Raw genomic sequence first — 66,650 nt, 5'->3', positions numbered from 1 at the left:
CAATTGTTTTAAAGCTGACGTCATTGTATGTGGATAAATCCTCTACAGAATAAATATTATGTAAAGGATGTGACTTTGGTTACAAGAGTTTCAATGATAAAAATTCAGGTTGTCACACAAGTGGCATTATTTAGCCAATTTTATATATTGTGAAGTATAATTAATATTTTATTTTGATACAGGAGTTTCTCAACTATTCATGCCAATTGAGCCATGAATAGACCAGAAAAATGAAATCCACAGAGAATCTATAAACTTCATTTTCTAACTTGTCAGCCTTCTCCCTAAAGTACGTGTGTTAATGCCAATGAAAAGTGAAATATGTTAATAAGCCACACACAGGAGAAGCCAGGGGACTCTTAATTTTTTTTTTTTTTGGCTGCACTGGGTCTTCGTTGTGGCCTGTGGGCTTCTCTCTAGTTGCAGTGCGTGGGCTCTCTAGTTGTGGCGTACCAGCTCAGTAGTTGCTTAGTTGCCCCACGGCCTGTGGGATCTTAGTTCCCCGACCAGGCATCAACCCCGTGTACCCTGCATTGGATGGCAGATTCTTAACCACTGGACCACCAGGGAAGTCCCGGGACTCTTAACTTTTAAATGCAAAATATTTTGAAATGTTCTACTTAAAAGCATGATAAACACTTTTCCCTGCCTCTTTTTATTTTCTTCACACCAGCAAAAGCCATTGGATACTTCATCATCTTTAGATAGGAAACCAGTGACCAGGGTAATGCCAGTCATCTCTTTACCTTTGGGCTTGATTAGATCATTTGCAAACATTATTAAAGACAACTTGTAAAGTATATCTAAGAACTGATTATACTTCACTCTTTCGGATTTCTAGATACACAGGTCCATTATACAGTTTTTTTTTTTTTTGAATTTTTTTTGTGTGTGATTTTTTTTTTTTTAATTTATTAATTTATGGCTGTGTTGGGTCTTCATTTCTGTGCGAGGGCTTTCTCCAGTTGTGGCAAGCGGGGGCCACTCTTCATCACGGTGCGCGGGCCTCTCACTATCGCGGCCTCTCTTGTTGCGGAGCACAGGCTCCAGACGCACAGGCTCAGTAATTATGGCTCACGGGCCCAGTTGCTCCGCAGCATGTGGGATCTTCCCAGACCACGGCTCGAACCCGTGTCCCCTGCATTGGCAGGCAGACTCTCAACCACTGCGCCACCAGGGAAGCCCCATTATATAGTTTCTTGATTTTCCCATTGGGAAAATCTTTTAATTCCTTGTTGATATTATTTACAACTACTTCTTTTATTGAGTAACTTATTTTATTCAGCCTATAAGGGAAAAAATGGAACATTTTTACCTGGATAGTAGTTCTCAACCTTGGCTGCACTTGAGAATCACTTGTGGAAATTTTAAAAATACAGATGCCTAAGTAAAGCAGAATCTCTGGCAGATGGGGCCTGGATACATTTTTTTTTATATTTCCAGTGTTTTTTATGTGCAAAATAGGTCCCCTAGTCAAGGTTTCCCTTTGTTCTCCCCAGATAGACAGATGCTAAAGTTGGGCAGTGGAACCATTTCACCTTCCAGTCCACTGGTTCGCAACCCTATCATTAAGGAAAAGAAATTAAAATATGGTTGCCCAGTCCAAGAAAATATTTTTGTGTGTGAAATTTTAAGATACTGTGTATGTCCCCTCATCTAAAGTTTTTATTAGGGTCAAATAGTATGGACACTAAATTAAAATAGCCCATTTTTACTTTGAGATGTATTTGCATTTTTATTTGATCATGGGTTGCAGTCTGGGAATTCACACAGTAATTCAGAGTAATAAAAGAACTATATTAGGAATATGTGACTGAAATACTATATCCTGAAATTTTGCAAGCTTTAATGTTTTCTTTGCTTTTGAAAAAGAAACCAGAACACTCTCCAAGCACTGTGAAACTTAATTGCTACACATTAGTATTCCATGAATGAATTGAATTAAATCAGTTTTTATTCAAGTTAAATGCCATACCAGAGAAACCAAGAAAGATGTCTTATTTAAAGAAGCCTTCAGATTAATTTGGAAAGAAAAATAAATGTCTTTGCTTTACTTCAAGTATTGCCATAAAAATTTTTTTTTGGAAAATAACTTGAAACGACTTGGGCATAAAGCACCATCCTCATTCCCATAATTGAGGTTATGTATGCAATTCAAACATGACAAGTATATCCATTCAGTAGTATTGTATATGCAGACAACATTGCTTAATCTCCTACCGAAAAAAAAAAAATCATCCAATAAGGAAGTGGCACTTTCTTGCATAATTCAAAAAGGTTAAACGCTGAAATACAAGAAGATAATGTGTCTTTTGTTGCATATTTGAGTTGATTTTAAACTTTTTTTTCCCCTGGAGGAAAAAAATCCACAAGAAATACAGCAGTGGAAAATGGCACCTGCACCAGACGCTCTAGTATTTGGGGGCCGTGTTAAAAAATGAAAGCCCTGTGTTTTCCCCTAAGCAGCAGCAACATCTATTCGCGCTCAGGCGGATGACCATGTGGCTTCATCTTATTTTCAGGGAGGACTGCGCTAGTGAGTGGGATTAAGGAGTAGGAACCCTTCTTTTCCTTTTCAGTCCTGTTTCCCACACAACTACTTTTCCTGGAAAGTTATCACAGAGTCCAGCAGCGAGACCCCCGTAGAGAACCCCACAGTTCCCCGTAGAGGGCCCCGACATACCAGACACCCCTAAAGCTAAATTCTGGGGGAGGGGGGCAAGATGAATAGGAAACGCTGTGTTGTGTGCAGTGTGCACCCGATAAAGAGCCGCTATTTGCCGGGTCCCTACTCGATCCAAGGCCGCTGAGGTAGGCACACATGCCTCCCCATTTAAAACAGGAGGAAACTGAGGCTTGAGAACTGACCCCAAAGTCATTGTGTCCAGCCCACGCAGTGGGTTGGCTAGCGGTGCCCGAAACCGCCGCCCTACCGCCAGGGGGAGCTAGTGTGCTTTACCTCTACTCTCGGTTCCCATAGTGCAGTCTGTGCGTCACAGAGGGTCACTGGCTTGGGCGTCCCCCCCATTCCTCCCCCGCCATCACACAGAGTGGGGACCGTGCCCTTGGCCTCGCTGCTGCTGGAAGAGATGTACCGGATGACAGCCTGGCTCTTCAGATTCTGCGGGCACTTCACTGATGTTTTTTAGTTTACCTGTCTTGCCTCCCTCCCCTCCTTCCTTTCTTTTTCAGGGAGTCGTAACTCTTTTATTGAGCAACAAATGTTTTAGCCTGACAGGTGAGGTAGGTACTACTGTATTATGGCAGATGAAGAAACTGAGGCTTAGAGTGGTGAAAAGACTTGGCCAAGTTCAGAAAATTTAGGAAGTTTCAAGAAGGAAACTGGAAGGAGAGGCCTTGACTCCTACCTTTAGGTAACAGACATACATATAAACATCCACATGTTGGAAGATGAGGCATTTGTAGTGACTTCGGGAACCCTTGTCACATGCAAGGGAGAGAAATGAAATAAAGTCCTGGGGGAATTTTACATTCCAGCTGGAGAGACATACACATATGGCCAATGACAATGTGTGGTAGAAAGTACCAACAGCCAGAAGTACATCCATTTATTCACCCAACCAATGTCTCAGTATCTACCAAGCACCCAGATTCCTAAATGGAATTCAGACAAAAAGTTTGGGCGGGGAGAGTATCACATTTATTAATTTCGTTTTTACTCAAAAATAGAGATAACAAAAATGGTCCTTAATGCCAACACGTAAAATAGCAATGCCATATTTAAAAGGAAAAAAAAAAGATGATTTTGAGCTACGCCTTGAATAATGGAAAGAACATCCAATTAGGAGATACAATGAAAGGAAAAGAGAAATGATCAGTATAACTAAGGAAAACTAGCAAATAGTTGAGCACAGGGGATGGAAGTGTAAGAGGAGTTAAAGAAAACTCCAATGTGGGCTGTGGAAGGATAAGGGCACTGTTGATAGAAACAAGGAACTCAGACTTTGGATATGAAAACACGACATTAAAGATCTCTCCCTAAGGAGCATGTCACCAGGGGGCTTTGGAATCAGGAAGAACTGGAAGCATCACTGAAACAGACCATTAAAAGATGGAAGGTACAAGGAAGGTACAAATAATAACCAGAAGCCAGTTCCCTTGCTCCTTAAGGTGCTTCCAACTTAAAACCAGAGTTGACTACTACATACGTTAGCTGACTTAAGGAACTTTATGAAATTGTTGTAAAACAAAGAGAAAAAGAATCTGCACAAGAATTCAAAGGTAGGAACTGGTGAGTTGTATGGTGTGAACTTTGATGGTGGGTGATGGTGGGCGGGCTGCACTGTAACTGAGAGAAGACTTGGAGAGGCCATGGGAACATAAAGGCAGAAACAAAGTTACCCTATAATTGATTCATCTTTCTTCTCATTGTGACACACCCCTTGAATGGTTAATACTTCGAGCTGCAAGGGAATCAGGATGGGACAGTAAAATGGGAGTCCTGTAGAAGGGCACCCAGCTTGGCATAAAGGGACAGGCACAGCTTTTGAAAACAGCTCAACTCTGATATGGAAGAAAGAAAACTAGACTAACATAGGAAAGATTTGGAGTAGAGAAGCAGGAAAGGAAAAAGTCTGAAGAGAAAGCAGGAGGAGAAGCAGAAGGGAGTGGCTTTGTTTGCCCTTCTTAATAAACAAGAGACTCTGGCAGAATGGCACTGGCTCCACGGTTATCCTTAGGCTGGTCACCCCCTAACCAAGCGCTGTGGCCTTCTTAAAAAATTAAAAGGTGAAAAAGTAAGGGGGCTGTTAGCATTTAAGCTTGTCCCAATAATAGTACTAGCCCTCACTGAGCATTACTATGTGCCAGGCACTGTCTTGAGTTTTATGTGTATACATTTATTTAATTCTATCAACAACTATTGTCACGAGTTAAAATTTGGAAATTGAGGCGCACGGAGATTCAGCAACATGCCCCAAAGTGGATGGTTAGTAAGTGCTGGAACCAGGACTTGAACCCCCATGATCTGGCTCCAGTTTGTGCTGTTAACCACTGCACCCCCAAAATCCTCAAAATAAAACTGTTAGCAGAGTAGTGTTTAAATTCCACAGTTCCAAGTATAATTCCAAAATTACTCCCTTTCTCTTCGTACAAAATAAGATTCTTAACTATGGTAGCAAAGCTGGGGACACCTGGTCTGTGAGTAGTCACTATCTCCATTTCAGAGTTGAAGAAGCCCAGCCTCAGAGAGGTTCAAGAAATTCCCCAAAGTCATATAGCTAGTGAGTGACATGGTCAGGATGTGAATCCATGACTCTAATGTACTTAAAGTTTGTATTTGGAAGTAATTTAAAAAACACACACACTTGTGTATTTATTTGGCAATGGGAAAAAATAATATAAATCCACTATTTTCTACTGTCTTGTCCTGATACGAGATATTTCTAGTCAAAATGTTTTTGCTAAATAACATTAGCTTTTGAACTTTTAGAGTATGTGTCAGAGAAAATGAGACAGCCATTGTCAATCATCTATTTTTGAGTTGCACCTTACAAATATCACCCAAATGTGAAGTGTTTCCTTATATATAAAACTTGAGGGCTTCCCTGGTGGCACAGCAGTTAAGAATCCGCCTGCCAATGCAGGGGACACAGGTTCGAGCCCTGGTCTGGGAAGATCCCACATGCTGCAGAGCAACCAAGCCCGGGCACTACAACTACTGAGCCTGCGCTCTAGGGCCCGCAAGCCACAGCTACTGAGCCCATGCACCACAACTACTGAAGCCTGCGCGCCTAGAGCCCGTGCTCCACAACGAGAAGCCACCGCAATGAGAAGCCCGTCGACACAACTAGAGAAAGCCCACGCGCAGCAACGAAGACTCAACGCAGCCAAAAATAAATAAATAAAATAAAACTTGAGTAATGAGAGCTGTCATGCTAACCTCACAGGGCTATTACCTAGATCAAAAGAACAACAGAACATAAATGTGATTCGTTATATATTAAAAGGTATTGTATAAGTACAATGAACAGAGTCTTAAGTCCCAAATCTGCCTCTTCTAGCCAGTAGGCTTTAGGTGTCACTAATCCCCTTATTTGTAAAATGTAGGACAACTGTACTACATATAGAATTGCTGGAAGGACAAATGGGTAATATACAGAAAGCATCTGGGAAAATGTTTTGTACAGAGGAGACCTGGATATGTGTTTATGACAAAATAAATATGTTGGCCCTAAGACTACTTTCTTGCATGTCCAGAATTCAACATTAATTGTTCATTTTACAGGCAACAACAAAAAAGTACAGAGCACGTTATATGGGAAAAAACATTGATAAATTACTACAGTCACTAAATTCTGAGGAAGTTTGCCCTGGAAGGAGCTTTTGGAAGCTATCTTTTCCAATTTCCTGTCCCCCACCCCCCGCCCGCCCTGGTTTTTCTAGATGAAGAAACTACATTCTCAGTTTCAATCTGGAATTCCCCAAACCTTCTGAAGCTCAGACTTCAGGAAGGGGCAGAACTATAGTCCACTTGGGGCACTTCCCCCACTTTGAGGAGGGTATAAACTGTACTTTTTCCACCATTTTTTTTTTTTTTTAACTTTGGGTTTATTTATTTATTTATTTTTGGCTGTGTTGGGTCTTCGTTTCTGTGCGAGGGCTTTCTTTAGTTGCGGCAAGCGGGGGCCACTCTTCATCGCGGTGCGCGGGCCTCTCACTGTCGCGGCCTCTCATGTTGCGGAGCACAGGCTCCAGACGCGCAGGCTCAGCAATTGTGGCTCACGGGCCTAGTTGCTCTGCGGCATGTGGGATCCTCCCAGACCAGGGCTCGAACCCGTGTCCCCTGCACTGGCAGGCAGATTCTCAACCACTGCGCCACCAGGAAAGCCCATCCACCATTTCTTCTTGAACATTCTCTTCCAAAGCCCAAGTGGTAATAGCAAGGTGGAAAGAGAACTAGCAAGGGTGGCTGTAAGGACACACATAACCACTTAGCCTTCTTGGAGAGGCACCAGTGAGAAAAAGTCATCACATCACTACTGTTACTTTCCTGAAAAGTCACTGCCATCATGTAACACACCCCTGTACCCATGACAATGACTGTCTGATTAGTAAGCAGACCTGGTGTGATTCGGACCTTTTAGGCTAAACTGTTCCAGTAAGATACCTTCTCTTTCTCAGCTCAGTTGTTTAAAATATAATATTACTAGATCACAGAAACTTAGAACTGGAAAGGAATTGAGGAATCACTAATACACACACCTGTAATACATAGATGAGGAAGTAGGTCCAAGGTCAAACAGTAGTAGAGCAAAGGCTCGGAACTGAGGCTTGTGGCTTGGGATTCTTATGTTCTTATAGATATGCTCAAGGAGCTGACCTGCAGTCTCTGCCTAAGAGTTTGACGTAGCTCTAAGATGCTTAATCCACTGACCACTAAGTAGTAACTGACCATCTATTATGTGCCATCTAGGAGCTTTCCTTCTATTCAGAGGTATAAGATTAGTGAGCATTAAACAATTATAAAATTGAATAAGCCTGCAAATCTTTAAAGCTAACTAGAGAAGCATAGTTCAGAGACCCCTGAAGGCTGAATGGTAAGGGAGGCATTGTGGAAATGTGATTTGAGCTGGGTTTTTAAAATTTATTTATTTTTGGCCACTCTGCGAGGCTTGTGGGATCTTAGTTTCCCTACCAGGGATTGAACCCAGGCCCACAGCAGTGAAAGCACCAAGTCCTAACCACTGGACTGCCAGGGAATTCCCTGTGCTCAGTTTTAAAGCGGAGCTGCAGACTAGCAACCTGTGGACCAGATTCAGCCCACACACAACCTGTCTGTACTTCATTGTGATGACCCACAGTGGTTTGGGTTTCTTTCCAAAAACTTGGGAGGTTTTACATAAAAATCCCACTCTCTGGGGTTTTATGAAAAACTGCCACCCTAGGCTTGTATTCCCATTAGCAATGAGGGCTGGAGCTGAGAGGCAGCTGCCCGCTTGGCCCCTGCATAAACCCTCAGTTCAACACCCGCAGTCCTCCCATTACCTGCCTGACTCCTTGGGCAGCGGATTTGCTACCCGACATTTTCAGAAATGAGAACGGCAGCCCAGAAGTAAGACAGAAGTGAAGATGTGTGGGTATGTTATGGGGAAGGAAAATTAGCTCTGCAATGGGGGAAATCTGTTCCTTAGGGAAAGACACATACTTGAAACTAGCAGAAGAATCTGGTGAGAGCACGGTGCAACCATCTCAATAAATAAACTAAAAATAAATAAAACGTGTGCTGCTACTGATGGATCAAGAATGCCAACACTTCACGTATAAAGGGTAACATACTCATTTTCCTTCTATTCAGTATCTTTGTTTTGGCATACTTTAAAACTAATACAGGGCTTCCCTGGTAGCGCAGTGGTTGAGAATCTGCCTGCCAATGCAGGGGACACGGGTTCGAGCCCTGGTCTGGGAGGATCCCACATGCCGTGGAGCAACTAGGCCCGTGAGCCACAACTCCTGAGCCTGCGTGCCTGGAGCCTGTGCTCCGCAACAAGAGAGGCCGCGATAGTGAGAGGCCCGCGCACCGTGATGAAGAGTGGCCCCCGCTTGCCGCAACTAGAGAAAGCCCTCGCACAGAAACGAAGACCCAACACAGCCATAAATAAATAAATAAAATACTTAAAAAAAAAAAAAAACTAATACAAAATAAATTTTAAAATTTACCTGAAACTGTAATGTCATAAATTTATTAAAAATAAGAAAAATATAATTTGTATTGCATAATTACATCTGCCTTGTTTTTATTGAGCCCCATTATACAGCTCTGGTGGTTAAGAGATATGGCTATGCTTTCCCCCCGCCCCGAGTCAAATGTGTACCCTACTTGGCTTACTACATCCCAAGAGCTCTTCTTACTTTGGCTTCATCTCTCCCATTGCCCTCACAGTATCCCGTTGTTCACTTTCACGATCAATGCCCCCAAGTAGCCCATGATGTGTAAAGGAGTCGAAAGAAAGAGCCCCATCTCAGGCTGGAAATTCATCCTAACAAAAGATAGATTCTTCTAGACATTGTTTTGCTTGGAGGTCCACAATTTACACTTATAAAATATGCCTCAGAATAAAGAAGGTGAAGGAGTGCTACCTCAGAGATCCTGCTGTGTAACCATTTGAAGAGCTACTATTAAAACCACAGGCTCTTGCCCTTGTCTTCATTACGCCCCCCTACTTTCTGTTAAATTCCCAGAGAGGGACTTCCCTGGCGGTCCAGTGGATAGGACTCCGAGCTTCCAAGGCAGGGGGCACGGGTTCGATCCCTGTTTAGGGAACTAAGATCACGCATGTCGTGCGGCGCAGCCCAAAAAAAAAAAAAAAAAAATCCCCAGAGTAAAAATGATGTGGTGCTCCGAGAGAATAGTTAGAAAGCTCACAGACAATCTCTTCCTTTTAGGTCAAGTTCAGCACACTATAATGATATTTGGCACCACCCAGTGGCAATCTTTTTTCACATATGTGTGAATAAATAGCAACTTTGCAAACTCTTGCATCACAAGGAAGAATACCTCAATCAATGAATAGAGAATGGAATAATGTTGCAAATCAAATGAAAGCAGCCTCATTTTTTCAAAGTTTATCTACTTTGAAAAGTTCAGATCATTTTAAAGTTGTTTTCCTGGCCTCCTGTCTCCTTAGGAATGAAAAGCTTAGGTAATTTTTAAAAACCAAAGACATTTAAAAAAATTCTCCTTTTCTTCTCTAAATATAATGGCTTTAATATAAAATTACATGTTAGAAAGAAGGGCCCATTTGTACATGCATCAAATTTTTCTTATGGGAAAACAGGAAAGTGTCAATACTTCAGTGCTTAAAAAAAAGTGAGAACAGTAAATCAGGGCTCTTTCTAGAGAAGCCTTCCAATTGTTCAACTATAATTGTTTCATCTGAGAAAACCAACTGGAATACAGGATGGCTCTTTCCCACAGCAATCTAAAACGACCCCTTTTCATGTATGTATAGAAAATATATGTGTTAACCAATTTGGAAGAAAAGCAAAATCCTGGTTGTAGGATTCCTCAAATTTCTTTTTTTTTCAAGCTGCATTCAGTAAGAACACGGGGGCTTCAGAGTCTCTCAGGCTGCTCTTAGATCAATGATCCTTTCTGGGACCAGGCTGGAGGGCTGGCATTCCATGGGAAGGGTGTAAGGCACCTGCTGCTACAGCAGGGAATTAACAAATGAGGAACCATACTTGCCACCTAAAGGTTTCTTTAAACTTTGAATATTTGGATAACACAGATCAAGACTGTATCTAGATTTTCCATTTCTGAAAGTCACACTTTAAGTTAAAAATTTCTGTTCTGCAAATCTCCATATATTAACAGATACTGTAGAATTTATATCATGGTATCTTCTCAAAAGGAAGAGAAAAAACAGTTCTTCAGAGGGAGTCTCTTTTTTGTGTGTGTCTTAAATGTCAATGATCACAAAAACTTCTGGCTTCTCTTCATCATAGACCTGCATTGCTGAATATGTTATTGCCTTGACTTCAGTTCCCTGAAGTTGGGGTTAAAGAAAAAACAGGAAGAAAAAGGACATCAAAATCAGAATCGTTAACTCTAGCAACAATTGGCAGAAAGTCAAAATTCTAATATTGCTCTGAAAAACTCACACGAAACAATTAGTTATCAAATTAGTATAGTATTATCCACTGATCCAGTAAAAATGAGAGGCAAATATGTACAGCAGAAAAATCACTGAGTTAGGAGACGGAGCATACTATAGCCCTGGAGCATACTATAGCCCTGGCTTTGTTTGCAACTGGATACAGAAGCTGTCTGACTTCTCTGGGCATCAGCTTTTTCATTTATCAGATGGGTTGAATCCAAGAACACAAAGCTTTCCTACTGTTTGGGTCAGGGCTCCTTCTTAAGGCTTCTTCCATACAGTCTAACCTGGGCTCTGGGAACTCGGCCTATTCCCTTCTCTGAATGGCAGTCAAATGCCTATTATCCAACATCTCCGTTTAGATGTCTAATAGGTATCTCAAATATAACATACTCAAAAGAAAATGCCACTGTCATTTGTATTATAAAAATAATTTGTTTTCAATCCACATGCTCCCCCTCTACTGGCTTCTGTTCTTTTTATGCTTCTCTTCCCCGAGGCTCCCTCACCAGGCTTCATTTTATTGCCCTGTGGTTGAAGAAATGCTATTGCAGCTACCGGAAGCAAACAGGATTTTCCAGTCACCTCCAACTAACTTAGGTCTCCTTGGCCTAAACACAGGGGTCAGCGAACTACAAATTGAAGGCCAAATCCGGCCTGCCACCTATTGTTGTACAGCCCCACGAACTAAGAATGGTTTTTACATTTCCAAATAGTAGTGGAGGAAATGTTTAAAAAAAGTTTTACTGGAACACATCCACATTCATTCATTTATGTGTTGTCCTTGGCTGTTTAGTGCTATATATAAGAGAAGAGTTGAATAGTTGCTCTTCCATCATTCTCTGCCCACAAAGCACAAAACATTAGGAAAAAAATTGCCTACCCCTATTCCAACAGATTTGACTCGTATAGAGCGAAGCCATACATGCTGGCAAATACTGAATCTGGAGAAGCACAAAAGGTAGAAGAAACTTTAGAGAACATCTAGTCCAACACCTTCATTACAGGGGAGGACATCAAAACTCGATAAGGCAAAGGGATTTTTACACCCCACAACTCTGTAACAAACCTGACCCTATAACCCAAGTGCTGATTCCTAATCCTCCAAATCAGGTGTGTGAAATCACAGTGTTTTGAAATAATATGTCCAGACAGGTCATATTAGTCTGAGAAAAATTTAGGACTCTACACCAACTTATTAGAACTAGTTAAGTTAACTGTCACATTTACTGACTTTATGGTAAGGTAGTATAAAATGTTTTTAATGGCTGGATTTAAAAACATACCTGAGGGTGCTTGGACAATGAGAATTCTTCTCCCCACCTTGAGAAGGAAAAGTGAAACATGATTAAGATTTCCAGGATTTAACATTTATTCTCTCTTTCCACATTTTAAAATAAGCCTTATAAATGTGGTTTAGATACCAGAAAGCCAAAAGAGATGGAGGGGGAAGGGAGCTATAAATTTCAATTTGATTGTTGAGGGACTTATGTGTACAATAGCCATTTCAAGAAGGTTGATAGTTGCTCTTAAAAAAAAAAAGTGTCCTAGTATAATGTACAGAGGTAGATTCTCAATAAACATTGTTTAATGAATACTGGTTCATAACAGAGTAGCATGTTCAAAATTTTCACTGTACTCAGGACTACAGAACTAATTAATATCTTCCACTGGAGAAAGCACAGCTGAACACCATAAAGGCAAAATACTAGATTCTGTAATACAGTCTGAACTTGGTTTGTATTTTATAACTTTTCAAAAAATGTCCATGGTGTGTACATGGAAGGCCCTAAAGGTACTGCCCTGGAACCTGGGATGAGCATCCTCTCTCCCTTCAACACTAATGCGGCTGAAGATCACAGTAGCAGAAGCAGTAGCAGTAGTAGAAAGAGCAAAGTTTTAAAATTCTGTTCAACTATTTATTAGCTAAGTACCCTTGGACAACCCTGTTTTCTTACCCGTAAAAAAAGGGAGGAGGAGGAGATAATAAAAGCTCTCACTTTACAAAAAGAAACTAAAAAAATTCAACATAAAATAGAAAAGATAAGCTTTATATAAAAATAACCTAAAAGAGTTACGTAAGGGTTGGAGTGAGCCCTCACGTGGCTGAATAAGACCAGAGGAGGCAGCGAGTGCTGGGAGGAAAGTGTAAGGCTCAAGATGGAAAATCATGAACCAGATGATACTGTCAAGGAGAACTTAATTGATATCATAACCAGAAAAATTAACCAAATTCCAAAACAGAAAGGAATCTGCTTGAAAATGGATCAACATATGTTGGACTTAATGCTGCCCTCTATGGCCTAATAGCAGATAGTCTTTTTCGACGAATCTTACATGTGACACAGGCTCATATACCTGCTGGCTTACCAATGGCAGAGATCTCATTTTTGACGGCACACGCATCTTACAAAGATTTTGTAAGTTTACCTTCGAATACAGGTGATTTGCATTGTGAAACCTGTACCTTAACAAGAGGTGGATTGGTTGGTCTTGTTTTTGGTGGTCTGTACCCTGTTTTCCTGGCTATCCCTGTGAATGGTGGCCTGGCAGCAAGATATAACTCAGCCCCACTACCCGAGAAAGGAAACATCTTAAATTACTAGATTAGGATTTCTAAGCCTATCTTTATGTTATTTCCCATTTTGCTCCAGACTGGGTTTGCAGCATACCTTGGGTCTAGAGAATATAAACTACTTATAAAGGCTTTTCAGTTACCTGAACCTGGCCTAGAAAGCGTGATTGTTAAGTAAATCTGTACACAAAAATAAAAGAGTAAAAATAACCTACATCTAAGTATGAATAAACAGAGACTTGTTAAAAAACAAAAAACAAAAAAACACCTAGAAGATATCATTAAATGACTGAAGAAACTCGGAAAACACCAAATCCAATCAAAGTGCCGTAATCAAGTGTTTGCAAACTCTGGAAGGAAATGTATAACTTGTTAATAGAAGGAAATGGAGTCCAGGTGTGAGGATCTATAAGAAAGGATGCATCAGCATTTCTCATCACCAAGCTAAGCTTTATGCAAATATCTGTGCCATCTACCAATGATATATTTTTTGTGCTAAAAAGCAACAAATTGGGAATCCTGTTTAATAACACACATCAACTTTGTTCTGACAAGTTTCTGGTCCACCAAACCTGAGGTGAACCCTGGCTCCTAGGTATCTCAAGAAGCTTAACCTGCAAAGCCCTACTGGGATGCAACCGGTCTTCTGACTTAACATTTCTATCTGTCTTCCTGCCCACTGAGTTCACTGAAGAATAACTTAACATCTTTCATGACCTGCTACTTAAAAGGTTTTCAAAACTTACCCAATTGACCGTAATTTGAAATTTCTTTGATCAATATTAAGTACTTTTACTTCCTAAAGAAGAAAAAAAATTTCTTTTAATTTTAATATATGCTCATAACAGACCAGCTACTAAAACATGTCTAGGTTATCATCTTTTCAAGATAATAGCATAAAACTTCTCTGAAGCAAAGAAAACTAAAATGTTAACTAAAACAGAACAACAAACTATATATTTCAAGGAAATACAGTTTTTTCTTACATATTCAAGGGACATATTCTTGAAAATGTACAATCTAAAAATATGAGTCAAAAGAATTTTTCTGTAAGATACATAGAGGAGGATGACCTAGGATTTCAATCACTCTGAGTTTTTTTCAGCTTTATTTATTTAGAGTTGACAAAACTCTCAGCCTATTTTTATATAATATTGTAGGACGAATGACCCAGTTCTGTAGGACGAATGACCCAGTTGGAAGAATGTATGTAGCGGAGCTGGTAAGGGAGAGAATGGAGGAATTACGGAAGCAAGGAAGGCCATGTGTGTTAGATAACAATGAGGTTGGAGAGGTGTTCCCTCTGGAGGTTGATGGCAACAAGTAAACTCCATTTGGCTTTTCCTTTTTCACATTAAGGAAAACTAAAAGCATCAATTTTTAAACTTAGGCCAACATGGCAGAACTGCCAAATTACAAATGGGACAAAAGGAACATATGGATGGACATAAATACAGCTCAAACTTGGGAGACATAAAATGTGCAGACAGAGACCGTGGAGACAATAGGTGCGTTCTTGTCACACAATCCTGATGAGTGACAAGTATATAATAAGAGATCTAAATACAAAATGCACATACATAAGCAAACTCGGGTTATCCAAGAAGAGCCTATGGTTATTATAATTTCTGCAAATCATCATCTGTATGGCTTGGTTTTGCATCACATGTTCTATTTTAAATCACTAGTTTTATTATAAAATATGGGTAAGAACCCATTTCCTCAGTAAAAAAGAAAAACTTTTGCTTACCCGGGCTACGAAGAATTCACCAGCACTGAATTTATAAAGCCATTCATCCAAAAAGTGAAACAGAAGAGATTGTAAGTCATCTCCTACACAGGATCAAAAAGAACCATGACAGTATCATGTTTAATAACTCTCGTCTCTAAAAAACTTGTTTGAATTTAACAGTGCAATGAATTTCTTAGGTTAGTTGAAAGAACAAGCTCATAATCAATTTTGTTGTTCTTACTGTGAGCATATACTGAATTTATGTGGAATACTGAACATCTATAACAATTTCTTCCTTGTGAATAAATTGGTTACCTTGGGTTTCTACTTCTGTTGTTTGGAGGGGCTCCACTGTCCCAGTATCTGTCATATAACCAAACATGGCCATTGCACATTGCTCAAATGCTTCCTCCAGAGTATCTCCCCATGCGTGTAACCTAAAGAAATACATTCATGCCCTGTGTAATATAACCTACTGCAAAGCAGAAAACTTGTCAGGAAAGTCAAAATAAAATTAACATGATAAATACAAAACCAAAGGTCTCAATCAGTTTAATGACACTGAAACTAGGTGCTTTTAAACCATCATTTGCATGTCCTAAAAGAACCAAAAGAGGAGGAGAAAAATTAAAATTCGGGACATCAAGATTAAAACATCAGGGGCTTCCCTGGTGGCGCAGTGGTTGAGAATCTGCCTGCCAATGCAGGGGACACGGGTTCGAGCCCTGGTCTGGGAGGATCCCACATGCCGCGGAGCAACTAGGCCCGTGAGCCACAATTACTGAGCCTGCGCGTCTGGAGCCTGTGCTCTGCAACAAGAGAGGCCGCGATAATGAGAGGCCCGCGCACCGCGATGAAGAGTGGCCCACACTTGCCGCAACTAGAGAAAGCCCTCGCACAGAAACAAAGACCCAACACAGCCAAAAAATAAATAAATAAATAAATTTATAAAAAAAAAAAGATTAAAACATCAGCCTTCCTATGTTAAGCACATGATTGCAAAGGCATAAACTCCAGCTATACTCACTGGACATCAGCTGTATGATCCAAATCTGAGGGAGAGAGGAAAAAACACTTTTAAGTAACTAAACTTGACTTGCAAATCACAAGAAAATGACTCTAGATCATTACTAAGAACATCACCCTTGAAGAGCAAGAAAATGTGGGCTGGCCACACACCTTTCACTAACCATTTACACGAAAGGTAATTGCTCTGTTAAGGGTTATTTTTTATTTTTTAAAATTTCTTCTAAGCATTCACAGTTATTATTCTGTTAATATTAAATAAATGAACTAATATTAAATAAGAGTTAATAGTTACATAATATTAGCATATTGATGCTAAAGGGTTATTTTTTTAAAAGCCAAGATTTATATTTAAATGAATGACAATTTCTGGAAGGCATCACGGCCACGGTATTCTAGGTGATCTAAAAAGTGTCTAATACATCATAGTTTGTCAATAAACAAATGCCATTCTCTGCCATTAGTTACTTTTCCTCAACAAAACAAATCAGCATCTTTTCTAAATATCTACTTGTGTGAATGACCAAAATTCTAGAAACTACATCATCAAAGATATAAAATTCCAGATTTTGTTTCACCTTTTCATGAACAGCTAGCCAAATCCCAGACAAAAGTCTTTTATTTTTAACAAGAGCCAAGTTTTATATTTGTTGATTTCTTTCATTTGAAGGACTCCTCAATGATATCCTTGACCAATAAAACAGTTTTGGAAAGTAAACTCTACAATATGTATTATGAGCTTTTTCCTGATATTCTCACACCAGGAAATAACAACTGCTACTACAGCAAGTTCCCATTGGATCTGTTATCTCAAGATTTCAGAGTCAGGACTTCCCTGGTGGTCCACTGGTTAAGAATCTGCCTTCCAAAGCAAGGGATGTGAGTTCGATCCCTGGTCGGGGAACTAAGATCCCACATGCCACAGGGCAACTAAGCCCACGCGCCACAACTAGAGACGGCCGAGTGCCACAATGAAGACCCAGTGCAGCCAAAATAAAAAAAATTAACTAATTAAAAAAAAAAAAGATTTTAGAGTCTATCCTTCACTCTTACCTGACTTCCATCAATTCTTCCTACTTAGAATCATAGAATATTCAGGCTACAACAAAGTCTTAGAGTTCATTTAACAGAATTCCTTCAATTACAAGAAGAAACCTGAAATCCAGAGAGACTGTGCGACTTGTTTAGGACTACACTGCTGACTAGAGTTTGGACTAGAATTGAGATTTTCTGACTCCCAGTTTAGTGCTGTTTACATAACACATCTTGTTCTGGTAACACTCAAGGTTTAAGCTCATCTCTAATTTACTCAAAATATTACTGAGGACTCAATACATTTTAGGCATTAAGGGGCTCAATGACCAGCAGAGATGACAAACAAGTTAAAAGAAAATAACAGGTATTAACCCTAGAGAAATGAAAGTATGTGGCCACAAAAGGACATAGAATGTTCACAGCAATTTTATTCCCCCAAATTAAAAACCCCATATCCATCAAGAGAACGGCTAAACAAACTGAGGAATACAATGCCACACTACTCAGCAATAAAGAAGCATGAAAAAAAAAAGAAAAAGAAGCATGAACTACTGATACATGCATTAACAAGAGTCAGGGAGCTCAGCTCTTTCCCCTGCTGTCAGTAGCTACTGAATAAAATCCATTCACCACTTTAACGTCTAGCTGTGTTTGATACTGAGTGAAGAAGCCAGACAGAAAAGAATCTATACTGTGTGATTCCACTTATACAAAACTCTAAAACAAAAGTAAACTGTGGCGATAGAAATCAGAGCAGTGCTTGCCTCAAGGTAAGGGGCTAGGGGACTAACTGGAAAGGAGCAAAGGGAACTTTCTAGGGTGATAGAAATGTTCTAGAGCTTGACTCGAGTATTGGTTACACAGATGTTATCTGTTTATCAAAACTCATTGGACTTTATACTTAAGATGTGAGCACTTTTATAACATGTAAATTGTACCTCAATTTTTTAAAAGACGGTTTAAAGAGACAATGACAGATCGCTATAGGGCAGTGGTTCTCAAATTTTTTGGTCTCAGGAACCCTTTATTCTCTTAAAAATTACTGAGGACCCAAAGAGCTTTTGTTTTTATGGGTTGTATCTGGCAATATTAACCTAGAAATTTTAACTGAAAAAAATTTTAAGTATGTATTAATTCACTTAAAAATAATAAGCCCAGGGACGTCCCCGGTGGTGCAGTGGTTAACACTCCACCTGCCAATGCACGGCACAACTACTGAAGCCCACGCGCCCTAGAGCCCCAAGCACCACAACTACTTAGCCCACGTGCCGCAACTACTGAAGCCCGAGTGCTATAGGGCCCACGTGCCACAACTACTGAGCCCGGCGTGCTGCAACTACTGAAGCCCGCGCGCCTACAGCCCAAGGTCTGCAACAAGAGAAGCCACTGCAATGAGAAGCCCGCGTGCTGCAACAAAGAATAGCCCCCTCTTGCCGCAACTAGAGAAAGCCCCAGAGCAGCAACGAAGACCCAACGCAGCCAAAAATAATAAATAAATACAAATAATAAGCCCATTTTATTTAACATAAATTACATACTTTTATGAAAAATGACTACATTTTCAAAAAATGTAGTGAGAAGAGTGGCGCTGTTTAGCATTTCTGCAAGTATTTTTAATGTCTGGCTTTTCAGTGTGCTGCAATCTCACAGATATGCAGGAGGAAAAAGGAGTATTTTAAGAGCTTAAAAAAAAAATGTGCACTTCCCTGGTGGCACAGTGGTTAAGAATGCACCTGCCAATCCAGAGGACATGGGTTCGAGCCCTGTCCAGGAAGATCCCACATGCCGGAGAGCAACTAAGCCCGTGCGCCACAACTACTGAGCCTGCGCTCTAGAGTCCACGAGCCACAACTACTGAAGCCCATGTGCCTAGAGCCCGTGCTCCACGGCAAGAGAAGCCACCGCAATAAGAAATCCACGCACCACAACAAGGAAGAGCCTCCACTCGCCGCAACTAGAGAAAGCCTGCCCGCAGCAACGAAGACCCAATGCAGCCAAAAATAAATACATAAATAAATAAATTTATTTAAAAAAATGTATATGGGCAGCACAGCCGGAGTGAGGAAAAAAAATTGTATATAGTCTTCCTTCACCAAACTAGAAACTGGTGGTTTTTAAAAGGTTAGTTGCAATGCAGAATCTGAGGCTTTAACAATGAATTTTTCAAACTCTGTAACATTAAAATCCATTGCTCTATCTTGTGCTTAGAACAGATCTTATCTATGCCTGACTGCGTAATATCAAGCATTGGTTTTTGGGAACATATCAGTTCATTGATGTTGACACATTATATAGAATTTTTAAAAATCTATTTGTTACTATCACCTCCAATCTCATCAGAAAAGTCTTTAAGCACTGGGAAACCATGAAGCTCATGATGGCAGATACATGTTTTCCAAAATTCTGATTTCACTTGAAAGCTTGAATTTTATCATTATATAATATCCATTATCAATATACCAACAAATATTGTTATTTTCCTTGATGTGACAGATTACTTTATTTTCAAGAAGATATTGGAAATACCCAAGTCTGAATAACAATAGTATGTCTTTCAGTCATTCTTTTGAGAAAAAATAGGGTTCCGAGAAAAAAGGCATCTCACAACTCAAACAATCACAGAAGTTCTTTTCCTTAAGGTTAGCGTCAGTACTTTGAGAGGCAGCAGAAACACTATGCATACTTCCCATTTTGTTACACAGAATACTAAAAAGGCGTGTACTCAATGGTTAATATTTAATAAAATTAATAGTTCTTGCCAAGTAATCAAGGACATTTTTAAGTAAAAACACCTTTTTCTTTTTTTAATTTTAAGTACATGGTGGTAAATAATACAATGACTACCAATACAGTTTGGTGCCACTGCCTCAATTTGTGCCAAGGGGCCAGGACTTTTACCTATTACTGCTTCTGCACCACCAGTGCAAATATCAACACAGTGAAAAGGGCAAGTAACATCTAGTATTATTAAGAAAGTAGTTTTAACTTCACAGATCCTTTGAAAAAGTCTGGGGAAACCTAGGGGTCTAGAGACCACCCACTTTGAAAATTCTATTATAGGAGAGCATAACAGATAAACTAAGCTAGACTAAGAGGTTCAGGTAAGAATTCCCAAAGGAAATAAGACTTAATACTTTATGTGCCAAGAGACTAAGGATGATCTTAATCTATCTGCTCACTCGTTTATTCCCAGTTTCCGCTCAGTGTCTGATACACAACAGGTGCTCAATAATGTTGCTGAATGAACAAATGAGATGACAATTGAGCTGAGTCTTAAAGGAAAAACAGGGTTACAGGGAAAGCTTGGGGTAGATCTGGGGGTAGTCAGTGGCAAGAAATGAAGCTGGAAGAAAACACAGACTAATCTCACATTACATCAATGCCAAGATTCTGTACAAAATGTCGGCAAGTAGAATCCAGAATGACCAAGTGGGATTTATCCCAGGAATGCAAAGATTCAATTCTTAGGAAACAGATTACATCATCTCCATAGATGTAATCATGAGGCATAACATAAAAATGGTTTTTCTTCAGTTTTTTGCCTCGCTGCGTGGCTTGTGGGATCTTAGTTCCCCGGAAAGGGATTGAACCCCGGCCGGCAGTGAAAGTACCGAGTCCTAACCACTGGATGGCCAGGGAATTCCCAAACAAAATGTTAACAGGATTTTTGAGCAAACGGTCTTTTCTCAGCTATTTCTCAAAAATACACTATTGTTTATTTTTTCTTTTTTTTTTTAAATAAATTTATTTATTTATTTTTTTGGTTGCATTGGGTGTTTGTTGCTGCATGTGGGCTTTCTCTAGTTTCGGCGAGTGGGGGCTACTCTTCGTTGCAGTGCGTGGGCTTCTCATTGCAGTGGCTTCTCTTGTTGCAGAGCACGGGCTCTAGGCATGCGGGCTTCAGTAGTTGTGGCACATGCGCTCAGTAGTTGTGGCTCGCAGGCTCAGTAGTTGCGGTGCATGGGCTCAGTAGTTGCAGTGCATGGGCTTAGTTGCTCCGCGGCATGTGGGATCTTCCTGGACCAGGGCTCGAACCCATGTCCCCTGCATTGGCAGGCGGATTCTTAACCACTGCGCCACCAGGGAAGCCCTTTTCTCTCATTCCTAATTGCTGCTTCTCACTGAATGTTTTTGTGGTATAATAAAAATATATATTTGGTCTCTGTCCCTGGTTCCTGGAACAGAACTCTTAAAATCCTGGGAATTTTCTGAGTGACAGGAGTGTCACTCAGTGTTATTCATAAAGAGCCCCTTCTGACCACACTTGAGTCTATGCTAATGAGGTGACTCAGGGTTGGGCCCCTAAGTAGCCTCAGGATGGAGAGAAGATGAAACAAATGATTAAAAGGGGGGAGGGGATACCAACAGTAATTCTTATGGATCTGCACAAGCTGATTTTTATCTACATATAGAGAAAAAAATAAAAACAATAAGAATGGCAGGAAAGGAGCAAGTACTGAGAGGGAGATTGTCCTAGAAGATATTAAAAGATACAATAGGGCTTCCCTGGTGGCGCAGTGGTTGAGAATCCGCCTGCCAATGCAGGGGACACGGGTTCGAGCCCTGGTCTGGGAAGATCCCACATGCCGCGGAGCAACTGGGCCCGTGAGCCACAACTACTGAGCCTGCGCGTCTGGAGCCTGTGCTCCGCAACAAGAGAGGCCATGATAGTGAGAGGCCCGCGCACCGCGATGAAGAGTGGCCCTCACTTGCCACAACTAGAGAAAGCCCTCGCACAGAAACGAAGACCCTACACAGCCATAAATAAATAAATAAATAAATTTTAAAAAAAAAGATACAATAAAGCCTCAATAATTTAAAATGTGGCACTGGCACATAAAAAGAGAGCTAAAACAAAGGAACAGAATAGTAAGTCCAGCTATAGACCTAAATATAGTTAGAGGAATTCTGTATACGATAAAGACGTCATATTTCAATCACAGGGGAAAAGACAGACTGTTGATAAATGATTTTATAGCAACGGGAAAATAATTACCAGATACTGATACTTAATTTCCACCTTACCCTAATCCTAAGGTATTCAAAATTTAAATATAATTTTTAAAACACCATAAATACTAGAAACATGAACAATCTATAACTATTAGCAAAAATACGGTTCTCACAAATATGAGCCAAAAAAAGCCAAACACAAAAGGAATACATACTACATGATTCCATTCAGATTATGTACAAAAACATGCAAAGCTCATGTATGGTGTTAGAAGTCAGGCTAATGGGAAAAATAGGGAAAGAGGAGAAAGGAGCACGAGAGGGTCTTCAGGGATGCTGTAACATTCTGTTTTTTGATCTGGTTACTAGTTATACAGGTGTATCCAGTTTGCGAAAATTCATTTGTAACATGTGCACTCTTCTATGTGTATCTTATACTAAAATAAAAGTTTTATTTTTGGGAATTCCCTGGCAGTCCAGCAGTTAGGACTCTGTGCTCTCACTGCCGAGGGCCCAGGTTCAATCCCTGGGCGGGGAACTAAAATCCCACATCCCACAAGCCATGTGGTATGGCCTAAGAAAAAAACAAGTTTTATTTTCAAATGTACTAGAAGAAAACATGGGAGAATTAATTTACAGTCCCAGAGTGAGCAATGCCTTCTTAAGTATGATATCCCAGTGGCCATAAAAAGGGTTAACAAATTTCACTACATAAAAATAAACTTCTGCACAGTAAAAAAGACCAACAATCCAACAGAAAAAATGGGTTAAAAATACGAATATACACATTCCAGAAGGCAAATACAAATAACTCCAAACATACTAAAATATGTCAGCCTCACTTATAAGTAAAATGCAATTAGTATAAGATACTTAACAGATTGGAAAAGATCAAAAAGTGTGGTAACACAATAAATTGGTAAAAGTGTGAGAAAAGAGGCACAGTCGGGACTTCCCTGGTGGTCCAGTGGTTAAGGCTCTGTGCTTCCAATGCAGGGGGCACGGGTTCACTCCCTGGTCGGGGAACTAAGACCCCCACCTGCCGCGCAGCACAGCGCAGCCAAAAAATAAATAAATTTTAAAAAGTAAAAATAAATTTAAAAATGAATTTAAAAAAAGAATTCAGGCTTCTTAAAAAAAAAGGAAAGAAAAAAGGCACACACACAATGCTAGCAAGGGTATAAACTGGCACAACCTCAATGGAGAGCAATTTGGCAATAATTGTTGAAGTTTAAAATGCAGATATCAAAAAGAATGTCTATATATGTATAACTGGATCGCTTGGCTGTACAGCAGAAATTAACACAACATTGTACACCAACTATACTTCAATTTTTAAAAATACTGATAAAATGCAGATACCCTTTGAAAAAGCAATGTAACTTTTGAAAATTTATTCTACAGATACACATGCACATGTGCCAAACAATGGATGCACAGGTATATCCACTGCTGCATTATTTTTATTGGCAAACGAGTATAAGTATAAATGTCCATCAACTAGAAATTGGTTAAGTAAATTAAGTAAACATACACCTTTGCATGTACACATAAGAAAATGTTAAGGATGGTCGATCTGGATAGCAAGACTAAGGGGCTGGGGATCAGGGCTGAAAGAAGACTTTTCGCTGCATACCTGTTGTATTTTTTGAATTCTAAATCATATATATGACCTATTAAAAGTAATTTTTAAAAAAATAAGTGAGAGAAAGTGAGCTAGGGAGATATGCAGGGTCTAGAAAGTACAGAGCCTAGTATGCTATGGTAAACAGTTGGACTCCATACAGAGGACAATGGGAAATCAATGAAAGAACTTTAAGAAAGGAAATAGGAGCCAGATTTGTGCTCCCCAAACCACATCCACCTTTAGGGACGGCAGCTTAACGTTTATGTAGAACTTCAGAGAGTCTGCACTATACTTTCACATTTATTATTATCTCATTTATCCCTCCCATGAAGGAACTGAGTGCAAAGAGGTTATGTGATTTTTTGCCTAAAGTCACTAAGCTAAAAATGACAAAACCAGGTCTTTTTGCTAACAACACGATACAGGTAAAACGCCAATTTAGAAGTCCCCTACTCAGAGCTTTCCGAGTCCTCTACCCTAGGCACACTCTAACTATCCCACAGTTGGAGGGAGATACTTGGGGGCGACAACTCCTCAAACGCTTGAAAATACGTTACCTTCAGAATTAATACAGAAGTAAAATTCCCACAAGATAAATGTAATTAGGCATATGCAGAAAAAGTTCAAAAGGCTGTAAATGTGGGAGCCCGGGTTTCCCGACTCTCAGACCAGACGGCTTTAGCCTTCAGCGTTCCCCAGAGAAGTACAGAAAAGCCTACAATACACGGCAAAACGGGAACGCCTGAGCCACCCTATGGGGCAAAGTGGAAGAGGAAGCCGGAAGCCCCCGGCAAGGAGAGAAGTGAGCCACCTACTCACACTCGTACTTCCGATTGACTGGAGGATACTTGGCCTTGATCGCCTTCTGCTCCTCAGTCAAATTGTAATCTCTAACATCTTCCTTTTCCAGCGCCATGACTGCTGCTTGGGCCCCAAACTCAACTTCCGCCCTTCATCAGCCGGACTTCGGCCCGGACTTACAACTTCCGCCCTGGACTCCGCCCCTTGACACACACCCTTAAAGGGCCAGGACTCCATTCTCGAGGACTGACTTAATCCCCTAAGACTACCGTCTTAGGTCCCGCCGCTTGGAGGAGATCTTTAAAAGTCCAAGGCCTCATTTTCTGGGCTTGCTTCATCAATAGTTCTTTCTAAGAACTAAGGGAACAAATAAATTGGAGGACCTAGGAGCAAGGGACACTTGAATTAGACACCTCGAGGTCTGATAGAAGCCTTTTCTTGCAGCCTCACCCCCAGAGTTGACAACTAGACCCGAAAACATCTTAGACTCCTCATCTAAAGTCCTACTTTGAAGAGATCGCTAGCGTAACATCCTTCAAGAAAATGGCTGCCCCCAGGAGAGTGCGGACTAAACCTCTCACGTGACCCCGAGAGGCGCACTCTCACCAACCCCGCGCGCGCGCAATCGAAGGAAGTCGGCTCCGGGCCGTGTGGGGGCAGGAGAGGAGCGCGCGCTTCGACCCCGCGGCAAGCGACTCCGCGCGTCTGGATAGGCTACGAACGCGGCTTCCCCGCCCACCTCGCCGCTCGACGCGCTCCGATTGGCCGGTGTTGGCGCGAAGGTGCGCGAGTCGGCCCTCACTCAGGGGGAGCAGGAAACAATAGAGGCCGCGCGCGCAGAGCGAGCGCCCGCAGCCTCCCCGCCCCTCTCGCAAAGCTCAACCCGATCCCCCCGGCTTGCCTGCCCGCCATGGCCGACAAGGAAGGTGAGGGTGCCGGGGCGGCCACAGGAGAGCGGGGGTGCCGGGCTTGCGTAGCGGCCTCGACACGGCCTAACAGTGAGGACAGGCCGGACTCTGCTGAGTGCCGTCCCCGCCATCGCAGGCGTGAGGATAAATCGCCCCGCGGGGAGGGCTAACGGCGCGCCAGGTCCTCGGGAGCGGAGGCCCGGCGCAGCGGCGGGAGGGTGGCGGTGGGGGCCCCGGCGGGTGTTTGGTCCCTCCCCGCGCTCCCTGTCGGTCTACCTGTCTCTCTCCGGGTCCTCTCTGCAGCGCTCGCTACCCGCAAGGGTCGGTGTTCGGGCCTCCTCGCGGCTTCTGTGCTCCTGCCGACGCCGTCGCCCGAACGGCTAACGGCGTCTGGCCGGGATGACCCCAGCAGTTAGGCCCCGTGAAGCTGGAGAGCGGTGTTGGTGCCTGCGCCTCGGGGAGATTTAGACAAACCTCCATTTCAGAATCGGGATTCTGGAGCCGTGCCGGTAGCTTCGGAAGTGTTTACTCGGTTTCCATTTGTGGTCGCTAACTTAAATTTGTTTTTAATGTTTTAGCAGCCTTTGATGACGCAGTAGAAGAACGTGTGATCAATGAAGAATACAAAATATGGAAAAAGAACACTCCTTTTCTTTACGATTTGGTGATGACCCATGCTCTGGAGTGGCCCAGCCTAACTGCACAGTGGCTTCCAGATGTAACCAGGTGATAGGAATCTTTTGAACGTTATTTTGTTGTGTTCTCGGTGTAGATTTCTCGCATTGATTTTCCCTGTTTTTCTTTCTCCAGTCACCCGTAGCGGACACGTGATCAGAACCTAGTGGTGACATTTTTTTTCTAGGCCAAAAAAGGCAAAATGTAAAACAACTTTGCAGTTTACCTGATAAGAGAAAACATGTTGTTTTCTTTATCTGATTCTGAATTGAATAGCCATATTATAACTATAGTTGACCAAACAGTAATGTAAAATTTGTCAGCTTTCAAAAAGTATTATGATGAGTCCAGTTCTTTCAACAAAAGAAATTTGAATCTCACAGTCATTGGTAGTAGCTGGTTAATGCAAAGATGAATGTGACATGGTACCTGCCATTCAGAACAACATTTAAAAATTCTATATGTGAACTAAGTAAATTCCTTCAAAACTCAGGTCTTTAGAAGTCAAGATATTTGCGAATTGTGGTTATTTGGCTACGTTTCAGCTCAACAAGTTTTATATAAATGTTATTAATAACTTAAGAATGAGCCTGCTACCTTCACATTGGCATTTTTTAAAAATGGCGACATCTGTCCTAAGTATGTTAATAAGTACTTAGAAATTTAGAGCTGGAAGCTGGTTTATCATGACCAGGAGTTCCCCATATTCAGCTGATCATCAGAATTACTTGAGTTCAGGATAAGTGGAGTCATTTCTGTCAGGAGTTCTCAGTTCAAACCACTTAGTAACTTGCGGCAGGATACTTGAGAATAGTTGAATGGTGATTCCAGATTATTGGACCAGAGGATCCCAAATATTGGCCACCCTATACCTACTAAGTCATTCTAGAAAAGTTTTTCATATAATGTGATCAGCTATGTTTGGAAAGCAGTGAATAAGACTAAATAACCCAAGGCTGAAATCTGTGCTGTAGTCTTAGTAGCTTTGTACTTTATGAATCTAGGTAAATAAATCTTTCTGCAGTATTAGACATTGGTCCAAATATCCTTCCCTTTTTTTTTTTTGGTATTCTACTCGAATAACAATGTCATTTACTTATTTATTTTTTTAGAATGAGGGGTCCTTTAAGCAACTATCTCTAACGTCTACTGTTTACTGTGTGTGTGTGTGTTCTTTTTTATTCATGTTTTGTTTCTAGACACAAAAACAAAAAAACATACAATCGTAGTTTTGTAATATTCTTTCCTCCCTCACTTGCTCTGGTTCTTTAACTTTCTAAATGCAGGTATCCCCAACTTTATGTTGACAGCCCTCTTATCTTTCCTGTTTTTTCCCATGTAAGATGTAGACACCTATTAACTCTGTGCAGAGGAATTTCTGTTGATTTATCTCTAGACCCAAGTTCTGAGCGCTACCTGAATTTTCAGCTGTCTTTTCTAGAGTATTTTATTGGCTTCCCCAACATGACATATTTCAAACAGTATATTTTTTCCATGGAGGTCCCAACCCAACTTTTTCTATTGTTCCCATTTCTCCTTTTCATAGTTGACTTTGGTTTGACATTTCTTAGGTTTTTCTCCCTTTATCCACTTGACAGTCCATTTATAAGCCCTGATCAACTCTTGTGTAGCATCTTTCCCATCTAGACCATGGGTTCTAGAACTTTAACAGGCATCATAATCAGCTGGAGGGATTGTAAAACAGATTTTTTTTTTCAATTGACCGCGCCTTGCAGCTTGCGGGATCTTAGTTCCCTGACCAGGAATTGAACCCGGACCATGGCAGTGAAAGCGCTGAGTCCTAACCACTGGACAACCAAGGAAATCCCTGAAGAACAGATTGTTGAGCACCACAAACCATCCCCCGCCTCCCCCCCAAGTTTCAGATTGAGTAGGTCTATAGTGGATCTCAGAATTTGCATGCTGAAGTTCCCAGATGATGTTGATGCTATTGTTCTTGATACCACGCTTGAAGAACCTCTGTTTTACACTGTTAAATTAATCCTTCTGAGGTAACTCAAATGATGCTATGTCCCTTATAAATTTTCCATGGTTCTTTGTTCCTTACAGTAAAGAGTCCAGAATGCCTTAAGCTGGCATTCAGTACCCTAGAGTCTGATTTTAATCTGCTTTCTAGCCTTCTCTCTCACTTTGTTTTCCCACATTCAAAGTCAGATTTGGACTTCAGTTCTAGTTCTGTTAGTTGGTAGTTGTGATATTAGGCAAGTTGCTTAATTTTCCCAAACCATCTTTAAATTAGAATAGTACTTCAGAGTGTTGTTATGGTGTTTAAATGATATGAGGTATGTGAAATGCTTAACGTGGTGTCTGGCACTTTGTAATGTTCCCCTTTGCTTATTTCCCTTAGAATACTGTCTTCCAAAGCCCTTGTTCCCCTCTTCTAGATTATCTCTCATTTTGAGACCTGCTCAGGTAACACTTCTTCTAAGAACGTGTCCTTTATTCCAGAAGTAATCTTTCGTATCTAAATTTCCATGTTCTTGGGTACTTTTCATGAATTATATGTTGACTTGTGTTTAAAATGTTTGTGTATATGACTGTTTAATTGTCCCTGGTTTTTTGAGGATATGAATCACATCTTAATCATCTTTGTGCTTCAGTAGCATTTGAACAGTTAGTTTACCTGATGTTATTTCCTTTCCCTTTTAATGACGTTAACCTAATGAAGTAACCTAAAGTGGTATTATACCCAGCAATTGGTTTCTTTCCCTCCAACTCCTTGTAAAGGGTGAGTAGTTAATTCGTATTTTATTCCATCAGACTTTTTCCTCAAAGTAATTGTAAATATTTGGCTAAGTTAAGAAGTAATTACAAAATTAAGTGCTCTGTGGTCCTTATACTCAGCTCTATGGAAGATGTGTGAAAAGTAGGAACTATGGCTCTTAATGACTTCTTCCTCTCAAAACCTGGTTGTAATAGTGCCTTGTGCATACATGTATGTCACTGACTTCGTAGTCTCTCTTAGTGTACTGATTTGAATACTGACCATATATTGCTATTACAGACCAGAAGGGAAAGATTTCAGTATTCATCGACTTGTCCTGGGGACACACACGTCAGATGAACAAAACCACCTTGTGATAGCCAGTGTGCAGCTCCCTAACGATGATGCTCAGTTTGATGCTTCACACTACGACAGTGAAAAAGGAGGTAGGAATCTTAAAGGTGAAGGAAGGAATGATGTATGGGTTATATTTTTCATATCTCTGAATTATCATAAAGAGTGTGTACAGTTTGATAAAGTAGTCTCTCAAGTTAGGAACAAGATAAGCTTTGGAAAGCCTGATTTTGCAATATAGATATTAGATGTCAGAAGACATATTTAACACATACTTGGTTCTGTACCTTTTCTATAAACTTTCTTCAACTAAATTTGGTGGTGGGGAAATTTCTACAATTGAAAGAACCAAAAATCCACCACATATTATTGCTGTGCGTGCTTGCATTCTCAACATGGGAGATACTGCCCCTGCGGGAGTGAAAATTGGTTCTCAGAGGGGTGTGCGTGTGAAAACAATCTTATTCTTTGAACTGTTTAAAGCACAGATATACATAGCATGCATAAACAAATACACAGGAATTTCATCAAGGTATCAGAAAAAATGTCCTACAAGGTTCCTTACAGGGGCAATAATGAAAAAAAAGGTTGAAAAACACTGGCTTAAATTACACTTTTCGGGTTTAAGTGGTAGAAATGATTAACCATGGCATTTGCTATATAGTATATGAAAATTAAATGAGTGTTTAATTATATCCTATTTTTAGGAGATATCCTAAGGGCTTAACTGTTCATGAAATACTTTTTCCCTTTCAGAAGAGATAGAAATGAGTGGGTTTCCTTTATTGTTGTCCTTGAACTCAAATTATTACTGGGAGGTAGAAGATAGGCTCTCAGTATTGAGATTTGTGCCCTAAAAAATGAATGTTTAATGTTTTTTATCTTAGATTTCTCCTGATTAGCAGAATCCATTCTTTTATCTAAGATATTTTGGGTTCCAGTTACTTGCCAGGATTGTAATGTGCAGTTACTCTTTTGATCATTTCATATTTAGCTTAGGGTAATATAGAATGCAAAATAAGTTCTTAGGATAAAGGTCAGCAAACATGATTTTGTGTCACTGACCCAAGTGTGTGAACTATAGGATATGGTTACTACAGAGTTATTCTCTAGGTAGGCATCAGTGATTGAGGGGATAAAACACTGAACTTAAGAATCAAGACTGGGACTTCCCTGGCAGTTTGAGTTTGAACCCTGGTCGGGGAGCTAAGATCCCACATGCCTAGCGGCCAAAAAACCAAAACATAAAACAGAAGCAATATTGTAAGAAATTCAATAAAGACTTTAAAAGTGGTCCACATCAAAGAAAAAAGAATCAGAAGATGGGCTTGAGACCCTGTTGGGCTGCTCACTAGCTGTGTGGCTTGAGGATAACTCATTTAGCCTCTCTGAGCCTGTTTCCTTTTTATTAAATAAATTGTCTTTAAATAAGACTTTTGGTTATTTAGACATAAAACAAATATTCTGATTGGTAATATAATAAATCATCTTTAATAAAGCAGGGAATTCCCTGGTGGTCCAGTGGTTAGGACTCATGCTCTCACTGCGGGGGCCCTGGTTGGATCCCTGGTCAGGGAACTAAGATTCGGCAAGCCTTCACAGTGCAGCCAAAAAAAAAAAAACTTGAAGCAAATATAAAATACTGTGAACCCCCCTCCCCCTGTAAATCTATCCCTTATGGATCGCTGTTAAATTGATAGTTTTTTGAATGGTTTATCTATCCCATTTATTGGATCACTTAATTCAACAAATATATTAAGTATTACTGTATGCCAGGCAATTTTTCTTGGTACTGGGAATACAGCATAAAATACACTTTCCTGGCCTGGTGTATCTTGGACATCTTTCTGTGTGAGCATATGGAGATGTGCCTCCTTTTTGATGGCTGTATACTATACTATAATTAACCATCCCTCAATTAACATTTAAGTGGTTTCCAATCTTTTGGCTTCAAAAACAGTTCTTGTACATGTATCTTGCATAGTTTTGCTGTAGAATGATTGACTAAGTGGAATGCTGCTAATCAAATGGCAACATTTTCAATTATAATTGGTACTGCTAAGTTGCCCTCCAAAGAAAGATTCACAATTTCACCAATAGCAGATGTATTGATGTCTGTTTCTGCATGCCTTTGCCAACATTGAATGTAATACTACACTCTTATTTTACTTTGCTTTTTTCTTTTTCCTTTAATGGCTGCACCACGCTGCTTGCAGGATCTTAGTTCCCCAACAAGGGATCAAACCCGTGCCCTCAGCAGTGAAAGCACGGAGTCCTAACCACTGGACTGCCAGGGAATTCCCTACTTTGCTTTTTAAGTTATTCGTGATGTTGGACCTATTTTAAAATATTTGTCTTTTGTCTGTCTCTCTCTTGAGCTGCCTATTTATGTTTTTCGCTCATTTTTTCTTTTGAGTTATCTCTATATATAAGGTAAGTTATCCCTAACTAATAGGTTATAGGTAATTTTTTTCCTCTTTATTTTATAATTTTGAGTCCTATTTAGTTTAGAAGCTGTGAATTTTAAATTATCCAGCTTTCCTCTGGTGTCCTTCAGATTTTGTCATTCATTGAAAGGCCTTCATTCCAAGATTTTAAAATAGTTAGCTGTTGTTTTCTGGTACTTTTATGTTTTGACCATTAAAACTTTAATCTTTCTTGTATTTGTTTTGGTTTTAGAGATGAAATAGGAAAACGAGCTTTTTTCTAAGTGGTTAGCAATTTTTTTTTAATGCATTTGCTGACTAATCCATTTTCTTCACTGTTTTTGTTGTTTTAAGTATAGTTGATTTACAATATTGTGTTAGTTTCAGGTGTTCGGCATAGTGATTCATTGGGTTTTGGGGGGTTTTTTGGGTTTTTTTATATTCCATTATAGGTTACTACAAGATATTGAGTATACAGTAAATCCTTGTTGCTTATCTATTTTATGTATAGTAGTTTGTATCTATTAATCCCATACTCCTAGTTTATCCCCCCCAACCCCTCCCCTTTGGTAACCATCAGTTTGTTTTCTATGTCTGTGAGTCTGTTTCTGTTTTGTATATAGATTCATTTGTATTCTTTTTTAGATTCCTCATATAAGTCTTCCCTGGTTTTTGAAATGGCATCTTTTAACATACACTCCAGTCTCTTTCTGGTAACTTGAGTTTTTTGAGTGGCATCAAACCAATTTACTTTTATGTTCTGATGACACCTTTATCCCCCTTACTAATACTTAACAATAGAGGAACTATGAAAAATACCAGTAATATGTATGATATATTTGTATGACTCTATTTCGCCCTATTTAATCCTCACAAGGAAATCGATACTTACAGTTGTTTTGTAACTTGCCCTAAGGTTACATAGCATATCAGCTCCCATTCCTTCCTTTTCTCTTCCTTTTACCTCTCCTTCGTCCTTCAAATCACCCTCGGATGACTGAACAAGCTTGGTGCTTAAAGCGGGACAGGTGCTCTCCATGTGGTCTCAACAGTGGTGGAAGTAGATACATACTAATGTCTCTTAAAGCTTCTTGGGTTGTTGTTAGATAGCTAGCTTCCTAGTCCCTCCTTGCTCTCAGATGAAATGTCCTGGACTTTCAGATTGAACTATTGTAATTGATTACCATCTACTTGACCCCATTTGGTTTGAGGTACTTGGTGGCAGACAGCTTCAAAAGATCATTAAACTTTCAAAGAGAAAGAACTAAAAACTGGCTTAGGCTTGTTTTGACATTAAAAAGAATTTGTGTGTTTATATTAGATTCAGCCTGGCTGTGGTCACATTTTAAGCCTGAAAATAGATTAGGTTTAAAAGTTTACTTCAGACTCTGTTACCAGGATCTTCAAATATCAACAGATTTATTTTTAGCAACTTATTTGGGGAATGGGTTGTGGGGGGGGGGGGCGTTTGTTTTTAAGTAATCTTTAGTCTTTTGCCTCAATATATAATAAACTATTACTAAATCATGATGAAATAATGGAATATTTGACTCAAGATGTTACAACTTATTCCTCTTAGTTTCAAAATGTTTATGGACTCAAAAAATGGCACAGTGGTAGAAATTAGAATGCCGGTTATCTAGTTTGTCAGGCAGCATTGGTTGGGAGGGACACAGTGGTGCCTTGCGGGAGGATGAGAGCGGGCTGGAGATGTTCCATATCTTTATCTGTGTGGTAGTTCCCCTGATATATGCGTATGTAAAAATTCATCAGGCTAGACACTTTTACTATATTGTTATGTCTCAGTCTTTTTAAATAGTATTTTATATGGAGAGAAGCAAACAAAATAGCAATATAGTTAGACCTTGATAGTCATTCACTTTATTGTACATTGCTAACTCAGTCTTCCTTTCCTACATCAGATTTGGCCTTTTGCGTATCACCTTCAACTTGGGGAATCTCTATTTGTTAAATAGATAAATCCTCATCTTCATAAATCTCAATTATGAATCCTCTAAGCTGATTTCTTATTACTGTACTTCAACTACAGTTGGGGGGGGCCCTTCTGATTAGTAGTATATAGCTGATACTGAAATAACCCACATTATATAACAATTACCCCTTGCTCTGTGGGCTCCATGCCAGCTATTGCTCTTTCCTTGTTGGTATCTCTTTTCTGGCAATTATTCTTTTTGGTCATAGTCATCTATAATTGTGTGCTTATCTTATCTCCCTGTGTTTGGACTAAAAGTTCTTTGAGATCACATATCCTAATCATGCCTTCTTTTTTTACATTGTAGATACTTGTGATCTAGAATTCTGGGGAAAAAATTGTTTAATGTGTTTGGTTTTTTTTCTCTTTTAGAGTCTATTTTGAACTGTTTCTAGGTTTTTAGCTTGTTTAAACCACTGCTTTTCAACTTACAAAGTTATTTTGAGGTTGAAAGTTATCTGCTGATTATATTACCCAACTATGTCTCTGCTTTGTGAAAAGATTTTTGTCCTTCAGAGTGTCATTTTCATCTGCAAGTTACTCTCACAACTTTATTTTATGGGTAAGGTATTTGAGGTTCAGAGAAATTGAAGGCCTTCACCAAAATCACCAAGATAGTAAGTGGCAGAGTCAGTTATGCCATGGCCTGACTCTTACTCAGGTACCTTATCATGCTGCCTTCTGTAATTCTTTGGCTACTTATTAACTACCTTTGTTTAAATATTGCTTTGCCAAGATTTACATAATCACAAATTATATTGTTACACATTTTATAATGGTACTTGGGAGAATTCTGTAAGTGCATACAGTAGTCAAATATGAATAAAAAATGTTTTTGTCTAGTCCTTGCCTACCTGGTTTATTTCAACCAAGGACTCTGGTTGGCAAGTGTAAGTGGGAGGTCAGGAAAGTAGAACCAGCTGTTGTGGCTCTGTTTTTCCTCACTGGTGTGAGGAAAGATGTGACAGTATTTCAGAAAGGTCATCCCAAACTAGAGTTTCAAATTAATAGTAAAAGGGACTCTTTAGTACCTAGCACACTGTGTACTTGATATTCATTAAAACAGTAACTTAGATTTTATTGATTGAGCACATTTTTTTTGATAGTTTAAGTGAGGCTTGAAAGCCACTTAGTGAGAATTTTTGAAGTGGAGTCAATAGTGTTCCTTACTTTTAGATAGTAATGTAATACTTATTGGGTATATTATTACCTAAATCATTGTAGGTGTAGCTGAAAGAGTACCAGGCTAGGGATCAGAAAAATAGGGATTCAGTTTAGGTTCTGCCATAGTCAAGTCACCATAAACAAATTAAGGTAGGTCCTCTGAGCTTCTCTTTTCTTGTGTAAAATTTTTATTTTTCTATTTTTTTATTTTTTATTTTTGGCTGCGTTGGGTCTTTGTTGCTGCGCGCGGGCTTTCTCTAGTTGTGGCGAGCGGGGGCTACTCTTCGTTGCATTGCACAGGCTTTTCATTGCTGTGGCTTCTCTTGTTGCGGAGCACGGGCTCTAGGCTCGCGGGCTTCAGCAGTTGAGGCTCGTGGGCTCTAGAGCACAGGCTCAGTAGTTGTGGCACACAGGCTTAGTTGCTTCGCGGCATATGGGATTTTCCCGGCCCAGGGCTCAAACCCATGTCCCCTGCATTGGCAGGCGGATTCTTAACCACTGCGCCACCAGGGAAGCCCTCGTGTAAAATTTTTGGAGATAATAACTCTTCCCTACGCTGTAGGGTTATGGTAAGAATCAAACGCAATAAGGAATGTGAACACACTTTATACTGCTAACAAATGTTTTGATTGCTTCTAGTATTATACCAGTTAGTTGATTAAAAGCCTTGCCTGTGTCATACTTTGAGTGACATAGAGTAGCTCTTGCTTTGTCCTCATTTGCAATTAATTTATCATATTTACAGAATTTGGAGGTTTTGGCTCGGTTAGTGGAAAAATTGAAATAGAAATCAAGATCAACCATGAAGGAGAAGTAAACAGGGCACGCTATATGCCCCAGAACCCTTGCATCATTGCCACAAAGACTCCATCCAGTGATGTTCTTGTTTTTGACTATACGAAACATCCTTCTAAACCAGGTACTTGCCCTCTTCGATTCAAATACAAATGATGAGTCACTGTGGGGATACATTGCTTCTCTCAATTTTAATTGCTTGTTATTCTTTGTATAACTTAACATCTTGTGACTTATATTGATATGTGTGGGTACTCTTCCTTCATCCTTCTGCCCTACGTGGGGAAAATAAATGCTTTTTTACATAGGGTAGAATGTGCAGCTCTTAAGCATTATCTATTTGGTCATAATGGGTCTGTATGTCTCATAAAAAGTAAGAGCTTTAGACCTCTTGATAAAAATTCCATTATACTTAGTAGATCCAAAGAGGAAGTGGACTGGATAGTCTTGATGTGTCTGTTACTTTGTAGACCCTTCTGGAGAGTGCAATCCAGACTTGCGTCTCCGTGGACATCAGAAGGAAGGCTACGGGCTTTCTTGGAACCCAAATCTCAGTGGGCACTTACTTAGTGCTTCAGATGACCATGTGCGTATCCTTTCCATTTTGAAGCAAATCTGGGCTAGTTATATCAGTTTTTTTCCTCTGGGGTGTGTCGGGAAGTGAGACCCTTTTATATAATAGTTAATTTTTCATTTAAGACTATCTGCCTATGGGACATCAGTGCTGTTCCAAAGGAAGGAAAAGTTGTGGATGCGAAGACCATCTTTACAGGGCATACAGCAGTGGTAGAAGACGTCTCCTGGCATCTGCTCCATGAGTCTCTGTTTGGGTCAGTTGCTGATGATCAGAAACTTATGATGTGAGTAGAATCCATTTTTTTCTCAATATATTATCTAAGTTTTATATTTAGTTACCCATTTCAAGCTTTTTTCCTGTTTTTTCTCTTTTACTAAAGCTGGGATACTCGTTCAAACAATACTTCCAAACCAAGCCACTCAGTTGATGCTCACACTGCTGAAGTGAACTGCCTTTCTTTCAATCCTTATAGTGAGTTCATTCTTGCCACAGGATCAGCTGACAAGGTCAGTGTGATTTATTCTCCAAGAAAACATAGGGTGGATTTCTCTGGCTTCTTTTGTTAATATTTATTTATTTGGCTGTGTCGGGTCTTAGTTGTGGCACGCAGAATCTTTCGTTGTGGCGCGCGGGTTTTCTATTCTCTAGTTGTGCATGGCTCTCTAGTTGAGGCGTGCGAGCTCAGTAGTTGTGCTGCGCGGGCCTACTTGCCCTGCGGCATGTGAGATCTTAGTTCCCCGACCGGGGAATCGAACCCGCGTCCCCTGCATTGGAAGGCGGATTCTTTACCACTGGACCACCAGGGAAGTCCTTCTCTGGCTTCTTTTGAATGCACAGAGATCTTTTAGTTATGGATTTTCTTTTTCTCAATAAAAAAATTTTATTGATTGCACTTGCTTTCCTTTTTGTATGTAGACTGTTGCCTTGTGGGATCTGAGAAATCTGAAACTTAAGTTGCATTCCTTTGAATCACATAAGGATGAAATATTCCAGGTGAGAGAAACTAATGCTCCTTCCCCCCGCCCCAAGGGAAACCTGAGTGTGGGAGTGGGCACACTTGTGCCTTATCCCATTGCTATAAGTAATAAAAATCTTCTTTATGCCTATGCTGATCTCTGTATGAATTGGGATTGTTTTCCCTCCATTATTTCTATACTTTCTCAAACTGATCATTTGTCACCTACACTCTTGAGGTATTAAACTTAGTGCCTGATTATTTTATCAGCCTTGTTCCTGACGCTTGTCTCTTCCCTTATTTCCACTCCTTTATCCTTTAAAACTTGCTGTATCTGTTAATTTCACAGTTCATTCCTAAAGTACTGACTCCATGTTTTCTGCCTCATCCGTTTAATTAAGCTCCATATGCAAAGCCCTCTGACTCAGTTCAAGAAATAATTGTTACATTATGTTGGAAGCTTAATGCAAGGGCACTGTGAGGAGTACATTATAGTCTTTGCAGTCAGTCCTATGTGTAATACTGAATTCATTATAAGTACTTGGGTAAATAATTATTTTGTGTGCGATCTGTACTTTAGTTCTTAAGTCAGCACTGGATGACATTTGGCTAGAAGCTGGAATTAGACAATAAGAATAAATGAGATCTTCAAAAATATGAAATAGAACAAAAGCTGATATCCTGGGTCTAGTAATGGGTTAAATTGTTAAGTATAATGTTAGATTTTTTCCTCTCAATTTTCTAATTGATGGCTTTTTTCTTATGTATAGGTTCAGTGGTCGCCTCACAATGAGACTATTTTGGCTTCCAGTGGTACTGATCGCAGACTGAATGTCTGGGATTTAAGGTAAGTCTTGTTAATTAGTACTCTTTGTGGAGTTATTTTCTTACACTTTCCAGAATTACTCAAGGTAAATCTGTTTTAACTTTTTTTTTTTTTTTCTTTTTTAAAATTTATTTTTGTCTGCTTTGGGTCTTCGTTGCTGCGCACGGGCTTTCTCTAGTTGTGGCGAGTGGGGGCTACTCTTCGTTGTGGTGCGCGGGCTTCTCATTACGGTGGCTTCTCTTGTTGCGGAGCACAGGCTCCAGGCGTGAGGGCTTCAGTAGTTGCAGCAGCTACACATGGGCTCAGTAGTTGTGGCTCGCGGGCTTAGTTGCTCCGCAGCATGTGGGATCTTCCTGGACCAGGGATTGAACCCATGTCCCCTGCATTGGCAGGCGGATTCTTAACCACTGCGCCACCAGGGAAGTCCCTGTTTTAACTTCTGAAAATCTTTTTGTGCTAGTAAAATTGGAGAGGAACAATCCCCGGAAGATGCAGAAGATGGGCCACCAGAGTTGTTGGTATGTTACAGATATTGAGCAGAACTGAAATAGTTTGTGATTTATTGTCCTCTGTCTGCTTTTCATCTCTGTTTTCCTTCCTCTTTCAGTTTATTCATGGTGGTCACACTGCCAAGATATCTGATTTCTCCTGGAATCCCAATGAACCTTGGGTGATTTGTTCTGTATCAGAAGACAATATCATGCAAGTTTGGCAAATGGTAAGTGTTTCTTTATTTGGGCGAGTTTAGATAAATGAGACCTAGTATCACTTCATATTTATATACTTCATCAGTACAACTGGCCACTCTGTTCAGTTTACTCCCAAGTGTGACTTGCTTGCACATTATCATTTTCAGCTGCCTACCCTTTAACTTTATCAAGTTGTCTCACTGGTATCTCGAACTCAACTAAACAAAACTGATCTTTTCTTTTCTCCTTCCTTTCCTTACTCCCCTCACCTCCTGACTTTTTGTTTTCTATATGGCTTCAATGTCTCCCCAGCTCACTAGACTTGAAAACGCAGGTCTTCCTCTATTGTCTATTCACCTCTAGGTGCGGTTCACTTATCAGATTTTATATTGTTGATCTCTGCAGTGTTTCTCCTGTCTTTACTCATCTTACAAACAGATATAACCAACTTTCCTGTTTCTATTCCACACCTAGTTTTTTGGTCAGGTTCTCACTACTACTTGCTAGGCTATTGCAATAACCTCCTAATTGTTGGCTTGCCTCCTGTTTTTCCCTCTTTGCTAGCAGTCGAATCTTTAGGAATGATCATTCCCTTGAAATTACTTATGAACATGCCTAGCACAGTTCCTACTGCAATGTCACAGCATCAAAGAGTACCATTTCTTCATGAAACTTGCCTAGATGTCAAAAACATTCCCTGCCTTTATACCCCAATTGAAGGTGATCACCCTTCTTTGAATTTTCAGAGCACTTGGAATTTAATAATAGCAACTGTAATGTCTGATATATAGCAATACAAGAAACAGTTGCCTTCTGGAGATGGATGGTGGTGATAGCTGCACACAGTGTGAATGGACTTAATGCTACTGAACTGTACAGTTATAAATGGTTACGATGGTAAATTTTGTTATGTGTCTTTTACCACAATTTACAAAACAACTGCATGACTTTTAAGTGACAGTAGCCTAATAAATGAAAATAATTCAAAAGAAACTTTTGGTGTCTCAGAGTAGATCTAGAGCCAGGAAGAAACTCCAGAGGTGAGTTTTTGGCTCAACATGAGGAAAAAAAATTTTCATATTCAGAACTTTCTTACGGAATAGCCCTATTAATCAAAAATAAAGAAATAAAATGGGAGTATTTGTGGCCTATGAGATTAACACATTATATACTGCATCAATACTTTGGAATATTATGTATCAGAATGAAGTATACTTAGTTTTATAAGCTATTCATGATATGCTAATAAGTAGGAAAAAAGCAAATTATAGAACAGCATGATAGAATCCCTCTTATTAAAATTTGGGTATCTAGTCTTATGTTTAATTATATGTAACTATTTAATAGAAGGCTATTTGCCAAAATGTGGTTGGTATGTTTAGAGAATTCTTGTTTTCTTCTTTATACCTTTCTGTATTATAATTTTTTATAATAAGGATTTGTTTCATGTATTAACAGAAAATCCACTTTATCCTTTTCCTTGTAACACACCCACACAAAATTAATATAAAATATTAGAGTTCTAACAAGAAAGTGAAATGGGCCGCCTTAGCTAGCCTGTCAGTGAAAGGTATTTTAGTAGTTGCCATGGGAATGTTGTAGGAGATTAAGCTACATCACCTTCAAGGCCATCACCTCCAGTCCAGGTTGTTACTTTACTCCGTTTTTTTTGCGGGGGGGGGGGGCTGTTTGTTTTGGGTTTTTTAAAGAATTACTGTGATATAATAAGTCGTAAGCATTTGGTCTTTGTCCAGGTTCCTGGCACAGAGTTCCTAAAACCCTTGGGATTTCCTGAGTTGTAGGAGTCTCTATTGCTATTTATAAGTAGCTCCTTTTGGCCACACCTGAGTTTAGGCTAAGGAGGTAACTTAAGGGGGCCCCTATAAAAACTCTTGGGAAAGCTCCATAAAAAGCTTTCGATTTCATGAGCTTCTGGGTTGGTGAATATATCAATGCCACCAGAGAGGGTGTGGAAGCTCTGTGCTCCATCCCCACCTTGCCCTGTGCATCTCTTCCATTTGGCCATTCCTGAGTTATAATCTTTATAATAAACCAGTAAAGTGCTTTCCTGAGTTCTGTGAATCATTCCAGCAAATCATCAAACCTGGCGGGGTGGGGGTGGGGGGGCTGTGAGAAAATTTATAGCCAAGTTGGGCAGGAGTACTCGGGTAGCCTGGGCACTCAGGGCTTGACACTGGCCTCTGCTGAAGTGAGGGTAGTCTTGTGGGATTGAGCCCTTGGTCACAGTGCTACCTCCAGGTGGTCAGCATCAGGACTGAACTGAGTTGTTGGACACCCCATCAGTGTCAGGGGAGAAGATACCACACTTTTGTTGTCAGACTACTCACATAATTGTATACATTCTTTGTCCCTGTAGTCAGATTGTAAGCTAAGACTATCCCATCCTCTGTAGCACCTACCCTAGTGATACTAAGTGCATAGTAGATACTAAGAACAGTAAATTTTGCCCAAGTGAAAGTTTCTATGTTTGAGATGCTCTTGGATATGGGTGTTTCATCAAGTAGTACAAGTAGAGTTTATTTTATGCAAGAACAGTTTCTCTTTTTAAAATATTTATAAATTGAGATTTGGAACATGGTTTTTGCAGTGCAGTCACAGAATTGTGCAACCATCACTACAGTCAGTTACCCCAGAAAGAAACCCCACACTCAGTAGCCATCCCTCCCATTTGCCTCCAGTCCACCCAGTACTAGGCAACCATTAATCTACTTTCTCTGTGGATTTGCCTATTCTGCACATTTAATATAAATGAAATCATACAATATGTGACTGACTTTTTTTATTGCCAAGTAATACTCCATTGTATGGATATATCATTTTATTTGTCCATTCATCAGTTGATGGACATTTGTGTTGTTTTTACTTTTTGACTGTTACGAATAATGTCTGATTAAAAGACTCAAGGTTGATTATCAAGACAAATGGTAACCATACTTCAGTTTTTAGGGAATATCCTAATCCAGGGGCATTGGCCTGTGGCCAGCTGCCTGTTTTATTTGGCACGCGACTATACTTATCCATTTTCAGGTTGTCTGTGGCTGCTTTCATCCAACAACTGCAGAGTTGAATAGTTAAAACAGACTATATGCCCCACAGTCTGTCTCCCTGGCCTCTCTATTTGAAACCTTAACTTCAAGAAGTAACTTTCATGTTTACTCAATATCCTTTTCTCTTTTTCTTGTTTTTGGCAGGCAGAGAACATTTATAATGACGAAGACCCTGAAGGAAGCGTGGATCCAGAAGGACAAGGATCCTAGAGAATGTCTGCACTTCTTGTGATTTTAGACTCCCCTTTTCTTCCTCTCAACCCTGAGATTGATTTAACACTGGTTTTGAGACACAGACTTTGGTTATCTCTCTATAATAAGTTCTATCAACAATGTTATTAGTCCAAACAGAAGGTGTTTTCTAAATATTAACTGGGGGCTTCTTGATTCAGCAAAGCCACAGACTTATATTTAAATTTTCTTCAGGAATTTTCTAGTAACAGAGGTCTGAAGTAGCCACAAAAAGGGGAATATTGTGTGTGGTTATTTTTCTTCTTATGCTATATTCCCAAGTTTTTCTGACTCATTTAAGTAAATGCTAGAGTGAGTAAGAAATAGAGCCAAGTGAGGTAGGTGTCTGAGCCATGAAGTATAAATACTACAAGATGTCGTCTTTATTCAGGAAATAGGGGAGATTCAAGTCATATAAATTCCTGCTCTAAAATCTTCACACCGAACTTTCCAGGATACACATTTTCTTACATAGACCAGTCTCCTCTCAGTTTCTTCAGTTAAGTCAAAACAATGTGTTCCTCTTTCCCCATATATTTTTGCTTGTTAGTGTATTTCTTGAGCTGTTTTCATATTATTTCTTTCCTTTCTGTGAAATGGTTTTTAAAAAAAAAAAAAAAAAAAAAAACTTGGGACCACCAAGTTGTAAAGATGTATGTTTTTACCTGACAGTTATACCACAGGTAGACTGTCCAGTTAAATTGAGAAGAGTGAATCAATAGCTTGTATTTGTTTTTAAAATTAAATTAATCCTGGATAAGAGTTGCTTTTTTTTTTTTTAAGGAGTTAGTCCTTGACCACTAGTTTGATACAATCTCTATTTTGGGTGACCTGTTTCACCAGCAGGCCTGTTACTCTCCATGACTAACTGTGTAAGTGCTTATAATGGAATAAATTGCTTTTCTACATAACGCCACGCTGATGGGTTTTATTTAATATATAATATCCATCAAACACCAGTCTCTGGCTTCTAGAAGAGTTGTTCAGATGACAGTTATTTTCTATGGTCTTTGACTACCAAGAGCAGAATTAAATATAATAGACCCAGAGGTATAGCAAAGAGCTTTACTCCTTCCCAGGGAAAGTGAAAGACATAAAATACTGAATCAGAGGTGCACAGATTAGTCTTTGATAAAATAACATCTTTTTGAAGTCTATCTCTAGAGAACTACATGAACTTTCAAGAATGTCAGAGGCAGTGTGGCAGAGAGAATTTAAGGCAAAATTTAAATTTGGAAAAGGTGTTTGACCTTTTCTCATAGAGAGGTTGAATCTCCCCAGTATTTTTTTCACTGGGGCCTGTACTTAGAGGTTAGAAAAATAGGCTGTTGAAAGCCAAGTGCCATAACCAGGTAAAATGCCCAGTTCTTCAATCACCCAATTTAACTGAGTAGATCACTCTGACCCAAAATCATTTTCATGAAGTGAAAAATCAAAATCATCTTTGGGGAAATCTGGATTGGTTCTTTTTTCTAAGTCAGTAGTTCTTTTAGAGTATAGTGAAAATTACCATGACACAAGAGTAAATCTACGTGAATCAGCACAGACTTAAAGAAAAGTAAACTTTGTAAAGGGATTCAATTAAAGTCTAACACTCATGGCACAGAAGAATTCAAATTTTAAACCCATATACAGTTGACCCTTGAACAACGTGGGTTTGAACTGCACAGGTCCACTTATAACATACTTTTCAATAGTAAATACCACAGTACTATACCTGCAGTGGTTGGTTGAGTCCGTGGATGTGGAGGAACCTCGGATACCAAGGGCCAACTAACTTATATGCAGATTAACCCCCACGTTGTTCAGGGGTCAACTTGAATATAAGGAAAATCGGCTGCCTTTTTGACTCCACCTGTGTTCCTGAAAAACTTTCTGCTTTGGGGCAACAGAAGGCAAGATACATTCTTCACAATACAGCAAGGTGTGTCCATACATTCATCCTTTACTTTGTGTGGAGGGATGCTGATGGGTGACAGGAGACTTTATTTTTCCATTCCTCAGTGCATTGAGATCAGTACCAGCAGCCTATGAAATAGAATCCAGCTAAGAGTTGACTGATAGTATTCTGCCTCCAGCCAGCCCTAGAATCTTTTTAAACAGGTCAGCCAGTATTTGCAACTTTCCCAGAGTGAACTGCTTGCCAAATCCCTGGCACTCCCTTTTCTGTTTAGAAAAAAGTATGTCCAAAGGGTACTTAGTGATCCTTTGCTAAGGAGTTTTTTGTCGTTGTTTCTTGGTTACAGATTCGGCCATATGTTTCTAAACAGCCCCTGTAAGGTTGAGAGAAAAAAGGATAAGTTTAAACTTTCTGCAACTTGAAATAATACAGTATAAAGTTTTTGTGGGGTTTTTTTGTTTGTGGTTTTTTTTTTTTTGGGGGGGGGGTGCGCTGCATGGCTTGCGGGATCTTAGTTCCCTGCCAGGGATTGAACCCGTGCCCACAGCAGTGAAAGCGCTGGGTCCTAACCACTGGACCACCAGGGAATTCCCAGTATAAAGTTTTTAGTAATGAATTTCTGAAGCTTAATGCAGGCCACATTGAGGAGAGATTGTTAGAGTGTGTTTTGCATCTAATCAAGGATGACTTTGGGAGGGGCTAGCTAAAAATTTTTTCTGCCCACGTTAACTTTACACACAGGTAGTACATGGCCTGAAATTCTATAATTTCGATTCTTTGAATTAATCATTGTCTTTTCCATGTTGTACTTTTCATCTGATCCACACAAAGGTGTTTAGCAGATCATTTTCTTCAGTTACAAGGTTCTAGTAATCTCCCAAACAATGAGCGTAGTCAGTTATGCCTGGATGAAACATGGTAAAAGAAAATCCTAGTATGGGAGTTCCCTGGTGGTCTAGTGGTTAGGAGTCAGCGCTTTCACTGCTGTGGCCCTGGGTTCAGTCCCTGATCGGGGAACTCCTGCAAGCCACACAGGGTGGCCAAAGGAAAAAAAAATCCTAGTAATTTAGGAAAAGCATCAGTAATAATAGTTATTTGTGAATTTGTATCCAAAATGTAGGATTAACTAGAAAATTAATAAAAATTTATGGATATTTATCTAGTATCCAACTTGATCTTTTTTAATCCTTAGTTTCTTTATCCAAGAGAATCCACTTTATAAAGAATGTGAGGACATATTGGTATGTAAAGAACTTAATGGATAGGTGTGTTGCTTGTTTCACAAATTATGCAATAATCATGTCCTTCAGTCTACAAACAACACCCTCTTCAGCTTTTTAAATGACTGTTAACAGATTAATTTAGCCTTCTTGGCCTCCTTAGTCATAGTCTGAATTAGGTACTCTAACTGCCTTCTCTGCTATTCTAAGGAAACTTTATGAATAGCAGATGGGGTCAGGTAGGGTGAGGAAAGTAAGAATGCACAGAGCCTAGATGTTTTATCCTGTTCTGGATTTCCTGATGATAATCAGGACATATTTTAAGTCCTACTAGAAATTGAAACATTCCAAATGAAGCCTGAATGCTTGAACCAGGCAACCTGGAAGTATGTGTTATCCCTAAATGAATGACTTGTCATTAGACACACAATCTTTTTTTAAGGCACTAGTCTTGTTAGGAAAGCAGCAACAATGCAGACACCGCTCTTGTAACCTACAAGGATCACCTTGAGGCTGTGTCTGGATTCCACCTGCCTCAGAAGTGGGAGCATTATCCTGTTCCAGGCTCTTGGGTAGCATAGCCGTTTAAAAAAAAAGAGAGCCATTTTCCATCTGTTCACAGATGAGCACAATTTGAAAATTTCCTTTTTTTTTTTGCTTTTCACTGTCAAGAGAAATTTCCCCTGAGCAACATCTGCCCTCCCCAACATTCCCTCAGCCAGTGTTAGTTGAGATTTGGGTAGCAGCAAAAACTGACTTGTACGTTGAGAGCTCTTCAGCAAGGCTGATCCTTAGCTGCTCCATCTCTTTGTTCCTCTGTTGCTGGAGTTGCACCCCGCTTCTTAGCTGCCTCTGTCGTTCTTCCATTTCCTCCAGCTGTTCCTGCATGAGGGCCAAGAACATTTCTAATGCGCCGAACAATAAAAACCTGACATTGTCCATAATAGTGTATTTCCTTACACATCGTTTAATCTCCATAGCAGTGTTGAGGTTGAGAAACAGAATTTGTGTTTTGACAGTGATACTGTTTTTGACAGTGGTACTGTTCTGAAAGGAGTCTTGTCTGTTAATCACAGCTTACATCTTAATAAAATCCTGCAAAGGGTGGACAGATTCTGAGGGACTTTTTTGGTTCCCAATTTTAAGAAGTGTCGGGGGCTTCCTTGGTGGCGCAGTGGTTGAGAATCCGCCTGCCCTGGTCCAGGAAGATCCCACATGCCACGGAGCAACTAAACCCGTGCGCCACAACTACTGAGCCTGCGCTCTGGAGCCCGCGAGCCACAACTACTGAGCCCGTGTGCCACAACTACTGAGCCCGTGTGCCACAACTACTGAGCCCGTGTGCCACAACTACTGAGCCTGTGTGCCACAACTACTGAGCCCGTGTGCCACAACTACTGAGCCCGTGTGCCACAACTACTGAGCCCGTGTGCCACAACTACTGAGCCCGCGTGCCTAGAGTCCATGCTCCGCAACAAGAGAAGCCACCACAATAAGCCTGTGCACCGCAACGAAGAGTAGCCCCCACTCTCCGCAACTAGCGGAGAAGCCACCACAATCCGCCTGCCCTGGTCCAGGAAGATCCCACATGCCACGGAGCAACTAGCCCGCGCACAGCAACAAAGACCCAACGCAGCCAAAAATAAGTGAAAAAGAAAAAGTGTCAGGGAGGATTTTGATTGTCTAGTGGTGGTCTAGAATTTTATAGACCCTTTGCTCTATGTACAAGTTTGTTTCCATTAATAATCAGTAGTTTTTATAATACCCTACAACTTCAGCAATTTAAGTTGAAAGAAACCAAGTCTTTGTGTAAGCAATTATTCTTGAATATTATATTTGAAGCTCCTTGAAGTCAGAGATACCTTTACTTAGTACTTACCACAACATGGCATGCAAATAGATGCTTTATTAGTGAGGGTATCAGAGTTGTTATATTTCCTATATCCTTTGCTTATTACATCAGAACAATTCGTTCTAAAGTGCTAAGTTGGAAGGTGAACGTGCTATGCCCTGGAGGCCCTCAGGGGTCTTCAGATAACTATTTCCCATTCTGCCAAAACCAGGCAGGATGCATTCTGTAAATTGTCTCTGCCTAGGATTAATGCCTGAGGAATGAAGATGTCAGCAAATCAGTCTGTGCCTTGGTTGCTAGCTGACATGGATCCTCAGGAAGCATGGGTGAGCTGGGAAGGGAAGGGAGCACTGAAATTGGAAGGCACATTTTTAAGGAGCAATGACTTTACCTCAGATTTTGAAGAATGATAAAATAGGAATCCAGTTTAGGTGCATACTGTCATTAGAAGGATCTAAATAATTTGTTCACTGAGTCATCCTTGATATACTTGTGGCATGTCAGTCTGCAGTGTTTTGATACTCTGGCTGAATCTCAACTTTCATCAACATTGTCAAAAGTCTTTTTTTTAGTGCCTAGCCATGCTTTGATACCACACAGAGATGTGGCCTTACTATCTAAGAGCATGTTATCTAAAGGAAAGCATCTGCATACCTCTGTGCCCCAGTTTCCCAAGCCTCACCATCTAACAAACCTGTTGTTTGCTGGATATGCAAAAGACCTGCTTGTGAAGGCTGTCTGCACCATCACTGATAAGCTCTTGACAGGCAGAAAATGTCACAGAATGAGGGAAGTATTGTACAGTGACAGAAATTAAGGACAATCTCCATTCTTAATCCTGTGTAGCACCACTGGGTTAATTTTTAAAAAACTGCTTTATTTGGGCTTCCCTGGTGGTCCAGGGGTTAAGACTCCACGCTTCCACTGCAGGGGGCACAAGTTCGATCCCTGGTCGGGGAACTAAGATCCCACATGCCGCACGGCGTGGCCAAAAAAACCCTAAAAAAAACAACAACAAGGGCTTCCCTGGTGGCGCAGTGGTTGAGAATCTGCCTGCCAGTGGAGGGGACACGGGTTCGAGCCCTGGTCTGGGAAGATCCCACATGCCGCGGAGCAACTAGGCCCGTGAGCCACAATTACTGAGCCTGCGCGTCTGGAGCCTGTGCTCCGCAACAAGAGAGGCCGCGATAATGAGAGGCCCGCACACGGCGATGAAGAGTGGCCCCCGCTTGCCACAACTAGAGGAAGCCCTCGCACAGAAACGAAGACCCAACACAGCCATAAATAAATAAATAAAAATTAAAAAAAAAAAAAAGTACTTATACCTTAAAAAAAAAAAAAAACTAACCTGCTTTATCATCTCAATCTTTCATAGGCTTTCCATTTTCTTTAGTCTGGCATTCAGACTCCTGCTAGTTGGACCCTTACCTCTAACTAGAACCTCCACTATTCCTCTAGTCTGCACTGTCCAGTATGGAAGTCACTAGCCACATGTGGCTATTGAGTACTTGAAATATGGCTAGTCTGAGCTGTGATGTGCTGTGAGTGTAACATACACAGCAGATTTCTAAGACTTGACACCAAATATATATATTATATATATATAAAATTTTAATGTTGATTACACGTTATAGTGGTAATATTTTTGCTATGCTGGGTTAAATGTATTAATTTCACCTGTTTCTTACATTCTTTTTAATGTGGCTACTAGAATTTTTTTTCTTTTTTTGGCCACGCTGTGTGGCATGTGGGATCTTAGTTCCTCAACCAGAGATTGAACCCACACCCCCTGCATTGGAAACGCAGGCTTAACCACCGGACCACTAGGGAAGTTCCCCTAGAAATTTTTAAATGACATCTGTGGCTTGCATGATACTTCTCTTGGAGAGTGCTGCTCTAGTCTGACCAAGTCAGATTGCTGTGCCTTTACTCCTGCCATTTCTGTCACCTAGATAGCATCTGTTCCCTTATATTGCAATTTTTTTTTTAATTCATGTCTAACTCCCAACCAGATTGTAGGTTCCTGGTTCTTAGTATGTCCGGCACCCTACACATAATGCTTATTGAGGTGAAGCATGCAGATAGTAAGCATATTCCATCTTTCGGCATTAGAAGTCTACCAATTTCAAGCTAAAAACTTTGAGATCATTCTCAGCAAATTCCTCACCCTGCCCACTGCAACCAGTCACCAAATTCTACCCATTTAACCTCACATCTCTCATCTCTCCTCTAAGTGGTGTTTCCAGGCTCTTTCAATCTACCCTCCACACTGCCACTTAGAGTACGTAACTACGTGGCAGGCACCATAAGCAGCACTTTACAGATATTGACTAGTTCATTCCTTGCAACGGCCTGATTAATCCCATTTTACATGTGAGGCAGCTGAACCACAGAGGTTAAGTCATTTGTCCAAAGTTTCCCAGTTAGTAAGTGGTAGAGCCAGGATTTGCCACTGGCTTAGAGCTCATACTCTTAATTGCTTTATTGCCTTCATATAGATAGATATAAAAGTAGAGATAGATGATAGATAGATAGATGATTGACAGATGATAGATGATAGATGATAGATAAATGGTAGATAGATGATAGATGAAAGGTAGATGATAGATAGAGAGATGATAAATGATAGATGATAGATAGATGATAGATGATAGGTAGATGATAGATAGATAGATAGATAGATAGATAGATAGATAGATAATAGATAGGCTCTTAAATGGTCTTCAAACTGTTTTCCAGGAAACCCCAGGAGGAGGCCATGCTGGAGTGACCTTGTCACTCTTTAGTTAGAAAGTAGCTCTACTTTTACTTGTTTTACATGTTGGCATTCCATATAAAATTGTTTTGGGGAAAGGGTCTGTGGCTTTGAAGAAAACCTTTTTAGGAAAACCACTGACCTAAAGAATACATAAAGCCCTTTGCAATCTGGTCCCAATCTACCTCTCCAGCCTCATCTCTCTACTTCTCACATTCCTTATGATCCAGCCACACTGAGCTTCTCACTTCCCATAACAACGTCTGTGTTTTCATGCTTTTATATAAGCTGTTCCCTCTGCCTCAAATGCCCTTCCCTTGTCTACACAGTGAATTCATTCTTTAAGGCTCAGCTCAAACACCTTGTAATAGTTGAGTGTGGACTTGAACTAGATAGCACAGGGTTACATCCTTCCTTCATCACTTCCTAGCTGTGTAACCCTGGACAGATGACTTCTCTGACTCACCTGTTTTCTTGTTTTTTCAGATGGTGACAGTAGTTATACCTATCTCAGAGGTAAGAATTAAATGAATTATTATATGTAAAGAACTTTACGTACATGCTAGCTATTGTTAATCCTCTAATGAAATTTCCCCCTTATTTCCCCAGGTGTAATTATACCTGCTTCAGTACAATGCTTTATTCCTACAACTATTACATTGTCTATCACACTGAAGCATATTAATTATTTCATTGATTCTAAAACTCACACTTTAACATCTTACTTGGATCAGGATGCATCTTACAATCAAGTGTATTAGATTTTATGAAATTTTATCTGGCATCCTTCCTGGACTATAAACTTTTATTTCTTCTTTTCTTTTTCTGTTTAATTTTTATTTTTTGTATTTTTTGTTCATTTTATTATTATTATTATATTTTAATTGGACTATAAACTTTTTGAGGACAGGGACTGCCCCCCACCTCCACCCTACACCACAACGTCTCATCCCTTGCCAGCACATAGCTCATTGGCTGGCACATAGAAAATAGGCACTTAGAAAATATTTGTTGAATGAATGGATGATGGTGATGAAAGAGGCAAAGTTTATAGTCATAAGAGTGAAGTGTACCCTTGAAAAGTAATCAGATGCCATAAGTGGCCTTTGGCAAACAGTTTAGGAAGAAGCCATTTCAGAAAGAAGAACTGGAACTTCCCTGGTGGTGCAGTGGTTAAGAATCTGCCTGCCAATGCAGGGGATACGGGTTTGAGCCCTGGTCCGGGAAGGTCCCACATGCCACAGAGCAACTAAGCCCGTGCGCCACAACTACTGAGCCTGCGCTCTAGAGCCCGCGAGCCACAACTACTGAAGCCCACGCGTGTAGAGCCCGTGCTCCACAACAAGAGAAGCCACTGCAACGAGAAGCCCGCGCACCACAACGAAGAGTAGCCTGTGCTCGCCGCAACTAGAGGAAGCCCGCGCACAGCAACGAAGATCCAACGCGGCCAAAAATAAATAAATAAATAAATTTTTAAAAAAAGAAAAGAGAAGCATTAGCTCCTTCAGACCTTTATTCCTACTTTAATTATGGTACGGCGATAGGAGACACCCATCAAGATTGTTTTCTATAGAATGATCTTTGGAAAGGTGCACAGATCATCAAATCTGAAACAAATCCAGTACAGTGATGAAAATCACTGGGGAAAAAGTTCTACAACTCTAGTACTATGTCAGAAAATTCTAATCCTGAGAATTCCTTACTTAGAGCACCACCATCCTAGTTAGTCTTGCCTGAAATCTAAGCATCCTCTTTGACTTCTCACCTCTCTGCCCCACTCGTTCTGTAGCCAAGTTTATTCTACATTTGTTCTTGTATCCTTCCCCTTCCTTTTATTCCTGCTACCATTGTTTCCTTTTACCAATAGTAGCTTCCTAATTAGTCTCCTTGCCTCTGGGTCTCTAGCCCATTTTACACACTGCCACCAATACTGTTTCTCAAAGGAGAGCAACGATCATGTTAATCCCTTGATTAAATACCTTTATGGGGACTTCCCTGGTGGCGCAGTGGTTAAGAATCCACCTGCCAATGCAGGGGACACGGGTTCAAGGCCTGGTCCGGGAAGATCCCACATGCCGCGGAGCAACTAAGCCCTTGCGCCACAACTACTGAAGCCTGCATGCCTAGAGCCCACGCTCCGCAACAAGAGAAACCACCGCAATGAGAAGCCTGTGCACCGCAACGAAGAGTAGCCCCCGCTCAACACAACTAGAGAAAGCCCACGCACAGCAACGAAGACCCAGCACAGCCAAAAATAAATAAATAAATAAATAAATAATAAAAAATAAAATAAAAAGAAGCTCTTAAAAAACAAAAAACCTTTATGGATGAAACTGACCACTGAATAAAGTCCAAACTCCCTAGTTTGGGTTTCAAAATCCAATGTGATCTGCCCCGACTTACCTTTACAGGTTCAACTCACCTCTCAGTTTTTCACCTTTCACATGCAGCCAAGTTACAAATTATATTTTAGATCTATTAGATTAAATAAAATATATTAAAATTACCTTCACCTATTTCTATTTTTATGTGGTTATTAGAAAATTACAAATTATATATGTGGCTTGCATTATATTTCTGTTGGACAGCACTGCTCTAGATCTTACCTATACTTCAACACTTAGCTCAAATAACATTGTCTTCCGTTATGGGTTCTCTGATTTAATCCATGGCTATTATCCCATAGCATTCTTATTTGTACCTCTCTTAAATCACATGTTACTTCCTACCCTGGGTTACAATTATTAATGTAACATTTGATTGAGTGTAAGCTGTTAAGGTTAGTATTTGTTTATGCAAAGATAATTAGTGCCCTTTCACTAGATTGTGACCCAGTAAGAAAGCAGTGCGGTGAAGGCGGGGGGCAGTGTTGGGTGAGTGAGGGGAGTGCATATATGTATAGTTTGAAAACATTCAATATTATGACCAAAAAACCCCACCGTTTTCATAATACAAGCCACAGAAAGCTTGACAAAATCTTCAGTGAAGTGAATGCAGCCATTTTCAACAGAGGACATGTTCCCTTAAGGATACATCAAAATCTCTGGCAGGGCATAAGATTAAGTTCATCCAAAAAAGGGGTGTTCCAAAAGACAAAAGTACTGCTCTGGAAAGCACCACACTGTGGTCTTCTCACGGTACCCAGCAGCTCTTAAGTCAGTGCCTAACTGATGCAGGCTTAACTCGGAGCCTGGTGGCAGAGATAAGTGAAACATACGCCCTACCTTCCAAAAGCTCACAGTCTGTGGGGGAGAGAGACTTGTTTATGCACTTAGTGTTCGTCTCCCACTCTGTTCTAAAAGGGATTAGAACTGGCTCACAATCAGAAATAGCTTGAATACAAGTGAAATGGTGACAAATGCACAAAAAAGGAAAACGAGGAATTGAGATTTATAGATTTCATCCCAGTTTTTTAAGACTGGAAAAACTTCAACGCAGAGATCAGATAGGTGGGACTTGAGGGTGAATATGGGGGAGGGGAGAGAATGAATTCTACCTAGCCTCATTCCCTCCTGCTCTATATAAACCCAAGTGTGATTCACTTCGAATTGGAAAATTGTGCCGTGGAAAGAGCACTGAAATATTTGGGGGTGGTCAGACTAGAGTTCAAATTACTCCAACTCACTGGGCCTCAGTTTCCTCATCTAAGAAAAATGATAATAGTTGACTTGGAGGATTAATGAAGATCAAGTGAGATAATTGGTGTAAAAGTGCTGTGTAAATTAAGAGTGCAAGATAACTTTCAGCCCTAGCACAGGCCTGAATGAATGAAATGGAAAATGGCATAAAGAAGTGAGTGAATGGCCCAAGGAACAAACTGTTCTTCCTACATATGCTAGTATCTTTCAGCCCAAAGACATTTGGCCCCAATCCCCTTTTCCTCCCCAGGCTAAAAGACTGTACTTCCTTTCATGCCACGTGGGCCTACCCTGTACTGCTGCACCTCCTCGTCTCGTTTTTGCCTCACAAGGGTGGTCTGGTCCTCCAGATTCCTGTTTTGCAGGTGGAGCTGAAGGGCCTCTGCCTGCAGTGGTCGCAGAGCCTCCTTCATCTCCTGGATCTCGGCCTGGGTTTTCTGCAGAGCTTCGGCCGCAGCTTCTTTCCTCTCTAGGAGCCGCAGCAGCTGAGGCTCATACTCCTGCTCCAGGCCCTGGCGGCTCTCTGCCATGAGGCTCTCGAACTGGGCAGAGAGCTGCCGACTCTCCTGGAGGAAGTGCCCGTCCCTCTGGCTTGGAGGTGCTTCTAGTTGTTGCCGTAACTGCTCCTTCTGCTTCTGATAGGCATCCAGAAGCTGGGCTAATTCCTCCGAGAGCTGGGCCGCCCGGGCGGTCAGCACTTCCCGGAACTCGGCGAACTGGGCCACGTCCTGCCGGCGGCACTCCAGCTGATATTGGTAGGACACACATTCCTTCGTCACCTTGAACAGCTTCTGCTTGACCAGCCGGATCTCCTCCCTCAGCCCATCCCTCTCCAGCTCTGCCTGGGCGTGCAGTTTGTAGGCAGCCAGGATGTCCTGGTGGACCCGTTGCACCTCCTGCAGGGCTGGTTCCCGGAGCAACACAAGCTCGTGGATGAGCTGATCCCTCTCCTCTTCCAGCTGGGCCACGGCTTGGACACACTGCTGGAAACGCCCCTCCAGCAACTCCAGGTCCTCTGTGCTCAGGCTCCCCTCTGTGCTGGGACCCGGCCCAGCTCTGAGGCTCTCCTCGGGGTTAGGTTTCTCCTCGCTCGGGACTCTCTCTCCCCCATAAACCATCTGCTCTGGGCCTGTAGTCTTTCCCGGCTTCACGGGCTCTTCCACATATAGCATCTCCTCTGGCTTTCCTGGCTCCTCCACATACAGGACCTCATCAGGCGTCCTGGTCTCCTCAATATGCAGCATCTCCTCAGGCTTCTTGGTCTCTTCCACATACATAGCCACATCAAAGTCACCTGTGTCCCCCAGGTAGAGGATATCCTCTAAGTTCAAGATCCCTTCCAAAGACAGAGTAACTTCTGGGTTCCAGGTCCCCACCTCATACGGGGATTCAGAGTTCTCCTCTTGAAGAGAAGTGGCCTCTGCTCTTGTGTTCCTGCAAGAGAAACGACAAGGTGAGAGGGCAGCCACAATCCTGGGATGGTTTGTGACTGGAGCCAGTAAGACACAGGCCTAATTTATATCAAACTCTCACATCTCAGAGAGCACTCGTCTGCCCCTTCCCTCCATCGATCCACCCCGACACAGCCCATTGCTTAGATCTGACACCATCCCCATGATGTCAGTGTCGAGTCTCTGCTTACATACCTTCAAGAACGGGAAACTCACACCTGAGCTACTGTATGTTACACTGTCATAAGAAAATTCTAGTGTTGAGGTAAAACCTTCCCTGCAGTTTTTCCCTGGGTTTGATTCTTCTTTCTAGAATCAGACAAATCTAACTTCTTTTCCATGTAAGTTCTTTGAGCACTTAAAGAGAACTGATTTATCCTTCAATGATTCCATGCATGCCAAGGTTTCCAGTACCCTCCTCATTTGGGTCACTTCTTTCTGACAAGCTCCAAGTTGACAGGCTCGCTATCCCTTGGGGATGGGTATAGGAAGCAATACCCAGGTGTACTCTGAGCAGTGATTCTCTGGACACTATACTCCTATTGTTGCAGTCAAGACGCCCTTAGCATATAGGGCAGCTCCATCATATTCTTGATAAATGCTGAGTTTGACTAAAATCCTGAAGACTTTTTCACACCAAGTGCTTTTAAACCACATCTCTTGTTCCTATAAAACTTCATCTTGTTAGAATTGGCCCAACCTTCTAGCCTGTCAATGCTCTTGAATTCAGATTCTGTGATTCTAACATATGAGCCCCTTAACCCAGCTGCCCATTGCCTGCTAGCTTACTCAGTTCCTGTTGAGGAATGCTCTCCTGCTGCTTTGGCCCTCAAGTGGCTTTGGTCTTTCCTGTTTCAAATGCATCTTACCTACCTTGGATATCTGAGCAATTCTTTGAAAATATAAAATACCATGGAAATAATAATAAACTACACTTTTAAATGTCTTATATATACCAGGCCCTGTTCTAAATGTTTTACATATATCAATTCATTTAATCCTCATAACAATTCTATGAGGTGGTTACATTTATTATTCCCATTTTACAGATCAGGAAATGGAGGTTAAAGAGATTAAGTAATTTGCTCAAGGAAACTCAGATACTCAGAGTGCACCACTTATAAAACAGACTAAATTTGAGCGTAGCTTTCAATAAACTTTTCTTATTTAAGATATAAAGTATAAATGAAAAGCCTCACATATGAAACAAAGAATTTGATTTGTCTTGAAAAGGATTACTTGTGTCCAGGTTTTCAGCTCTATTTCTTAGCTCCAAGTTCCCAATAAAGATTATTTTTATTCTAAATCGTGTTCTCAGTCCTCCTCTCTACACCCCAGGAATCCCTGGCTTCCCTTTTGTATCTCCTGATGGCCCTCTGGAAACCACAAAAGTGTGGCTTCACCAGGCCCCAGACATCACTGGCCTCATTCAACCCCTGCACCTGCACCAAAATCTAAAACTTAATGACAACTCAACAATCACCTAGTCCATTCACTTCACTTTACCAGAGATGGAGTGCTTTTTTTGTTTTTTATAAATGCATTTATTTATTTATTTTTGGCTGAGTTGGGTCTTTGTTGCTGGGCACGGGCTTTCTCTAGTTGCGGCGAGTGTGGGCTACTCTTCGCTGCAGTGCATGGGCTTCTTCTCATTGCGGTGGCTTCTCTTGTTGCAGAGCACGGGCTTTAGGTGTGCGGGCTTCAGTAGTTGTGGCTCGCAGGCTCTAGAGCGCAGGCTCAGTAGTTGTGGCACACAGGCTTAGCTGCTCTGCGGCATGTGGGATCTTCCCGGACCAGGGCTCGAACCCGTGTCCCCTGCATCGGCAGGCAGATTCTTAACCACTGCGCCACCAGGGAAGCCCTGGAGTGCTTTTTTAGATATCTTCATCTGATGTAACTTGGCACCTCAAACTCAACTGCCACCAAATTATCCTTCTCCCTGAGCTTGTTACACCTGTATTTTCCAGCTCAGAGAAATATAACACCATACATCCAGCTGATGAGACAAGCAGTCTTTTTTTAGTTTTTTAATTGGAGTACAGTTGATTTACAATGTTGTGTTAGTTTCTGCTGTACAGCAAAGTGAATCAGTTATACATATACATATATCCACTCTAATTTTTTAGATTCTTTTCCCGTATAGGTCATTACAGAGTATTGAGTAGAGTTCCCTGTGCTGTGCAGTAGGTCCTTATTAGTTATCTACTGTATATATAGTACTGTGTATATGTCAATCCCAATCTCCCAATTTATCTCTTCCTCCCCTTTCCCCGCTGGTAACCATAAGTTTGTGTTTTACATCTGTGACTCTATTTCTGTTTTGTAAATAAGTTCATTTGTACCATTTTTAAAAATATTTATTTATTTCTTATTTATTTTTATTATTTATTTTGGCTGTGCTGGGTCTTAGCTGCGGCAATGTGGGATCTTTAGTTGCGGCATGCAGATTTCTTAGTTGCAGCATGCATGTGGGATCTAGTTCCCTGACCAGGGATCAAACCCAGGTCCCCTGCATTGGGAGCATGGAGTCTTACCCACTGGACCACCAGGGAAGTCCCTGTACCTTTTTTTTTTTTTTAGATTCCACATATAAGTGATATTATATGATATTTGTCTTTCTCTGTCTGACTTACTTCACTCAGTATGACAATCTCTAGGTCCATCCATATTGCTGCAAATGGCATTATTTCATTCTTTTTTATGGCTGAGTAATATTCCATTATATATATGTACCACATCTTCTTTATCCATCCCTCTGTCGATAGACAAATGGTCTTTAAACAGCCAACTCACTAAGAACTGACGTTTCTATCTCAGAAAGTCTCCAGTCTCAATCTCCCTCTTCACCCCACTGCCAGGACCCTCGTCCGAGTCATCATCTCTCACCCGCACTTTCGTACCAGCCTTCCCATAAGCCTTCTTCCTTCTCATCCCAGTCTATTCTTGACAGTGCTGCAGCTTGCTATAATATAAAGCAAACCATCTTGCTCCACTTCACCATATATAGCCAACTGCTTAGCGTAGATTTAAGGCCCTTAAAGATGTGACCTCAACATACCTCTTCAGCCTCATCTCACATTACTCCCCATAGCCCACCCAATGCTTGACAACCCGTAACATGCGTTAACTTTTATACCTCCTACTCCTACCCCACAATGTCTAAAGGGTCCAGCTGAGAAAATACAATTCATTGTATACCACCTGACTAGAGAACAGTCCTACACTACCTGGAAAAGTAGAGTTCCTAGTGCCAGGAAGGATGCACCTGCTCAGCTAGCCAGACCCACCCGGATCCTCAACAGAGTCCCTGCTTTGCCAGCAGACGGCCCTCACATCATGCTCCAGCTGAGTCCTCCACCCTGGAATAATGTAATTGTGTTCAAGGAAGTATTCTAAGCGTTTCCCATAAATACTCATTTATCTGATGCTCATCCATTATCCCCATTTTATAGATTAGGAAACCAAAGCACAGAGTAAAGAACTCACTCAAAGTTCTACAACTCGTACGTGGTGGAGCCTGGCAAAGGCCGGCGGTCTGGCTCCAGAGCCGGAGCTCCTTTTTACCACTCTCGTCTTAGAACAGGCATAAGATCTGAAAGAGGTAAAACAACTACGGCAGGTATAATAGAGCTCGGCCCTAGCATTCAAAATATATTTATACCTATTTACCTAACAAATTTCTACTCATCCTTCAAACCCTGCTCAAACTCCACCTCCTCTGTTAAGCATTTCCCAGACAACTCCCATTCTTGTGTTCTCAAGGCACTTTGTAGGCAGCTCATCTTTGAACTAAGTGCTTTGTGTTACAGAAGAGCATGTATCTGTTGCCCCGGATAGTCCATTTCCTAACAACAACTACAGTTACTCTCTCTGTATCCCAGGGTGGGGCTCTGTAGAAGGTAGGCAGGCAGCAACCAACTGAGCTCCAGGGAGGAAACTTGCCCAAGGTCGAGCGGCAAAGCTGGAAGTAGATTCCAGGTCTCCTGACTTGCAGGCAGTGCTGTTACCACACACCACTCAGTCACCCCATCGACAATGCCTCTGCTAGGTGCTGCCCTCACACCGCTGTCTCTCTCTAAGGAGCTGGGGAAAAGTAGATTATGGGAGGTCTAGGGGCAAAGGGGCCAGCTTAACTGGGGCCCCTGACCTCAGGTTTCCTTGGGCTCCAAGCAGCCTCCCTCTCTGCCACTTTGTCCCTGTCCCTAGAGGATTCCAGCAGCTCCCAACCCATCAGGGATGTGACTGGGAGTGTTTGTGACACTGTGCAGGCATGAGTTGGTGTGTGACTGACTCTGTGTGTACCCCTAGGTATGTACAGGTGAGTGCACATGTAAAACTAGGCTCAGCTTTGTGCCCTTGGTGACAGGGGAGGGGTGTCAGGTGTGTGTGTTTGCACCTCTACCTCTTGGTACAAGAGGAAGTCCAGGGCTACAGGCTGACCTGGGGCAGAAATGCTCCCTACTCGCCCCAAATCCTTCAGCCACAGGTCCCTTCCCCGCTAACCAGTGGCGGAGCTGACCGTTGGATGATGGAGAGGGCCTCCCCTCCAGGGCCCCTGCCACCCAAGGCCCTCTTGCTGGTCTGGGACAGTAGACTCTCCCCCACCCCCGCCCCGCCCAACACCACCCCAGGCCCCAGACCAGAGAGAACCAGCTGCTTGAACAGACTCTCAACTCCAAGCTGGCAGCCGCCCAACCTTGCACCAAGACTCTTCCACACGGCAAATTCAGCAACTGGAGGCCTCCATCTCCAGCTGCATTGGGGGTGAGCAACGAAAGAAAACGGGTAGCGTCTTTGGCCACTGGGGGCCGAATGGCATCTGACGGTTGGTGCCCGCTAGTGTGAAGCCGTTAATCCTCACACCGCCCGTGGGAGGGGGAGGGGTAATTATAAAAAGTCCCAGACAACCGGAGGTGCCGGGCCGGGGCCAGACGCCCCCATCTCCCTTCGCGGGTGGCTCCGCCCCGTGCCCCACCCAGGCTGGACCCCCGCCCCCGCCCGGCGAAAGGCGCTCGCGGGGGGTGGGGATCCATCCAGCACCCCTTCCCCAGGGGCGGCGATGCGGGCCCGGGACGGTCCTTTCCTACCTCGCGGCCTGGGCGGCGCCCTCCCCGCCGCGCCGGGGCTCCGGGCTGGCCATGGCTGCGCGACCCGGGCTGGGCGGCCGCGGTATTAATAGCTGGCCCCCCGGGTCGCCCGCGCCCGTCCGCCGCACTGCCAGCTGCAGCCGACACCGGATCCCGCCGGCCCCCGGCCGGGCGCGCCCACTTGGCCCAGGCTCCCGCCGCGGGCGGAGGGAGCGGGCCGCACGGCCCGGGGGCGGAGAGATGCCGCCCCTCCCGCGACCAGCGGAGGGTGTGGGGGGAGGTGTGGGGGGAGGTATGGGGGGAGGTATGGGGGGGGGGTCGGCGTCTCCAAAACCAGCCCCTCTGAGGTCTTCTCGAACCTTCTTTCTCTCCACCCTTCCCTTCCGAGGGTCCCAGTTTGGGCGCGGCGGGGGGGCAGTGGAGGAAGGTGGCTCCGCAGCCTCAGGAGAGCGCTTGCCCTGCCCGACCGGCCCGGGAGGGGGGCAGGGTGTGGGGTTGGGGACCTCGAGGGACCCCGCACCCTCCCCGCCGCCTGCAGGAATTCGGGGGTGTCAGCCGCCGCCCAGCGCCCTGCGATGCCCCCTCGCCTGAGCGCTGTGCCCCGCAGCTGTCGCCAAGGGCTGGCGGAGGAGGGGTAACACTACACCCGGTACGTTTGGGGACAGTCCGGAGCCTGGGGAAGGGCGGTGGGAGGACTGCGTGGGAGGGTTTAAGCCTCTAAGGTTCAGTCCATATTTAACACCGCTTTCCGCCCTCATGCTGCGAGGTTTCCAGGGGTCTCTCCGCTTGCTCCACCTGTCACCCCCAACCCGCCCTGCTTCTGCCCACTCCAAGGCATGCCCCTTCCCCCAGGTCCTTAGGCCACCAGTATCAGGATCGAACTCAACACTGTCTGGGAAGGCTGTCTCCCTAAGCGAGAAGCTGCCAGGCCCCTTCCCAGACCTGGGCCTCGGGCATTCTCCCTTCTGATGCCTTTTTTCCACTTAGCCACTCTGTCTGGGGAGGTCTTTGACTCAATCGCAGAAGAATGCTGTTCACTGTAACCAGCCGAGGGGCTGGATGTGTTTAATCAGAGAGGCCTTGAGCGGGGGGTGGGGGTGGGGGGGCCGGGGGGGCGGCCGTGCAGAATGCTTGTGGGCTGTGCGTTGTGATCTGTGTGCCCGCTGCCAGCTGTGTGAACACCACGTGGTTGTGTGTGTGCTCTGTGGAGGGGGAGGTTGTAGGATTGTGTGTCCACGTGTGACTCTGTGATGACCGTGGGGTACCTGTCCATGTGGATGTACCCCATGCGGATATGTGACTGTATAATCATGGGGGAGTGATTGTGTGTGTGGTGATTGTGCTGGTGGTGGAGTGTCTGTGTGGCCGGCTGTTGTGACTGTGTTGTGGGGCGTGTGTATAGCTGTGTGCGTGATTGTGTACCTGCCGGAGACTGGGGACTGAAGTGTGTGGGAGGGAGGGCTCACAAGCAGCTGTGTGGAGTGTCTTCTGTGTGTCACTGGGGCCCGAGTATGTGGTCCTTAATCCAAGTTTCTGAGTGTGCTGCCTTTGGCGTATATTTATATCTCTCTGTGTAGTGCAAGGGGGTGGGAGATTAACACCCAGGGCAGCCAAATATACCCTTGTAAGGTATGCACGAGAAAAAGTCGGGTTTTGGAGGCTGCTGGTCATTTTCTGACTTACCTCTAAAATATTCTAGGGGAGGAGGTTGGCAAAGCCTCTGGGGCTGGTCATTTGACAGCCATTGCCAGTCAGAGGGGAGCCGAGGGAGCAAGGGCAGGGCCTGCCAGCAGCACTATTTGCTGTGGTGCTAGGCAACAGGCAGCAAGGGTGGCATTAAGAAGGGCTGTCCCTTCCCCTCCAATCCTCAGCCCAGGACCTGGCCCCGGGCTGCCCCCAAGACTGATTCCTTAACCGCTCTTAAACTCCCCCTAAGCCCTTCATTAGGCTGAAACACTGATTCCCCTGGGGTCCCAGAAGCACCTCCGGTCCTTTGTTTTTGCTGTTCCCTCTCCCTAGAACACCCTTCCAGCTCTTCATGTCCTCTCTTCTTCAGGTCTCAGCTTACATGTGATCTCCTCAGAAAGACCTTCCCTGATGTGCTCCTCTCCCACATAAATATCCATCCTTTTACTGTTTGTCCCCTTTTACCTTGTTTATTTTCTGTACAGCACTTACTGCAATCTTTAATAATATTGTTCATTTTCCATTCCTTCCTTTTCTGCTTCCCCCACTAGAATGGAAACCCCATGAAGGCAGAGACTTTGTGTGTCTTGTTCACTTCTGTGTCCCCAGGGCCCAGCACAGGGCCTGGCATATAGTAGGATCTCAAAAAGTTGTTGAATGAATGAAGGAAAGGAGGATGGTCCTCCCTAGGCCAATTCAGGCAACATTTGATGCCTGCTGTGTGCCTGGCCTGGGCCACTCGCCACCAAGGAACGCCTTTGTACTCAGGGAAACAGACATACACATGTGCCCAGGCTGTGTACACCAAGGCAGAGGGAGGTGGGTGAGGCCACAGGACTCCGTTCACTTGGCAAACATGGGCACTTGGCCTGTGCTGGGTCCTGTGTCAGAGCAAATGGCCTTCTTTGGCCCAGGGCCCTGTCTGCAAAGAGCTCACAGTGTAGAGGATGCTAGAACTGTCCCCTGGGGCTACAAACCCCTGCAGAGAATAATGCTAAATCACTGAGCTGAGTGATGGGCTAGGCACTGAGAACCAAGGAAGCCAAGGATGGGAGAGATTAACTCCAGGACTGGGGACAACCTCACAGATGAAGTAACTTGGGCCTGGAAGAGGAGAAAGGGCGTTCCGGCGTCAGGCACAGACTGCTTGGAGAGACAAGCACAGCCACTCTGTCTCTCAGCCCCTCCACAAAGCTGAGTCCACGAAGAGAGAAGCCCCTGGGCTGGCTACTCTTTGCCTACCCTTCATTCTCTGTGCTTCTCTGCCCTGCCCTGTGTCCTGGGGCTGACTACCACTGACAGTCTCACCTGGGCCCCCTTGCCTTACGGTTTCAGGTAAAGTTTGGCCAGTAGGAGACATTGCCAGGAGATCAGAGGGAAGGAGGAGAGTGAGATCAGAATATTTATAATACTGTGATTTTGGCAGTTACTATGTTCCTCCACTGAAAGGCACAGCTCCCGTTGGGTGGCCTGCAACCCCAGGGCACGACTCCTGCCAGGTATGTTAACAAGGCTCCCTCCCTTGCCCCTTCAGGCCCTGGGACTAGTGACTCTACCCCACTGTTGTGAGCCCCAGGGTGCTTCACCATTCCTGCCAACACCTCTGTAAATAGTTCCTTCATTAAACCCTCTTCTGGCAAATGCTTTGAGTGTTCTCCCCTGTTTCCTGCTGAGACCAATAAGGTAAGAACTAAACTTAAGGAAGATGAGTCTTTGGCAGAGAATTTGGGGAGACCCTCTTTCTAAATCACCACCCAAAACCAGAATCAGAAAATGTTGTGAACTACTACAAAGCTACGGTAATCAAAACAGCATGGTATTGGCATAAAAACAGACAGATCAATGGAACAGAATAGAGAGCCCAGAAATAAACCCACATGCTTATGGTCAATTAATTTATGACAAAGAAGGCAAGAATATACAATGGAGAAAAGACAATCTCTTCAATAAGTAGTGCTGGGAAAACTGGACAGCTACATGTAAAAGAATGAAATTAGGGCTTCGCTGGTGGCACAGTGGTTGAGAATCCGCCTGCCAATGCAGGGGACACGGGTTCGAGCCCTGGTCCAGGAAGATCCCACATGCCATGGAGCAGCTAAGCCCGTGTGCCACAACTACTGAGCCTGCACTCTAGAGCCTGCGAGCCACAACTACTGAGCCCATGCTCCTAGAGCCTGTGCTCCTCAATAAGAGAAGCCACCACAATGAGAAGCCCACGCACCACAACAAAGAGTAGCTCCCGCTCACCGCAACTAGAGAAAAGCCCGCACACAGCAATGAAGACCCAGCGCAGCCAAAAATAAATAAATAAATTTATAAAAAAAAAAAGAATGAAATTAGAACATTTTCTCATACCATATACAAAAATAAACTCAAAATTGGGACTTGCCTGGTGGTCCAGTGGTAAAGAATCTGCCTTCCAATGCAGGGGACACGGGTTCGATCCCTGGTCAGGGAACTAAGATCCCACATGCTGAGGGGCAACTAAGCCTGTGTGCTGCAAACTACAGAGCCCACGCGCTCTGGAGCCCCCACAGCACAGCTAGAGAGAAGCCCGCGCACCACAACGAAAGATCCCACGTGCCTCAACAAAGATCCCTTGTGCTGCAACTAAGACCCGACGCAGCCCCCAAAAAAAAAAAAAAAACTCAAAATGGATTAAAGACCTAAATGTAAGACTGGAGGTCATAAAACTCCTAGAGGAAAACATAGACAGAACACTATTTGACATAAATCATAGCAATATTTTCTTGGATCTGTCTTCTAAAGTAAAGGAAATAAAAACAAAAATAAACAAATGGGACCTAGTTAGACTTCAAAGCTTTTGCACAGCAAAGGAAACTATCAACAAAACAGAAAGACAACCAGCTGAATTGGAGAAAATATTTGCTAATGATATGACCAATAAGGAGTCAATATCCAAAATATATAAACAGCTCATACAACTCAACATCAAAAAAACAACATGATTTTAAAAATGGGCAGAAGACCTAAATAGACATTTTTCCAGGGAAGACATACAGATGTCCAACAGGCACATGAAAAGATGCTAAACATCATTAATCATCAGAGAAGTGCAAATTAAAACCACAATGAGATATCACTTCACACCTGTCAGAATGGCTATCATCAAAAAGACCACAAGTAGCTCTTTCCCATCTTGCAAGATAGCAGATAAAAAAGCTGAGAAGCCAGATACTAAGGAGAAAAAACCTGAAGCCAAGAAGGCTGATGCTGGTGGCAAAGTTAAAAAGCTTAAGAAGGTTAAGAAGGGGAAGCCCCACTGCAGCCAAAACACTGTCCTGATCAGAGGAATTGCCAGATATTGCCAATCGGCTATGTATTCCAAAAAGGCCTTGTACAAGAGGAAGTATTCAGCAGCTAAATCCAAGGCTGAAAAGAAAAAGAAGGTGACGGTTCTTGCTACTGTCACAAAACCAGTTGGTGGTGACGAGAATGGTGGTACTGGAGTGGTTAAACTTCGCAAAATACCTGGGTATTATCCTATCGAAGATGTGCCTGGAAACCTGTTGAGTCACGGCAAAAAAACTCTTCAGTAAGCACATGAGAAAACTATGCGCTAGCATCACTCCTGGGCCCATTCTGATCATCCTCACTGAGCGCCACAGAGGCAAGAGGTTCATTTCCCTGAAGCAAGGTGAGCTTGCTACTTGTGACTGGGCCTCTGTCCCTCAGTCGAGTTCCTCTGTGTAGAGGAACACCAGAAGTTTGTCATTGCCACCTCCACCAAAATTGATACCAGTGGTGTGAAAATCCCAGAACATCGCACTGATGCTTACTTCAAGAAGAAGAAGGAGGGGACTTCCCTGTTGTCCACTGGGTAAAACTCCACGCTCCCAGTGCAGGGGGCTCGGGTTTGATCCCTGGTCGGGGAACTAGATCCCGCATGCATGCCGCAACTAAAGATCCCAAGTGCCGCAACTAAAACCTGGCGCAGCCATAAATAAATAAATGTTTTTAAAAAAAGAAGAAGAAGGGGGACTTCCCTGGCTGTCCAGTGGTTAGGACTCTGTGCCTCCACTGCAGCGGGCACGGGTTTGATCCCTGGTCAGGGAACTAAGATCCTGCAAACGTGTGCTGCTGCCGAAAAAAAGAAGCTGCGTAAGCCCAGGCACCAGAAGGAGAGATCTTCAACACAGAGAGAGAGAAATACGAGATTACAGACCAGTGCAAGGTTGATCAGAAAGCTGTGGACTCACAAATTCTGCAAAGAATCAAAGCTGTTCCTCAGCTCCAGGGGTACCTCTGCTCTGTGTTTGCTCTCACAAATGGAATTTATCCTCACAACATAGTGTTCTAAACATCTTATAAAGAGCCTAATTAAATAACTGGTCCATTTAAAAAAAAAAAAAGACCACAAGTAACAAATATTGGTGGATGTAGAAAGAAGGGAACCCTCAGGGAATTCCCTGGCAGTCCAGTGGTTAGGACTCTGCGCTTTCACTGCTGAGGGCCTGGGGAACTAGGATCCCACAAGCCACTTGGCGTGGCCAAAAAATAAAAAATTAATTAATTAATTAAATAAAATAAAAAAGAAGGGGACTTCCCTGGTGGTCCAATGGTTAAGAATCCGCCTTCCAAAGCAGGGGACACGGGTTCAATCCCTGGTCGGGGAACTAAGATCCCACGTGCCGTGGAGCAACTAAGCCCGTGCACCACAACTACAGAAAAGCCCACGTGCTGCAACGAAGAGCCCATGCGCCACAACTAAGACCCAACGCAGCCCAAAAAATTAATAAATTAAATAAAATAAAATGTAACATGTATTAAAAAAAAAAAAAAGAAGGGAACCCTCGTACACTGTGGGTGGGAATGTAAATTGGTGCAGCCACTGTGAAAAATGGTATGGAGGTGTCTCAAAGAACTAAAAATACAACTACCATATGACCCAGCAATTCCACTCCTGGTTATATATCCAAAAAAAAAAAAAAAGATACATGCACCCCAATGTTCATAGCAGCATTATTTATGATCGCCAAGATATGGAATCACCAGATGAATGGGTAGAGATGATGTGGTGTATATATGTAATAGAATATTACTCAGCCATAAAAAGGAATTAAATTCTGCCCTTTGCAACATGGATGGACTTGGAGGGTATTATGCTAAGTGAAATAAGTCAGACAGATAAGGACAAATACTATATGATATCACTTATATGTGGAATCTAAAAATTAAAACAAACTAGTGAATATAACAAAAATGAAACAAACTCACAGATATAGAGAACAAACTAGTAGTTACCAGTGGGAAGAGAGAATGGGGAAGGGGCAAGATAGGGGTAAG

The 66,650-nt window shown here is 42.1% G+C and overlaps 3 protein-coding genes and 2 pseudogenes across 8 annotated transcripts; 3 read left to right on the top strand and 2 right to left on the bottom strand.

Moving 5' to 3' along the window:
- Nucleotides 1-10,022: 10,022 nt before the first annotated feature.
- On the bottom strand, nucleotides 10,023-24,997 carry ZBTB8OS (zinc finger and BTB domain containing 8 opposite strand). Of its 5 annotated transcripts, XM_061184543.1 has the most exons (8): nucleotides 24,387-24,997; nucleotides 15,954-15,978; nucleotides 15,242-15,363; nucleotides 14,945-15,027; nucleotides 13,941-13,993; nucleotides 11,906-11,942; nucleotides 11,503-11,563; nucleotides 10,444-10,508 (listed from the first exon to the last, which is right to left on the bottom strand). In XM_061184543.1, exons 1-8 carry the CDS (start codon nucleotides 24,481-24,483, stop codon nucleotides 10,501-10,503), a joined length of 486 nt encoding a protein of 161 aa, XP_061040526.1. In that variant the 5' UTR covers nucleotides 24,484-24,997; the 3' UTR covers nucleotides 10,444-10,500. The 5 variants fall into 5 exon arrangements, with proteins under 5 accessions (XP_061040525.1, XP_061040528.1, XP_061040527.1 ...); XM_061184542.1 differs by lacking the exon at nucleotides 11,503-11,563 and having other exon boundaries at nucleotides 10,023-10,508; XM_061184545.1 differs by lacking the exon at nucleotides 11,503-11,563 and having other exon boundaries at nucleotides 10,023-10,508; nucleotides 24,395-24,471.
- Nucleotides 12,780-13,372, top strand: LOC133089064 (transmembrane protein 126A-like; annotated as a pseudogene).
- A 164-nt stretch (nucleotides 24,998-25,161) lies between the features above and the next one.
- Nucleotides 25,162-42,665, top strand: RBBP4 (RB binding protein 4, chromatin remodeling factor). Of its 2 annotated transcripts, none has more exons than XM_061184541.1 (12): nucleotides 25,162-25,294; nucleotides 25,858-26,002; nucleotides 28,977-29,122; nucleotides 35,359-35,532; nucleotides 35,879-35,994; nucleotides 36,108-36,268; nucleotides 36,365-36,491; nucleotides 36,901-36,978; nucleotides 37,711-37,787; nucleotides 38,227-38,284; nucleotides 38,374-38,484; nucleotides 41,668-42,665. In XM_061184541.1, the coding sequence occupies exons 1-12, from the start codon at nucleotides 25,279-25,281 to the stop codon at nucleotides 41,731-41,733; spliced, it is 1,275 nt and encodes a 424-aa protein (XP_061040524.1). In that variant the 5' UTR covers nucleotides 25,162-25,278; the 3' UTR covers nucleotides 41,734-42,665. The 2 variants fall into 2 exon arrangements, with proteins under 2 accessions (XP_061040524.1, XP_061040523.1); XM_061184540.1 differs by having other exon boundaries at nucleotides 25,855-26,002.
- A 545-nt stretch (nucleotides 42,666-43,210) lies between these two features.
- On the bottom strand, nucleotides 43,211-59,800 carry SYNC (syncoilin, intermediate filament protein). Its single transcript, XM_061184536.1, has 4 exons — nucleotides 59,658-59,800; nucleotides 53,410-54,553; nucleotides 45,632-45,756; nucleotides 43,211-44,027 (listed from the first exon to the last, which is right to left on the bottom strand). Exons 1-4 carry the CDS (start codon nucleotides 59,708-59,710, stop codon nucleotides 43,952-43,954), a joined length of 1,398 nt encoding a protein of 465 aa, XP_061040519.1. The 5' UTR covers nucleotides 59,711-59,800; the 3' UTR covers nucleotides 43,211-43,951.
- A 4,831-nt stretch (nucleotides 59,801-64,631) lies between these two features.
- LOC133088779 (large ribosomal subunit protein eL6-like) lies at nucleotides 64,632-65,664 on the top strand (annotated as a pseudogene).
- Nucleotides 65,665-66,650: the final 986 nt, after the last annotated feature.

This window comes from Eubalaena glacialis, chromosome 3 (assembly GCF_028564815.1).
Source record: "Eubalaena glacialis isolate mEubGla1 chromosome 3, mEubGla1.1.hap2.+ XY, whole genome shotgun sequence".
In the NCBI taxonomy this organism is placed as follows: domain Eukaryota; kingdom Metazoa; phylum Chordata; class Mammalia; order Artiodactyla; family Balaenidae; genus Eubalaena; species Eubalaena glacialis.
This window is presented reverse-complemented; position numbering and strand designations above follow the sequence as displayed.

What these genes read in the sequence shown, in the direction of transcription:
- ZBTB8OS (XM_061184542.1), bottom strand. Translation starts at nt 24,483, where the DNA reads ATGGCGCTGGAAAAGGAAGATGTTAGAGATTACAATTTGACTGAGGAG. An exon ending in AACAGAAGTAGAAACCCAAG is followed by an intron (nt 15,028 to 15,241) that starts GTAACCAATTTA and finishes GATCCTGTGTAG; the next exon opens with GAGATGACTTACAATCTCTT. An exon ending in CATTGTCCAAGCACCCTCAG is followed by an intron (nt 10,509 to 11,905) that starts GTATGTTTTTAA and finishes CCCCAACTTCAG; the next exon opens with GGAACTGAAGTCAAGGCAAT.
- RBBP4 (XM_061184540.1), top strand. An exon ending in TTAGTGCTTCAGATGACCAT is followed by an intron (nt 35,995 to 36,107) that starts GTGCGTATCCTT and finishes TTTTCATTTAAG; the next exon opens with ACTATCTGCCTATGGGACAT. An exon ending in ATAAGGATGAAATATTCCAG is followed by an intron (nt 36,979 to 37,710) that starts GTGAGAGAAACT and finishes TCTTATGTATAG; the next exon opens with GTTCAGTGGTCGCCTCACAA.
- SYNC (XM_061184536.1), bottom strand. Translation starts at nt 59,710, where the DNA reads ATGGCCAGCCCGGAGCCCCGGCGCGGCGGGGAGGGCGCCGCCCAGGCC. An exon ending in GGCGCCGCCCAGGCCGCGAG is followed by an intron (nt 54,554 to 59,657) that starts GTAGGAAAGGAC and finishes TTTCTCTTGCAG; the next exon opens with GAACACAAGAGCAGAGGCCA. An exon ending in AGGAGGTGCAGCAGTACAGG is followed by an intron (nt 45,757 to 53,409) that starts GTAGGCCCACGT and finishes GCCCTCATGCAG; the next exon opens with GAACAGCTGGAGGAAATGGA.